At 50.8% G+C, this 72,089-nt stretch overlaps 1 protein-coding gene across 1 annotated transcript; it reads right to left on the reverse strand.

The window, feature by feature from the left end:
• Window positions 1-10,442: 10,442 nt before the first annotated feature.
• On the reverse strand, window positions 10,443-56,161 carry CXCR3 (C-X-C motif chemokine receptor 3). The gene is made up of 2 exons (XM_086933164.1): window positions 56,129-56,161; window positions 10,443-13,966 (listed from the first exon to the last, which is right to left on the reverse strand). Exons 1-2 carry the CDS (start codon window positions 56,138-56,140, stop codon window positions 12,878-12,880), a joined length of 1,101 nt encoding a protein of 366 aa, XP_086789290.1. The 5' UTR covers window positions 56,141-56,161; the 3' UTR covers window positions 10,443-12,877.
• Between the last annotated feature and the right edge of the window lie 15,928 nt (window positions 56,162-72,089).

The raw sequence follows: 72,089 nt of genomic DNA on the forward strand, positions 1-72,089 counted from the left end.
GAGTCTGAGAAACACAGGAGTATGCAGAGGGAAGAGTGTGGGAAACACAGGAATATGCACAGGGAAGAGTCTGGGAAACACAGGAGTATGCACAGGGAAGAGTCTGAGAAACACAGGAGTATGCACAGGGAAGAGTCTGGGAAACACGGGAGTATGCACAGGGAAGAGTCTGGGAAACACAGGAGTATGCACAGGGAAGAGTCTGAGAAACACAGGAGTATGCACAGGGAAGAGTCTGGGAAACACAGGAGTATGCACAGGGAAGAGCCTGGAAACACAGGAGTATGCAGAGGGAAGAGTCTGGGAAACACAGGAATATGTACAGGGAAGAGTCTGAGAAACACAGGAGTATGCACAGGGAAGAGTCTGAGAAACACAGGAGTATGCACAGGGAAGAGTCTGGGAAACACTGGAGTATGCACAGGGAAGAGTCTGAGAAACACAGGAATGCGTACAGGGAAGAGTCTGAGAAACACAGGAGTATGCACAGGGAAGAGTCTGAGAAACACAGGAGTATGCACAGGGAAGAGTCTGAGAAACACAGGAGTATGCACAGGGAAGAGTCTGAGAAACACAGGAGTATGCACAGGGAAGACTCTGAGAAACACAGGAGTATGCAGAGGGAAGAGTCTGGGAAAACACAGGAATATGTACAGGGAAGAGTCTGGGAAACACAGGAGTATGCACAGGGAAGAGTCTGAGAAACACAGGAGTATGCACAGGGAAGAGTCTGGGAAACACGGGAGTATGCACAGGGAAGAGTCTGGGAAACACAGGAGTATGCACAGGGAAGAGTCTGAGAAACACAGGAGTATGCACAGGGAAGAGTCTGGGAAACACAGGAGTATGCACAGGGAAGAGCCTGGAAACACAGGAGTATGCAGAGGGAAGAGTCTGGGAAACACAGGAATATGTACAGGGAAGAGTCTGAGAAACACAGGAGTATGCACAGGGAAGAGTCTGGGAAACATGGGAGTATGCACAGGAAAGAGTCTGAGAAACACAGGAATGCGTACAGGGAAGAGTCTGAGAAACACAGGAGTATGCACAGGGAAGAGTCTGAGAAACACAGGAGTATGCACAGGGAAGAGTCTGAGAAACACAGGAGTATGCACAGGGAAGAGTCTGGAAACACAGGAGTATGCACAGGGAAGAGTCTGGAAACACAGGAGTATGCACAGGGAAGAGTCTGGAAACACAGGAGTATGCACAGGGAAGAGTCTGAGAAACACAGGAGTATGCACAGGGAAGAGTCTGGGAAACACGGGAGTATGCACAGGGAAGAGTCTGGGAAACACAGGAGTATGCACAGGGAAGAGTCTGAGAAACACAGGAGTATGCACAGGGAAGAGTCTGGGAAACACAGGAGTATGCACAGGGAAGTGCCTGGAAACACAGGAGTATGCAGAGGGAAGAGTCTGGGAAACACAGAAATATGTACAGGGAAGAGTCTGAGAAACACAGGAGTATGCACAGGGAAGAGTCTGAGAAACACAGGAGTATGCACAGGGAAGAGTCTGGGAAGCACGGGAGTATGCACAGGGAAGAGTCTGAGAAACACAGGAATGCGTACAGGGAAGAGTCTGAGAAACACAGGAGTATGCACAGGGAAGAGTCTGAGAAACACAGGAGTATGCACAGGGAAGAGTCTGAGAAACACAGGAGTATGCACAGGGAAGAGTCTGAGAAACACAGGAGTATGCACAGGGAAGAGTCTGAGAAACACAGGAGTATGCACAGGAAAGAGTCTGAGAAACACAGGAGTATGCAGAGGGAAGAGTCTGGGAAACACAGGAATATGCACAGGGAAGAGTCTGGGAAACACAGGAGTATGCACAGGGATGAGTCTGAGAAACACAGGAGTATGCACAGGGAAGAGTCTGGGAAACACAGGAGTATGCACAGGGAAGAGTCTGGGAAACACAGGAGTATGCACAGGGAAGAGTTTGAGAAACACAGGAGTATGCACAGGGAAGAGTCTGGGAAACACAGGAGTATGCACAGGGAAGAGCCTGGAAACACAGGAGTATGCAGAGGGAAGAGTCTGGGAAACACAGGAATATGTACAGGGAAGAGTCTGAGAAACACAGGAGTATGCACAGGGAAGAGTCTGAGAAACACAAGAGTATGCACAGGGATGAGTCTGGGAAACACGGGAGTATGCACAGGGAAGAGTCTAAGAAACACAGGAATGCGTACAGGGAAGAGTCTGAGAAACACAGGAGTATGCACAGGGAAGAGTCTGAGAAACACAGGAGTATGCACAGGGAAGAGTCTGAGAAACACAGGAGTATGCACAGGGAAGAGTCTGAGAAACACAGGAGTATGCAGAGGGAAGAGTCTGGGAAAACACAGGAATATGTACAGGGAAGAGTCTGGGAAACACAGGAGTATGCACAGGGAAGAGTCTGAGAAACACAGGAGTATGCACAGGGAAGAGTCTGGGAAACACGGGAGTATGCACAGGGAAGAGTCTGAGAAACACAGGAGTATGCACAGGGAAGAGTCTGGAAACACAGGAGTATGCACAGGGAAGAGTCTGGAAACACAGGAGTATGCACAGGGAAGAGTCTGGAAACACAGGAGTATGCACAGGGAAGAGTCTGAGAAACACAGGAGTATGCACAGGGAAGAGTCTGAGAAACACAGGAGTATGCACAGGGAAGAGTCTGAGAAACACAGGAGTATGCACAGGGAAGAGTCTGGAAACACAGGAGTATGCACAGGGAAGAGTCTGGAAACACAGGAGTATGCACAGGGAGGAGTCTGGAAACACAGGAGTATGCACAGGGAAGAGTCTGAGAAACACAGGAGTATGCACAGGGAAGAGTCTGAGAAACACAGGAGTATGCACAGGGAAGAGTCTGAGAAACACAGGAGTATGCAGAGGGAAGAGTCTGGGAAACACAGGAATATGCACAGGGAAGAGTCTGGGAAACACAGGAGTATGCACATGGAAGAGTCTGAGAAACACAGGAGTATGCACAGGGAAGAGTCTGGGAAACACGGGAGTATGCACAGGGAAGAGTCTGGGAAACACAGGAGTATGCACAGGGAAGAGTCTGAGAAACACAGGAGTATGCACAGGGAAGAGTCTGGGAAACACAGGAGTATGCACAGGGAAGAGCCTGGAAACACAGGAGTATGCAGAGGGAAGAGTCTGGGAAACACAGGAATATGTACAGGGAAGAGTCTGAGAAACACAGGAGTATGCACAGGGAAGAGTCTGAGAAACACAGGAGTATGCAAAGGGAAGAGTCTGGGAAACACTGGAGTATGCACAGGGAAGAGTCTGAGAAACACAGGAATGCGTACAGGGAAGAGTCTGAGAAACACAGGAGTATGCACAGGGAAGAGTCTGAGAAACACAGGAGTATGCACAGGGAAGAGTCTGAGAAACACAGGAGTATGCACAGGGAAGACTCTGAGAAACACAGGAGTATGCAGAGGGAAGAGTCTGGGAAAACACAGGAATATGTACAGGGAAGAGTCTGGGAAACACAGGAGTATGCACAGGGAAGAGTCTGAGAAACACAGGAGTATGCACAGGGAAGAGTCTGGGAAACACGGGAGTATGCACAGGGAAGAGTCTGGGAAACACAGGAGTATGCACAGGGAAGAGTCTGAGAAACACAGGAGTATGCACAGGGAAGAGTCTGGGAAACACAGGAGTATGCACAGGGAAGAGCCTGGAAACACAGGAGTATGCAGAGGGAAGAGTCTGGGAAACACAGGAATATGTACAGGGAAGAGTCTGAGAAACACAGGAGTATGCACAGGGAAGAGTCTGGGAAACATGGGAGTATGCACAGGAAAGAGTCTGAGAAACACAGGAATGCGTACAGGGAAGAGTCTGAGAAACACAGGAGTATGCACAGGGAAGAGTCTGAGAAACACAGGAGTATGCACAGGGAAGAGTCTGAGAAACACAGGAGTATGCACAGGGAAGAGTCTGGAAACACAGGAGTATGCACAGGGAAGAGTCTGGAAACACAGGAGTATGCACAGGGAAGAGTCTGGAAACACAGGAGTATGCACAGGGAAGAGTCTGAGAAACACAGGAGTATGCACAGGGAAGAGTCTGGGAAACACGGGAGTATGCACAGGGAAGAGTCTGGGAAACACAGGAGTATGCACAGGGAAGAGTCTGAGAAACACAGGAGTATGCACAGGGAAGAGTCTGGGAAACACAGGAGTATGCACAGGGAAGAGCCTGGAAACACAGGAGTATGCAGAGGGAAGAGTCTGGGAAACACAGAAATATGTACAGGGAAGAGTCTGAGAAACACAGGAGTATGCACAGGGAAGAGTCTGAGAAACACAGGAGTATGCACAGGGAAGAGTCTGGGAAGCACGGGAGTATGCACAGGGAAGAGTCTGAGAAACACAGGAATGCGTACAGGGAAGAGTCTGAGAAACACAGGAGTATGCACAGGGAAGAGTCTGAGAAACACAGGAGTATGCACAGGGAAGAGTCTGAGAAACACAGGAGTATGCACAGGGAAGAGTCTGAGAAACACAGGAGTATGCACAGGGAAGAGTCTGAGAAACACAGGAGTATGCAGAGGGAAGAGTCTGGGTAACACAGGAATATGCACAGGGAAGAGTCTGGGAAACACAGGAGTATGCACAGGGGAGAGTCTGAGAAACACAGGAGTATGCACAGGGAAGAGTCTGGGAAACACAGGAGTATGCACAGGGAAGAGTCTGGGAAACACAGGAGTATGCACAGGGAAGAGTCTGAGAAACACAGGAGTATGCACAGGGAAGAGTCTGGGAAACACAGGAGTATGCACAGGGAAGAGCCTGGAAACACAGGAGTATGCAGAGGGAAGAGTCTGGGAAACACAGGAATATGTACAGGGAAGAGTCTGAGAAACACAGGAGTATGCACAGGGAAGAGTCTGAGAAACACAGGAGTATGCACAGGGATGAGTCTGGGAAACACGGGAGTATGCACAGGGAAGAGTCTGAGAAACACAGGAATGCGTACAGGGAAGAGTCTGAGAAACACAGGAGTATGCACAGGGAAGAGTCTGAGAAACACAGGAGTATGCACAGGGAAGAGTCTGAGAAACACAGGAGTATGCACAGGGAAGAGTCTGAGAAACACAGGAGTATGCAGAGGGAAGAGTCTGGGAAAACACAGGAATATGTACAGGGAAGAGTCTGGGAAACACAGGAGTATGCACAGGGAAGAGTCTGAGAAACACAGGAGTATGCACAGGGAAGAGTCTGGGAAACACGGGAGTATGCACAGGGAAGAGTCTGGGAAACACAGGAGTATGCACAGGGAAGAGTCTGAGAAACACAGGAGTATGCACAGGGAAGAGCCTGGAAACACGGGAGTATGCACAGGAAAGAGTCTGAGAAACACAGGAATGCGTACAGGGAAGAGTCTGAGAAACACAGGAGTATGCAAAGGGAAGAGTCTGAGAAACACAGGAGTATGCACAGGGAAGAGTCTGAGAAACACAGGAGTATGCACAGGGAAGAGTCTGGAAACACAGGAGTATGCACAGGGAAGAGTCTGGAAACACAGGAGTATGCACAGGGAAGAGTCTGGAAACACAGGAGTATGCACAGGGAAGAGTCTGAGAAACACAGGAGTATGCACAGGTAAGAGTATGGGAAACACAGGAGTATGCACAGGGAAGAGTATGGGAAACACAGGAGTATGCACAGGGAAGAGTCTGAGAAACACAGGAGTATGCAGAGGGAAGAGTCTGAGAAACACAGGAGTATGCACAGGGAAGAGTCTGAGAAACACAGGAGTATGCACAGGGAAGAGTCTGGGAAACACGGGAGTATGCACAGGGAAGAGTCTGAGAAACACAGGAATGCGTACAGGGAAGAGTCTGAGAAACACAGGAGTATGCACAGGGAAGAGTCTGAGAAACACAGGAGTATGCACAGGGAAGAGTCTGAGAAACACAGGAGTATGCACAGGGAAGAGTCTGAGAAACACAGGAGTATGCACAGGGAAGAGTCTGGAAACACAGGAGTATGCACAGGGAAGAGTCTGGAAACACAGGAGTATGCACAGGGAAGAGTCTGGAAACACAGGAGTATGCACAGGGAAGAGTCTGAGAAACACAGGAGTATGCACAGGGAAGAGTCTGAGAAACACAGGCGTATGCACAGGGAAGAGTCTGAGAAACACAGGAGTATGCAGAGGGAAGAGTCTGGGAAACACAGGAGTATGCACAGGGAAGAGTCCGGGGTCTGGAGGGGTTGGGGGAGGGGGAGGAGGTGTACATGGGACAGTACTAGGACAAAGGGTTATTATGATTTACATCTCACATATTTACATTTTACAAATATTCACAGGACATGTCCCATAATTACACTCGATTTGCACTGAGAGCTGAAGTGCTTTGCCCAGAGTCACCCTTTGTGGTCAATGGCAAAAGCCAGGATTGGTGTCACTGAACCCAGGGGCGTATGTACAAGCCCCTATCACCACCACAACGTCATTGTTCTTGACATTATGGTGGCGATAGGGGCTTTGCCTTATTTACAAGACAGCGTTCAGCCACTTAACGTTGTTTAACGCTGCCTTGTACATAAGGCCCCCTTTCACGCTGTACTTGGCGTGAAAGGGGAGAGCAATGGGTGTTGCGGTGCGCGTTCCACCGCAACACCCATTGATTTTGACGCTGCCCCCTATGTACAAGGGTGTCTTAAATAGGAGGCAGCGCTAAAATTAAGACCAGGAAAACCTGGTCTTAAACAGGCAAAACGAGGAGAAATTCTTTATTTCTCCTCGTTTTTGCTGTTCCTATGTGCGCTGCATTGTGCAGCACACACAGAAACAGCAAAACGCCATAGATTGTTTATGTGCAGGAAGGTCTCCCTTCCTGCACATAAGCAATAAACAAAATGACGTTTTGCAACTTCTATGTGTGCTACGTTAAGCAGCTCACATAAAACGTACAAAATGCCGTTTACAGATTGTTTATGTGCACGAAGGGAGACCTTCCTGCTCATCAACAATCTTCCCCTCACCGCAGACACTTTGCATTATGGTGCTCGGGTGCCTGCGTTGAAACAAGGCTGGAAATTTAGGGCCAGCGCAGGGGGCAACGTAGGGCTGCACCATATTGTTGTAAATATGGCGCAGCCCAGCATTTCTGAAGTGGCGGCGTAGTGTAGTTCCTATGGGCCCGATTCACAGAAGTAACTTAAGACAAAATCCTAAACTTACTACCATTTTGGTGTTCACAGAAGGCACTTACTCATTTCGGGAATTACAGTAGTTAGGAGTCCTACTTTTAGACTTGGGGTATTCACCAAAGGCATTTAGGAGTCCTAAAGTTAGGACTCCTAACTTCTGTAAATACCGAAATGAGTAAGTGCCTTCTGTGAACACGAAAATGGTAGTAAGTTTAGGATTTGCCTTAAGTTAGTTCTGTGAATCGGGCCCATCATCCCTGATAGGCTCTTCGCATTGGAATAATATACACTATAGTTGTGGCATAGGACTGAGGTCAGTATGTCTCTATCAAGTACATTAAACTTAAGGGCATATTACCAACAACTAGCGATATTTATCGCTACAGAAGCTTAGCAACATATTTTTTATCGCCAAGCATCACCGGATTTTATCGCAGAGATACCGTGCTATTAGCAATGTTTATCTCCAATGAGATCAAATAACCGGCGATAGCGGCAAAATGCGTGAATATCGCTGGAAAACCAGCGATATTCACGCATCATTGCCAATAGGGTCTTAACCTGACTATCCACCTCCCATTGGATATACAGGCTAAGAACTGGTCTGAGCAGGCGTTAGTTTTCAGCGATATTCGCGCTTAGCGCAAATTTTTTTATCGCTAGCCTGACTTGCTAATAGGCGATAGCGATGTTAGCTACTGCTTTCAGTCGCTAACTGGTTGGGTACGCCCACTTTGCATGTCATTAGCGATACATATCGCTGAAATGCAAAGCAGGCCCCAAACCGTTCGCTATCACCTGAAAGCTGTTGCTAACTGATGTTAAAACATTACAAAAGCGGAAAAGCGGCGATAATGTAATTTCGCCTGCCTTCATAATATGCCCCTTAATTACTTTGTGTGCCAGCTAACACAGAGGTCACTAGAAACTTCTCGAATAACAAAGAAAGGATTCGTTTCTGACAACCGCATAAACTTGACAACTTTGTTTCCTTTTGGAATCGGAACAGTCTCAGAATCGTGGAAACAATAGATAACAGTTTCACTCAGTCAATCGTGCATGCTTCGTTTCTACAGAGTTGCACAGAATTAGATAGACGGGCGTTTCAATAAAAAAGGTTTATTGAACAGTCTTATTTCTCTTGCAAGAGATATGAGCTGCTACAATCGTCAGACAGAATGTGAAGTATAATACGTACAGCATTAGCAGTAAGATAAAATAATACTGTAATAGAATGGTTTGTAGCTATGACATATATTCATAAAAATACATACATAAATAACACAGGCTAAAATGTGAATACTCGTCTGCTGCTTCTAGCTAGTTCTACTCAAGTGTACCTAACCTAAGTGTAGTACGAGGTAAGAAGTAGGTGCTGTTTAGCTATAGTCTAGTATAGCCAAGAGTTGCCAAAAGTTTCTCTAGGTTCTAGTCTGCTCCATACCTTAGAACAGAGGTCTTCAAACTTTTTGATGCCGAGACCCCCTTGTAAAACCTTTTTAGGCGTAAGGACCCCCTTCCGACAAAAGTCTCTAGAAACTGGTACTCCTCATCATCAACTTTTGACAACCATAAATGTGCCTGTTAGACCTCATTGCATCCATCCATCATTCATCCATCCGCACTTTCACACATCCATCCATCCTTTCATCCTTACATCCATCCTTCCATCCATACATCCATCCTTCAACCATCCACCCTTTCATCCTTCCATCCATACATCCATCCTTTACCCATCCACCCTTCCATCCATCCACCCATCATTCATCCACCCACCTTTTCCCACATCCATCCATCATTCATCCATGCAACCATTTATCCATCCATACATCCATCCACCCATCCTTTATCCGTCCACCCTTTCATCCTTCCAACCATCCACCCTTTCATCCATTCATCCACCCTGTCATCCTTCCATCCATACATCTATCCTTCATCCATCCACCCTTTCATCCTTCCATCCATACATCCATCCTTCATCCACCCTTTCATCCTTCCATTCATGCATCTATCCTTTACTCATCCACCCTTCCATCCATCCACCCATCATTCATCCACCCACCTTTTCACACATCCATCCATCATTCATCCATGCAACCTTTTATCCATCCATACATCCATCCACCCTTTCATCCTCCCATCCATACATCTATCCTTCATCCATCTACCCTTTCATCCATCCATCCACCTACCCTTTCATCCATCCATCCACCCATCATTCATCCCCCCACCTTTTCACACATCCATCCATGCATCATTCATCCATGCAACCTTTTATCCATCCATACATCCATCATTCATCCACACTTTAATCCTTCCATCCATCCATCCTTTAGCCATCCACCCTTTCATCCATCCACCCACCATTCATCCCCCCACCTTTTCACACATCCATCCATGCATCATTCATCCATACAACTTTTTATCCATCCATGCATCCACCCACCCTTTCATCCATCCATCCATCCATCCTTCATCCGTCCACCCTTTCATCCTTCCATCCATCCAACCTTTCATTCATTCATCCACCCTTTCATCCATCCATCCATCCTTCATCCATCCACCCTTTCGTCCTTACATCCATACATCTATCCTTCATCCATCTATCCTTCACCCATTCATCCTTCCATCCATCCTTCCATCCACCCTTTCATCCATCCATTCACCCATCATTCATCCACCCATCTTTTTACACATCCATCCATCCATCATTCATCCATGCAACCTTTTATCCATTCATACATCCTTCATCCATCTACCCTTCCATCCTTCCATCCATCCACCCTTTCATCCATCCATCCACCCTTTCATCCTTCCATCCATCCACCCTTTCATCCTTCCATCCATCCACCCTTTCATCCATCCATCCATCCACCCTTTCATCCATCACTCATCATTAATCCACCCACCTTTTCACATATCCATCCATCCTTCATCCTTACATCCATCCATCCACCCATCATTCATCCACCCACCTTTTCTGTGACTCTCTCATGAGGGGTAGGGTGGGGTCAATATCTCTGTGTCTTCTTCCTTCTTTCCCGCTCATGGGAGGGCATCTCTGTGCCTCCCTGCTGGGGGCGGGAAGGGGGGACGTGTCACGGGACCCACAGCTCCAGGCACGCAACATCCATTATACTCAAATGGCTACACTACAGCCTGCTCCCCCAGACCCCACCCCCCACCCACTTTCGCCCCTCCCCCAGCTCCTGTGTGTAAGCCCGGCTGAAACCGTTTAAGGGACACACACACAGCCACACCCGAGTACTTGACAGCTCTTTAAAAGACCTTCTACTTGTTAATGAGCCTTTGATGTTTTTCACACCTCGGTGTGAATTAGGCCTCCGCCATGAGCACCCTCGATCAGCCCAACGCCAGGAATTGCATGCCCCTGACAGAATCTGCGACCCCCTTCCAAGGAATCCACGACCCCCCTGGGGGTCGCGCCCCACAGATTGAAGACCTCTGCCTTAGATTGAGCGAGGTTGGAATCTCTTTCTGGGTCTCGATCTCTAACAGCCCGCAAGGGGAGTCAGAAACATTGGAATTGGATTCTCTGCAAGGAGAATGACAGCGTCTGGTCAGTGCATCAGGCGGGTACTCAACTTCCTTCCGAACTTGCCGTTGCAGCCGTGTCGTGCAAGTATGCAGCCGAAAGGTGGTTTGCCATGGCAAGTGAAGGTATATTTATACCTTGAAGGTGTTTAGGAATGCCAGTATTGACGTAAAAGTTGGGCAGAGGAACGTCATCAATGAACCCCTTAGGAATAGATGTTCATGCATAATAAATGAGTTCATAAAGAAATCAATATCCAAGCAAGGGGAAGTCCTAAAGGCTTAAGAGTCTGGCTTTCTAAGAACTTGTTGTGATGCGGATGGTCGAATGTAGGTGGCCATGCCTGTATTTGGTTAGCATGGATAATGCCTAAATAAGGGTAGGATTTCTAAGCCTAAATATGGGCAATGCAAATTGTGTCTATATAAGGGCATAAATCGGGAAACCTATATACGGTATCTAAATCACCACACAATAGCGGGTGTGGCGTTAAGCCAAGAAGGCTAACGCCGCGCTCCGCCACTTTGTTGTAAATATGCCCCATGGTCTTAAACAGGCACAAAGGAGAAATCTTTCATTTCTCCTCATTTTTGCTGTTTCTATGTGTGCTGCATTGTGGAGAGGGTGATGGATGGAGGGGACCAGTGTCAACAATATCACGGGAAGTGTGATCACAAGCCAGGTGCACACCACAGACCCTAAAACTCCAAAGGAACTTATGAGTCAACAACCCAGAAACCTGATCAGAATCTGCTTACAGATCACAGACCTAAAACTTCAAGGGGAGCTATGTTTCAACAGCACAGAAATCTGATCAGAATCTGGTCACACACTTCAGACCCTAAACTCCAAAGTGGCCAATGAGCCGGCAGTATCTCCAGAAGAATGATCAGAACGCGGTGTGTACATCCTGGCCCTCGACCTGCAAAGGATCGATGTGTCAACAGTCTCACTGGAAATGGACAGTGGATGTTGAGAAGCACCACAAGTCTTGAACCTTCACAGGAACCAATCAGTCAATACCATCTTCACATGTGGGTGGGATCAATACCTGGTTTGAGCATCAACACATCAACTGCTCAAAGGTTCCAGTGTGACATGAACATCTTTAGAAGCACACGTCAGATCCGGCCTAAGACCATGGGCCCGGGCCCCCAGGATAGGAGCTTAGGCACTCAAAGGCTGTGTATCTTTAGAAACACACGTCAGACCCAGCTAAGACCATGGGCCCGCGCCCCCAGGTCAGGAGCTCAGGCACTCAAAGGCTGTGTATCTTTAGAAGCACCCTGCAGCTCCATTGCCACCTTTGAGTTTGCATCAACAGCTCTTTTTCCATTGAAATTCTTAAATGTATTAAATGTTCCTAAATGCATTCGATGACATTGATACATAGAAATGTCCTCGTATTGTCTGTGATTATCAATACATCGCGTGTGAGCAACGGTTACAGATCTGGTCATTGAGGCCAATTCTCTTGCCGCTGGTCCTTCCGACAGGTCCTTCCAAATCCCTCCCACCACAAAAGTGTGTACTTCAGATCCTGTGTCCGGGGGTATCACCGCCTCCCCCGCGTCCTCAACCAGTCAGAATACTTATCATGATTTTACTGTGTACGTTTCCTGTCGCCATATGTGAGACAGATCTGTCTTATAAGGTCGACCTGTAAAACTAAAGGCATGTTGGTTGCAAAGCACATTTCTAATCATGAAAGTGAAGGTATGTGTAAATCCAAGTAAAGTTTCCCTCCCAGCCCGTGTGAACTGAAGCTCTGGTTGGACTGCAGCAGATGTACCGAGAAGGAACGAAGACTCTGGGGGGTCCGGGGATCTAAACACAACCGCAGATATCACAATATACTGACCGGATAAAGTCTGCATTATATATTGAGGGGCGCATTGAAGGTGGGGTCAGCCACCATGGGGTGGCGTTCCTCAGCATGGGAGGTTGGGGTGATGGCTCACACAGAGGTTTTGCATCTACTGGTGGAACGTCCTCCTGATTGGTCATCCAGGCCTCACCGCAGCAGTCTCAATAAACATTGGCTAGATATTTGGCACTCATTGGTGGAACAGCCTCCTGATTGGTCATCCAGGCCTTACCTCAGCAGTCTCAATGGAGATTGGCTGGGTAACTGAAGGGACCTGTTTAGAGTCCTGAAAAGGAGGTGTCCCCGCTCTCCGACCAGTTGGAGTTCCTACGCTGAGGTTTGAGGCATTTCTTCATGAGTTCACTACTGATGCAGCCGCCATGCAGGAGAAGCTCCAGGAAGCTCTTTCTGAACTTAACTCCGATGAAGGCGTACAGAAGGGGGTTCAGGCAGCAGTGAAAGTACCCCAGGGTGGCGGTGATGGAGATGGCTATATCGATGTGAGATTCCAGCTTGCAGTCGCGAGTGAGGACGTTGAGCCGCAGCATGGAGTCCATCAGCACAGCCAGGTTATAAGGGGCCCAACAAACAAAGAAGGCCACAACCAGAGCTACTATCACCCTCAGAGCTTTCTGCTTCCGGAAGCCCTGGGAGCCCAGCAGGGTGAGCGCAATCCGGACGTAGCAGTAGAGCATGATCGCCAGCGGCAGGAAGAAGCCCACCACGTGGTAGAGGAAGCGCATGGAGGTCAGGTATTTGTGGTCAAAGTTGGCCTGGCACTCAGTGGTGTTCTGTCGATGGTCGTGCACCACCTGCAGAAACACAAGGTCCGGAATGGTCAGGACAAGGCACACACCCCACACGGACAGGCAGCTGAGGTGGACGATGCGAGTCCGTTGCCTCTTGTACATCTGGACGGCGTGGACTATGGAGAGGTAGCGATCAAAGCTGATGCAGACAAGCAGGAATATGCCAGAGTAGAAGTTGATGGAGAAGACCGCTCCGATGACCTTACATAGAGCCGTGCCAAAGACCCAGCCGGAGACGGCCTGCACGGCCCAGAAGGGCAGCGTCAGCACGAGGAGCGTGTCCGCCAAGGCTAGGTGCAGGATGAAGGTGTCGGTGCTGGCCAGGCCCTGCTTGTACCGCCGCAGTACCTCAACGACCAGCAGGTTCCCGGGGAGTCCGAGGAGGAAGATGAAGGTGTAGAAGAGAGGGAGGAAGACTTTGTTAAACTCCAGCGTCTTCTCAAAAGAGCACGGGGCAAGCGCGCAGCAGAGGTCGGACACATTGTAGTCATATCCAGTGCTCGTCTCGAAATACTCTTCGGACCCCGAAAACTCCAATGTCACCTTGTCAAGCATGTTCTACGGGTAAAAAAGATACAAAGTGTTAATGATTCTGTTCTAAGATGGCCCCTCCACGCATGGCTGAGATTCCCGCTCTGCTCATTTCTCACAGAGGACCTGCACAGTGTTTACTGAACATAATTACATACATTTTAATTAAGTCTATACATCACTTTTATGAATTATTAATGCACATTAAAAATATTTGTTTGTCAGGTGGGTATTCATTTTACAATTTAAACTTCAAAAAACAAATTTTAGTTTAATTGCATAATTTTTTATTAATAAAAGATGTAATTCAAAATCAATTTCTTAGTGTTGTATCATTTTTTCTATTTTGATCTACATCTAAAAGTACATACATAAAAGAATTGACAATAATATTTAACATAAAAAAATATCATTTTAACTAGGTCAGGGCGGAGTTCCACTATGCGGAACCCCGCGAAGTGACAAAAAACGTTGCCGCTTACTCAGAGTTCCACAAGGGATGGAGTGAGTTTCGTCAAGACGTTCCCTTTGATTTTCAGCTCCACCTGATTGCCCCACGCTATGAAATCAGTGCAAATGGCACCATGCACAGCGCAAGAGCGAGCTACTTCTGTTCTACCTCTCGAGGCAGCTTTCTCAACACAACAGAAAGTTTCTCAACGCAAATGGAAGGTTTCTCAATGCAAAAGGTTGCGACCATCTGCGACCGCACGTACTGAGAAATACGACTGCCTGCGTTTAGAAATCTCACTGGGAGGTGGATTTTCCTTGGTCTCCACTTTGATGTTGGTAAGCAAGGAAAAAGCGGAACAAAGTTTTTCAGAACTCCGCATGCTACATGGAGCGCGGAGTGCAGAAAATTCTGATAACGGAGCGGAGTTCACCGCCGAGGCCTAGTTTTAGCATTTATTTTGTTCATAATACTTTACACAAGAACACTCCCTTGTAGTTGGGACAGAGATCACCACATGGTAAAGTATGCAGAAACTTTCTTTTAAGAAATGATTTCACTCAAAAATAAATATAAAAATATTTGATGTTAAATCTATTGGTCTATCTACCTCTCCTGCTCCCTACCTCTGTGTCTAATTTTCTCGCTGTCTTAGTATATTCTTCTCTGTCTCAGGGCCTCACTCTTCACTTTGTCTTTCACTGATTTTCTTTCTCGAAAACGCTGTCTCAATCTCTCTCTTAGTCTCACTCCTCTTTTTCCCTCCGTTTGTCTGTTTCTCTCTCTCTCTGTCTGTTTCTCCCTCTCTCTCCCTCTCTCTCTCTCTCTTTCCCTTTTTCTCTCTCTCTCTCTCTTTCTCCCAATTTTCCTAGCCATGCACCTGAGTATCTCGTTCATCTTTCCTCTCAGTCTTCCTCACACTCTCTTTTATATTTCTTGATCATGTTATCTACATCTCTCCTTCATTTTTCTCTCTTTATTTTTCTCTGACTGCTTTCCAAATGTCCTCCTTTCTTGCCTTTACCCTTACTCTCTGACATAGGCCTAATGTGTTCTCTTTCCCATTGCTGTCTTCAATATGTCCCTCTTTCCTTACTCTCATATATATCTGCTCCTTTTCTCCACACTTTGGGGCATATTTACAATGCCCCTTCATCACTTTCATGCCGCCGGAGCGTCACTTTTGTGACGCACTGGAGACGTAGTGTGCCTGCCCTTATTTACAAGGCTGCGTAAAGCCACCCTGCGTGGCTTTTCATGGACTTGTTAATATGGCCCCTTCACACATTACTCTGCGTGAAAGGGTGTTCCATGGATGTTGCTGTGGGTGTTCCCCCGCAACACCCATGGAATCGGACCCATTCCCAGATCTACAAGGATGCATAAACCTGGAGATGTGTCAGATGTTATTGTCTTCCCAGTGGACGCATTAGATTGGCGCAACAAGAAGAAACACTTTTGTTTCTCCTTGTTTTTTGCCCTTTCTTTGTGTACTACATTCTGCAGCACACAGAGAAGGAGGAAAACGCCATCAAGGATGTTTTTGTGCAGGAAGGTGTCCCTGCTGAATCGCGGGCAGAGGTGCATCTGCACTTCGCAGTCACAGGGTAAGAGACTACATCTGATACTTCACAAGCGCATTAATCACCTTTTCTGTAGTCAGCACGTTAGAGAAGGTGAAGATAGTTTGCAGTTTTTTTCGCTGGAACCGCTGAAACCAGAAAGCATCACTGGCATATACAAGCCTATTTTACTAATGCTGAAATTTTAACTAAAACCTGACCCTACAAGTCGGTGGCTCCAACGTATATCCATGAGAGAGAGTCTTTATATATAACAGAAGATTTTAAATACAAGAAAGTGTTACGTCCTGATGAAGGTTGAAACTACTGTACGCCGAAACGCTGCGTCGACTGCTTTTAACCTATTGCAATTGTCTCACTAATTAGAGACATGATTTTTTATCTGTTTAGACTGTAACCACTAGGGAGGCCCCAGGTTGATGATACATGGAAAACAATAAATTCTCTTATTAACTAATTTTTTCCTAGATGTGATTTCATAGCGCATTGTGATACTTAGAATATTATTAGAATATTCTTCTGTTGCTAATTGTTGTTTTGCCTGTTTTAATATATTCTGTGAAGATACCTGCAAGGAATATCCATTGCCATCGACGGGCTGCCTGTGTATGTAACACCGTGTGACAGGGTCTATGTCCTTCTGGTTTCTTAACACTGACAGTGTCTGAAAGAAGTAAAGAGGTAGATGTTTTCACTTGGACCACTGGGCGTCAGGCAGATGATACACCCAACACCTGGGTATGATATAGGGTGTAATTCGGATGTTAGGGAAAATTCGGACCCTGTTGAAAGAGGTGTACCTTGTGTTTGGCCACTGAGTGCCGATAATTCTTGGGTTGTTCATTTTTTCAGCACAAATCATTGTTCTTTTTCTTCCTGAGCGATCTTGACATGCAGTCTGGCTCACTTAGCTCCGTGCACTACACAGAGTATCCCCCCTCCTCGGGCTGTAGGCGCTAGGAGGAGGCTAACATTGTTCAGGGACAAAATAATATTCTTTTCATTCAATTTTCCCTCTTCTTTTTTTTAAAAAAAAGGTTTTCCATTTCTGCATTATTGCGGTTGTGGTGCTGTTAAATTTTTGCAATTGGGCTTCATGTTTAAATGTTATGTCATGTTATTAAGTTTATTTGTTTATGAAATAATAACTTTTTTTACACAAATAAAAATTGTACATTTGCTATTGAACTGCTAAAAATCAGCTCATACTGTTCTGAATTGACCACTGCACTTTGTTACAGATTGTTACTATTTCATTGCATTTTTTTGGTCAATTGTCAAGTGCTTTGTGATGCATCATTTTTCCTAGAACTAATAACCAGTAAATTGTTGCCCTGTGTACACAGTTTCCCCATGATCTGAGTACAAGTTGTAATTATTTAAAAACTCAAGAACGGTTAAGCATTTATAAACTACCTAACAAGTTTCCTAATCCATCCTGGAAACACCACTAAAGCAGATGCACACTAGGTCCCCCCACAGGCTAGGAAACTAGAGAAACATTGATGTGAGTGGTCCGCCCATACCAAGACACACGCCTCTCCCTGGCCTGAGGGGGGCACATTTGATACCACCATCATAGAACACATCCCTGCCAAACATACGGGCCAAGAGAGGGCTGGAAGATTGCCTCTGTTAAAACTATGGGTCAACTGTAGGGGGACCCCAACTCGCAACCAACATGGACACAGAACTAGCGATGTCAATGCAGAAAGCTCCCGCCCCTCAGGATCCGACAGCGAGGGCGGGGCATAGGACAGCGCCCGCCAACAAAGGGGAAAAACAGGGAGCACATGTCGAGCCCAAAGTACTGAAAGACATGTTCACGCTACTGTCATCCCCTGGCAGCCCTGAAGAAGGCCTCGTCGCCACGATGTTAATAGGTGAGACACCATTCCACTTCCTGGTGGATAGAGGGGCGGAAACGAGCCGCCCCCATATGAAAGACCACTGCCAAAATACAGGGACTCTCAGGTTCCACAGCCGAAGTCCCACTCACTGAACCCTTCAAGTTGAAAAGAAGGGAGAACAGGATAAGAGAACAATTGTTGTACATCCTTCCTCCCCAATCAATATACTAGGACGGGACCTATTGTCCAAGCTAAGAATGTCCATCCAGTTCACCAAGAATGGGACTTTAGCCTGCTCCTCTCCTGGAGCCTCCCTCCAAGAGCGGATATCAGCAAACCGCTGCCATGCTACCTGTATGCAAACCAGGGGGATCCCCGTTCAATGAGCCCCCTTCGAGGGGGTAGTCCCAGATAGTATGGGAAGTTTCTTAGAGTTATGTGAATTAGCTCGGCAGTGGACAGGTCGCGCGCACCACCTCTTGGTAGAGACTGCCAAAAGGATAGCAGGTAAGGTGAGCAGGGGCAGGAGACTCAGGACCACAGCTCACACATGACCCCTGAACTCCCCACGGGTAGGTGGAGAGCTGGCCCAAAGAGCAGAGAGACCATTGCAGTAGCAAGCAGGCCGTGCACACCGCGGCTTTACCCGGCACAGCCTCAGGCACCACCCTGGCTCCTTCCGAGTGAGGAAGTGGCACAGACATGGTGACCCCATGTTGAGTGGTGTCTTGCAGCACATTTTTATGTTTAAAGTATTTTATTGAAAGAGTACACAGATAAAAAGGACATTCAAGCAATGACATTTGTGCTGTAACCCCGGGAGCCCATCTCAAGGTAATGCCGCGTGTCCCGCAAACGCAGTAGAGGCTGTGTGAGCTCGGCTCCCATACGCATCACATTAAACAACACCCTGAGGTAGAAATGGATTCTCTGTACCCTTCCCCTTTTAAAGAAACAGTTGCCCCCAACTCCCCCCCACCCCAGTCCCCCCTACCCCCTTCCGTTACCCCCGTCCAGTGTCTTGTCCAGCGGAACTTTTCTGAGCTCAGCCCACACCCGTACCCCCTCGCCCTACCCGGCCTTGTGGTTGTTAAGCGGTGCAGTCTAGCTGTGGTGTCAGTCTCAACAGCCTCAGGTACCTCGGACATGTTAGTTCCCTAAACTCCATGGCCAGTAGTGCATGAAAGGGCTGCCACAACTCCTCGAATTGATCTACTTCCCCGGCCATCATCAGTGATAATTTCTCCATGCCCAGGACATGCCATAATCCATGTAGCCAACCCGTGATGGACGGGACAGTGGTGGTCCGCCAGTGTATTAGGATGTTTTGAACTGCGGAGCCCAGTGCTATGGCAATTTGTCTACCCCTGCGCGATTTTAGTGGATACATCAGCCCGTTAGGTAAGCCCAGCAGGACGTATGCTGGGAAGCGGGGCAACTCTGTCTCAAAGTGGGTATCGATCTCATCTAGCACCTCCTCCCAATAAAGGCGCAACAGCGGACACTCCCACAGGACATGTGTCAGTGTACCAGGTTGCCCACACTCCCGCCAACTGGTATTATCAATATGCCTATTCATCTCATGCAACCGCTCCGGAGTGTAATACCAGTATGTAGACACTTTGGTGAATGTTTCAGTTAGTCCTATATGATATGCAGAGTGTTGTGCGCGGTATGAAATCTGGTCCCACTCTTTATGGCTCAGTGTTCTACCCAGCTCCCTGTTCCAGCGTTCCCTACCAGGATTATGAAAATGGGTGGGGGGGGGGGGGGGGGGGGCTGAAACATTTTATAAAGATCTGTGATAAGCTTAGCATCCGAGGCGCGCGTCACCAACCATTTCTCGTACGGCAATAACTTCCTGTCTGCCAGGTCACGCACCTGTGGCTGCAAAGCCCAGTGTCGCACCTGCCAGTAGCGCATCCTATCTGTCTCCGATAAACGATACTCCTCTTTAAGAGTCTGAAAAGGGAGAACTCCGTCCGGCCCGTACAAATGGAAGAGGGTCCTGCAACCGGCAGCGCGCCAGTGTGCAAAAGCACCCTGGGCAGTCCCCGGCATGAAGTCTGGGTTGTCTGCAATAGGTGTGAACGGAGAGGGGAACGTGGTAAGCTCGTGTGCATTGTTAGTAACATCCCACACCCTCAGCGGAACCTGCGGAACAAAGGATGGGTAGAGGTTCGGGGGGGCGATGAGTCCTACGCAGGAAGGGCACCTCCTGTAAGGGACGGTCCGCCACCGCCTGATCCTGAAACAACCAGTGCTTGTCTGACTCCCATCGGCTCCATTCGACCAGGTATCTCAGCTGTGCCGCTTGAAAATATTTGCGCAAATCTTGGACCCCCAGTCCCCCAGACTCCGGAGCCAACGTGGAGAGAACCCTCCTCATCCTAGGTTTGCGGCCCTGCCAAACAAAGCGGGACAGAACCGCCTGCGTCTGCTGGAACCAACCTTTAGGCGGCTGCAACGGCAGGGCCCGAAATAGATATAAGATCTGTGGGAGGACCGTCATTTTAACCGCCGCCACTCTCCCGAGACATGATATCAAGCCCTTACTCCATCTCCCCAGTTCCTCCTTAATCTTCCCAGTCAGAGCCGCATAATTAGCTGTCACCATGGCCTGCAATGTAGGTGCCAACAGGATACCCAAGTACTGGACCTGGTGGGCCGACCAATGAATGGGGAAGAGGCCTTGTAACTCCCTTCGTGTTGCAGGAGTCAGGGAGATGTCCAGGGCCGTAGATTTCCCCATATTCATTTTGAATCCAGCCACCCTTGAAAAAGCCTCTAATTCGTCAATGCACGCGGGTAGAGCACGCCTCGGATCTTCTAAGGTCAGAATCACATCGTCCGCGTAGAGGCTGACCGTGTGAATATATCCTCACACCAATCGCGTCCGGGTTCTGCCGTATTCTCTGGGCAAATGGCTCCATGTACATAGCGAAAAGGAGTGGGGACAAGGGGCAGCCCTGTCTAGTGCCTCGTTCAATGCAAAACCTTTGTGAGCTACAGCCATTCACCCGCACCACCGCCGACGGGAACCAGTAGCAATTAAAAACCAGGGTGCGAACTTTTTCGCCTATGCCCATCTTCGTCATTACCTGTTCCAAATAGGGCCAGTGCACCCGGTCGAACGCTTTTTCAACATCAACCGATAGTAGCATCCTTTCCCCGGGAACCCGGGAGGCCTTCTCCAGAATACGTACTACCCTCTTGGTGTTATCCACCGTCTGTCTCCCGGGTACAAAGCCAGCCTGGTCCGACTCCACCAGCCCCGGCAGATGGAGCGCTAGGCGCGCCGCCAGAATTCCTGTGTAAAGTTTTAAATCAACGTTTAAAAGGGAAATCGGACGGTACGAGCTGCATTGGGTCCGGTCCTTCCCTGGTTTAGGTATGAGCGATACTGTGGCCTGGAGGAGATCCGGTGGGATCGCCCCCGGTTCGGAGAAAGAATTAAACAATTTAGTCAGTATGGGAGCCAACGTGGTGCTGAACGTTCTGTAGAAGAGCGCCGTGTAGCCGTCCGGCCCAGGGGCCTTACCAAGTTTAAGCCTGGAGATGGCAGTGATTACCTCCTAAACCCGGATCTCCCTTTCGAGATATTCCGTTTGAGACGGTGCTAGGGACGAGAGGGTGACTGAGTCCAGGCAGTCCTCCGACTCCTGCGCCATCAGGCTCTACCCAGTATATAATTCCGCATAAAATCGGCGGAAGGCCTCGGCTACCTGAACATCCTCCGTGACCAGCCCGTCATTTCCCGCCGCAATCTGCTTCACCCGATGGCGTTCGTGGGCCACCCTAAGTTTGTTTGCCAGAAGGCGGCCACACCTGTCTCCCCCCGTGTAATAAGCATGTTTCAATCGTAGTGCTGCATATTCCGCCCTGTCCATATCTAGGGATGACAGGAGTTTCCTCGCTGCCTTCAGTTGCTTCCAAATCCTGGGGGCCCCTGTGCGGCGGTGCACCTCTTCAAGTTCCCTGACTTTTTGCGTGAGCTCGTCCCGTTTCTGTCTCCGTTCCCTGTTCTCCGCCGAGGAGACCGCAATGAATTCCCCCCTGACTACCGATTTGAGTGCGGCCCATTGTGTCGCCACCGAGGTGTCCGCGTTGTCATTATGTGTCTGGAAGTCCCTAATCGCCTCCGTAACTCGTTGCACGACTGCTTTCCTATGTAAGAGAGCGTCTCTGAGGCCACCCGGTTCCAGCGGCGATGGGTAGGTGCTTATGAACGAAGCTCAGGCTAACATCAACATTGTGGTGGAAGATCTCCTGAAGCTTTACCCGCTGGATACTGTTGTTGTTTGATTGTTTTTAACTTTAGGTATTAACAATCGCAACTTGAAGAAGGGTAATATAGTAATATTCGCCCGTTCAACCGCTAGGATGGTAGTCAAACTAGCTTACATACACCATACCAAGTGGCAATAGTGTAGATAGTTACAGATACCTTTAGATACCTTCTAACTAGTCCCCCTGGTCCTGAAGAATCGCTCAGTAAATTGTAGAGTAGCGAGAAACATGTTGACCGGACTTTAACACACTCCAGAAGAGAGTGGGAAACATCACTTTCCACTACTCTCCTCTAGGATATTGGTTTTAATTAAAGCAGTGGCCCTCCTGAATAAAATTGTCTCTGGTACCACTAGCTTTATTTTACTTCACATAGTTACATCTACCCTGAATCCTGGCCCCATACCCGCACTTCATCTACACGGCAGTTGGAAAAAGATCTCCGCCAAAGAGCCCCTCTATGAGGTGTTGCCCGTTGGGTATTGCACCGCCGACCCAACGAGGAGCAAGCCCAAATGATGAAGCATGACACCTGAAAGGGTGTGTGAGGGCATTAAATCCAACAAAATGGATTCCCAGGGTGACCACCAGGTTACCCTGTTCTAATCCGCTTGCATTACAGACTGCACTAACTCCTTCCCTCTCAGTAGGAACACCTCGACAATCTTTTGTATTCCAGCGTCTCTGAGGCGCCAGACCCCACGAGGGGCCCGATCAGCCGGCAGAGAGAAGCTCCCTGAGACCGGCGCATGATCAGATAGAGAGATGACCCCCACCTCCGACGTCGTAGCCAAATCACGGACCGGGCCGGTAACTATGAGGTGATCCAGCCTGACATATGTTTTGTGTGCGTGAGAAGGGAAAGAGTAGTCTCGGTCCGTGGGGTGTAAGTGGCGCCAAAGATCGTGAAGATCCAGGTCCACCAGTTGGGATTTAGCTACCTGTGACATTTCCCCCGTCTGTGGGGAACGCTGGGCCGACCTGTCCATAGCCGAGTCAAACACCATATTCAAGTCTCCACCCAAAATAATGTGTCTGTCCAGGGACGCTGTTATGTTTACTAATGCTGATTGAAAAAAGCTGTCCTGATGTTCATTCGGACAGTATATCGTCCCGATGGTGAATGTCAGGGCCCCTAGTTTGAATCTGTGCGGTAAGAGTCTCCCCTTCTGCTCTGCAAATTTGTGCAATACCTCTCCTCTAAAGGATTTAGACACCAATATCGCCACCCCAGCTGTCTTGGTGGTGTTCGAGGAGAAGAACTGCGTGGGGAATATGCGGGATCGTAATCTATGGCAGTCCCGCGCAAACAAATGGGTCTCCTGTAGAAGACAGATGTCAGCCTGTGTGTTCTCCAGCAAGGACAGGACTGCCCTCCTCTTGACAGGGTTATTAAGCCCCTTAACATTAAGGGACACTACCTTAAGGGCCGCCATAGAGAATCAGAACAGAATGAAACATGCAGTGGATCTATTACAGTGAGGGAGGGTCTGTGGGCTTCAACTGCCCAGAGCTCCCCATCGGGGCATCGTGGAAGCATCAAGAACACTGAACGGACTGTACCCACCCCTTTCCCTACCCAACTCCCAACCCCCCTGTCCCCCAACTCCCCAACTCGCCCTCCTCCCACACCCCTCTCAGTTCCCCAACTCCCCCCCACCCCTACCCCCCCAAACCCCCAAACCCCCAACATCTTCTGAGAAATTGTCCCAGCCATGTCCTGTCCGGACAAGTCCGTGGTAGCGTATCGTAGTGGACGTCCAGCCACACCCTTCCCCCCTCCGCTCCCTCCCCACCCTCCATGGCCCTAGGCCTGCAAAAACAGTAATGCAATGCCGTTCTCCCCCGGAGCAGTCTTACGCTGTTAGCGCGACACCTTTGTGCACCACGGCGTCTCTGGATGCTGCTTGGATGGCGCTCGCCATATCAGCCCGGATGGTGGGCGAGCTCGGACGCTGGGATGCCGCTGACGTTCTGCGTCTCGAGACCCTGCGCCATCCATCCTCTGTGGCGCGTCTCCTGCGCGGCGTGGCTGAGACCTCCTCCTCTGCGGTGATCCCCAGTACTTCGCACGTGTCCTGTAGGGACCTCAATTGATGCATCTCACCGTTCCACTTGAAAATGAGGCGGAAAGGATGACCCCATGAATAAGATGTTTCATCCAGTTTCAAAAAGTCTGTTGCGATTTTGAATGCTTTCCGCTTTTGTAAGGTGATCACAGACAGGTCCTGATATAAGGCCACGGGGTGTCCTCGAAACGCCAGCGAGGGTGTTTTCCGGGCCTCCGCCATGATTCGCTCTTTCAGTGGAAAATCAGGAAGAAAGGCCAGTATGTCCGGGGGTGGGGCTGTAGCGCGCCTCTGAGGGCCCACTTGATGAGCTCTATCAATCCGTATCAGAAAGTCCGCTGCTTCACCCAATATGTCTCTGAAGAGCTCCCTTAGGTATTCCGACACATCCGTCCCCTCTTCTGTCGATGGAACTCCCCGGATCCTGATATTATTCCGCCGAGAGCGGTTTTCCAAGTCCTCATTATGTGCCTGGAGGTCCATCTGTTGGTCCCTCAAGCGCAGCACTTCCTGTTGTAGCTGCGTGATTTCCTCATCCTGTCTCTGTGTGGAGCTTTCTACCGTGGCTACCCTCTCTCCTAGGCCGTCCACTTCTCTCCGGATTTCACGGACTTCCCCGGCCACCTCCTGTTTTAGCGTTTGGAAATCGTCTCTCAGTGTGCCAAAAAGTGACTCCAAGAAGGATCTGGTGACCGGGGGTTCACCGCCTCCTGCCGTGTGAGAGCCACTCGCCGCACTCGGCGAAGGTTGATTTCTATCTCCCCTGGCCTGGGACCTGCCGAGCATCTCAGGGAGCGTGCGGTCGTTCCTTTTACTGCCCTTCTGGTTCGCCATCTTGTCTGCAAGGCCGCTCTGCTGTTGACAGTCACCGCACCTGGCCAGACACCCGGGCTTCGGCCCCCCTTGCCTCTTTTTGCTGTGACGACTCAGCCCTCTCCCGCAGGGTGCCCCTGCCGAGGCCCCAGATTCTGGGAATGTCCTCTGTAGCCCGGGCACCACTATCTGCCCTCGGCGGCGCAGCGGGCAAGTGCTGGATCCCTTCCCCAACCTGTGCAGTCCAATCCTTGCACCTGGCTCCCTCTTTGGTGACCGCTGCTGCTGTCTATGGCCAGCCGACCGTCTGCGGAGCAACTCTCAAGGGCACCGCGCACCACCGTAGTCCGCCGGTTTCCTCTCTACCCCCCAGAGCGACTATGGCGGCTCTTCGCGCCTCTGCAGGTTGTTTCACCGCCCTCGGCGATGGCGCAGTCTCCGGGTGTCTCTCCGTACGACCCCGGGGTCAGTCGTTAGTCCCCCTGGGTCAAAAGCCTCCGGTGCAGTCCTTGGAGGATCCCTATTTCAGGCCTCGTCGCTGCGGCCTCTGGTTCCGCCTATGCTTCCAGCGGCACCACCCTTCCGGCCCGCAGAGCCTCCGATCAGCTAGGCCGCAGCCGCGGCCTCGGGCTGTGACGGGACCGTCAACCAGGGGTGGGGCCTCCCAGTGGGCAGCAGGTGCTTCTCCGGGCTTCCCAGCATCGTCGCGGCGCCCAGGTGTACCTCCACTTCCTTCCACTGTACTACCGCTGGCTTCTGCGGGCGTCGGGAACAGAGCCCTTCCCGACCCCGGCTAGGCCGCTGTCTGCCTCCGCTTCCGGCCTCGGCGCCACTCCGTGCTGTGGTCCGGACTACGGTCCCCGGTCACTTCAGAGCTGGACTTCGGATCTAGAACAGCTTGACCGGTTCCCACACCGTCCCCACTCGGTTTGGTGCCGAAGGGGGGGAGAACAAGCGATTTAGAAGGCTCAGGGCCCGGATCGGGTCGGGTGCTTCGGGCGAAAGCGTCTCCTCACTCCGCCATCTTGGCCACGCCCCCCAGCACATTTTTATAAAGGGAAACTTATCACTCAGAGATATTAAGGGGCATATTAGCAAGAACCTCGATAAAATCATCGCTGTTTTAGCGGCAGGAAACTGCAGTTGAAACAGCGATAATGGGCTTGATAATATGTGTTATAGAATTTCAATAAAAGCCCAGGTTAGATTTCCTGCACATCTGACCTGAGCTTCTATTGGAATTCTATAACGCATATTAGCAAGCCCATTATCTCAGTTTTAGCAGCAGTTTCCTGCCGCTAAAACAGCGATAATTTTAACGAGGTTCTTGCTAATATGCCCCTAAGTGATTTGCCCAGAATCACAGGATGTTCGGTTGAGTTAGAAGCTCCACTGCCCTAATGTTTAGTTTTTTTTGTTGATTTGTTTTATTTTATTTATTACGACCATCAAATCTAGTTTCCCCCCCCCAACACACACTTACCAATGCTTATTATTTTAGTACTTTTTCTTGAACGTACGGCCAATCCAGGAGCATTTGTCAGCATGGGCAGTTCCTCTACTGTGCTCTTTTACACCCTCAGTCCTTACTTTAATCTTCTTTTAATGTTGTGCTGTGTCTTTGCTCCTTCAGTCTCATTACTGCGGCTGCATTGATTGTTCGCGAAAATTCATGCCCCGGCTTCGTTCTTAGGGTAACGAGTGACGGGCGAGCAACTGATTGAAACAGCTGCGGTTCATTTGCTGTTTTTATCCTTAACCATCATTTCAAGTTCAAGGCCTGTCAACTAACCGTGCTCCTCATGTTGGCACAATACAGGTCGCACCACACTTACCACATGGAAACAACGTGCAGGTCATGTGTTTATTACTGCCAGCTATAAGTCAAAAAGACAAACTTAAATAGCTACGTTAGACCCCCTGGGGCTCTGAGCATCACTTTCGTGTTTATGAGCCGTCATCGCACTGTGCTGCGCGTAAACTTAATTGAATACATGTTTAAACAAGCATTAGAAATGGATTAGGTCTCGCAGGGGCATATTTACAAGGGCTTTATCTCTCTCTTAAAAAGCCAAAAAAGCGGAGATAAAACTATCGCCCTATTTACAAGAGGGTGCTAACATGCATAATTGCATGTTATCACCCCTTTTCCCAACGCCTCCCTTTGCATCTCTAATGAGATGCAAAGGGGTGTCACTTGGCGTACCCCGGATCGACTAACTTGCAAATATCGCTGATGGTCACATCGAGATATGTAAAAGGCAGCCCACAGTTTTTTAGCACACGTTAAATTTTGGCGAAAACTGAGTTTTTCGCACAAAACTAACGTCTGCTAAAATCCTGACCTACCTATGCATAACATAGGGGGTGGATAGCGCTGATACGACCACAGGGTCGTACCAGCAAGGTTATCACCGTTTTGCAGGGAACATCACTGGAAAACCAGCCATGTTCCCTGCAAACCGTCCATTTCCCCAATATCACAGGTAATTATATCGCCCTGGGGAAACACGTTGTTAATAACGCACTACCAGGGCGATAAATTCTAGAGATAGCCTGCAATAACATATTTATCTCTAAGCACGGCCAGCGATAATTATCGCTGGCCGTTGATAATATGCCCGCATTTCTTTTTGAGTTAGAGATATTGGTGTTGTAAATGTGATGCCTTTTATCCATATGTTTTAGTTTGGAGTGGATGTATGGGGTTTGAGTGGAATTATGTGGGTTGGATTGGAATCGTTAGTTGTGTAATTGCGTCGCGTGGACTTGTGTGGTGTGGATTTGTGTGTGTATGATATGTGAAGTAGAGCGCAATGGTGTAAAGTTGTGTATAGTGGCACAGCGTGTGCTGCGTATAGTGCAGTGGAACAGAGTGCAGTGGAGTGGAGGGGCTCAGATTGTAAGAGAGTGGTGTAGGGTAGGGTGTAGTGGCAGAGAGTAGATTGTTTTAGAGCACAGTGGAGTGGTACAGAGTAGAGTGGATTGGCATACAGAGCAGTGCCATACCAGCAGAAAAAGCAAAAACATGAACTCAATCACTAGTTACAACCCTAATGAACGATGCAAGACGCGTCATGGCTAAAGCTCTGCGTCTCCGCCCTGATGTTACGTGTTCGTTGGCTCCACCCACTTCCAGCCCCAGCTTTGCTTCTTGTGACCCACAGTTACCCTGCTGGGTGCTGCGCTGTTGGAAATGTCTCAGAGAAATCCTGTGCTTTGCCTGGTGAGTCTGAGTGGAGAAGTAGTGGGGCAGAGAAGGATGTGGCACACTGGACAGAACAGCTTCCTTCAGCACCAAGGAACAAAGGGTTTGAGTCTCAGCTATTGCCTCAACAACATCCTGTGATTCTGAGCAAATCACTTAATCAAGTATTATTAGTAAGGTCATTGCAAAAACGAGTTTTTGTCAAACTGCTTTCCCCCAGGTGTGTGCAATCCCAAAAAGTAAAACGGCTTGTAAGAAAAGCCCTCTGCCTACATGTTTTCACTTGCAGAAGTCCTGGTGTTTCATTCACTCTGCACCCCCGGTGAAGTCTGGGGTTTCATTCCCTCAGCACCTCCGGTGAAGTCTGGGGTATCATTCACTCTGGAGCCCCGGTGAAGTCTGGGGTTTCATTCACTCTGCACCCCGTGAAGTCTGGGGTTTCATTCCCTCAGCACCTCCGGTGAAGTCTGGGGTATCATTCACTCTGGAGCCCCGGTGAAGTCTGGGGTTTCATTCACTCTGCACCCCGTGAAGTCTGCGGTTTCATTCACTCTGCACCCCGGTGAAGTCTGGTGTTTCATTCACTTTGCACCCCCTTTGAAGTCCGGGGTACCATTCACTCTGCACCCTCAGTGAAGTCAGGGGTTCCATTCACTCTGCACCCTCAGTGAAGTCAGGGGTTCCATTCACTCTGCACCCTCAGTGAAGTCCGGGGTTTCATTCCCTCAGCACGTCGGTGAAGTCTGCGGTTTGTTTGTCTTGTGCCCACGACCTCCCAGCATTGTTGTTGTGCCTTTAGCCCGTCCACGCCGCCGTTGCTCCCCTGCGGCCCCACCCCCGCTACCTCCAGCTTCGACTGACCATCCTACCCCGCCCCCGCCTCCTAGCTGCCCCTCCCTCGCTCCGCCCCCCTCCACTATCCATTTATGACAGATGGACCTTCGTGCAGCGTCCACGCGCAGCGGCCACGCCCCATGCGTGCCGAAGGTGCGCCAAAGGTAAGCCCGTTTTCCCCCTTCTACGCCTGTCCACGCCTGGACCGCGCCCAGCACCAGACCCCCTGGTCCTCGCAAACCCATCACCTCCCGCATCACGTACGACGCTGCAACCCTCTCAGCCCTCAACCCCGGCCGTCCACCAAATTGCCACCAAGCCGCCCCAGGACACACCCATGGACCATTCACCTGCCACTCCTGCAAGTTCGACTGCATCAATACCCTCACCATACCCTCAGACTCCAAACAGAGCTCCGTAACTAACCACCTGAAGTGTATCCTGCTCAACACCCCCTCGGTCCACAGTCACGCTATTGACCTATGGAACCTACTCGACACCACATCCCCGGACGTCGCCTTTCTCACAGAAACCTGGATGAACACATCTTCAGCACCCGACATCGCCATAGCCATCCCGGACGGATACAAAATCATCCGAAAAGACCGCACCAAGCAAACAGGAGGAGGCATCGCTATCGTCCATAAGAACACCATCCGCATCACGACCAGTTCCGACGATCACCTCGCTGCCGCCGAACACCTTCACTTCCAGATCCACACCGACCCCAAGACCACACTCAGAGGCACCCTCATCTACAGACCACCAGGACCTCGCGCACAATTCAGCGAAGACCTCGCTGACTTCATCAGCCCTCATGCCCTCCCCTCCGAAGACTACATTCTACTGGGAGACCTCAACTTCCACCTGGAAAAGAACAACGACAGCAACACCACCACCCTTCTCGACAACCTCGCCAATCTCGGACTCAAACAACTTGTTAACACCCCCACCCACTATGCCCGACACACGCTCGATCCAATCTTCACCTCCAGCAAGCACATCACCTTCAATCACACCACAGCTCTCCAGTGGACAGATCACAGCTGCATTCACTTCAGCTACAAAAAGACTACGACCCACAACCTCCCACAACCAATTCCCCGCAGAAACTGGAACAAAATTACAACCGACCAACTCTTCACATCACTGCACCAAAACCCCCCTGCAAAATCTTCGGACCCAAACCTTGCAGCCAACAACCTCACACAATGGATCACCCACAGCGCTGACGAATTAGCACCCTTGAAAAAACGTCAAATCAAGCAAGATAACAAAAAAGCCCCCTGGTTCAATGAGGACCTCAAGAATTCCAAGAAGATCTGTCGCACTCTCGAGAAAGCCTGGCGAAAAAACCGAACCGCTGACAACCTGGCCACCTTTAAGAACGCCATCCGCAAACACCACCAACTGATTCGATCCACCAGGAAATAAGCATTCAAGGACCGACTCGACAACAACGCCCACAACAGCAAGGAACTATTCAACATTGTCAAAGAATTCACCAACCCCACCGCCGCCACGAACGACATCACTCCCTCCCAAGACCTTTGCGACTCCCTAGCCTCATTCTTCCACAACAAAATCGCAGACATGCATAAAAGCTTCGTAAACAATGCCGGAGTCCAGTCCACCCCACCCACCTCCGAACCAAAACACCCCTCTAACAACCTTTGCGCCTGGAACCCAATCTCCACTGAAGAGACCATCCGCCTGATGAACTCCATCCACTCAGGATCACCTACCGATCCATGCCCCCACCACATTTTCAACAAAGCAGACTCCATTATCGCAACCCATTTCCGAGATGTCATCAACTGCTCCCTCAACTCCACTACCTTCCCGGAAAGCTGGAAACATGCCGAACTCAGCGCCCTCCTGAAGAAACCCACAGCAGACCCCACTGAACTTAAGAACTACCGCCCCATCTCGCTCCTCCCATTCCCGGCCAAAGTCATTGAAAAAGCCGTCAACAGTCAACTCGCCGCCTTCCTCGAATCCAACAAATCCCTCGACCCTTCACAGTCCGGCTTCCGAGCCAAACACAGCACTGAGACCGCCCTCATCGCAGCAACAGATGACATTCGAGCGCTACTGGACAACGAAGAAACTGTCGCCCTCATCCTACTTGACCTCTCCACAGCCTTCGACACAGTCTGTCACAGCACCCTTATACAACGCCTAAGCAACATCAGAATACAAGGAAAAGCATTGGAATGGATCATCTCGTTCCTCTCCGGAAGAACCCAGAGAGTCCGCCTCCCCCCTTTTAGATCAGAGGCCTCCGAAGTCATCTGCGGCGTACCACAAGGATCCTCACTCAGTCCCACCCTCTTCAACGTATACATGAGTCCCCTCGCATCCATCACGCGCCAACACAACCTCAACATCATCTCCTATGCAGACGACACACAGCTGATCCTCTCCCTCACCAAAGACCCAAACACCGCCAAAACCAACCTACACGAGGGGATGAAAGAAGTAGCCGAATGGATGAAGAACAGCCGTCTAAAACTGAACTCGAACAAAACGAAAGTCCTCATCTTAGGCTCATCCCCCTCCGCCTGGGATGACTCATGGTGGCCACTGGCCCTGGGAAGCGCACCCATACCTACGGACCACGCACGTAACCTGGGCTTCATTCTCGACTCCTCCCTCTCGATGACCAGACAAGTCAACGCTGTCTCATCATCATGCTTCAACATCCTACGCATGCTCAAAAAAATCTTCTGTTGGATCCCCACCGAAACAAGAAAGACGGTCACCCACGCTCTGGTCACAAGCCGACTGGACTACATAAATACCCTCAACGCCGGAACCACAGCCAAACTACAGAAAAAACTCCAACGAATCCAAAACGCCTCAGCCAGACTCATACTAGACATCCCCCGTCAAGCGCACATCTCCTGTCACCTGAGAGACCTCTACGGGCTCCCCGTCAACAAGAGAATAACATTCCGTCTCCTCACCCACGCACATAAAGCCCTCTACGACCTAGGACCCGAATGCCTCAACACGCGCCTGTCCTTTTACACCCCCACCCGCCAACTGCGATCATCCACTCAAGCCCTCGCCGCAATCCCACGCATCCACAAATCCACCATGGGGGGGAAGATCCTTCTCCTACTTAGCGGCCATAACCTGGAATTCTCTCCCCACCCACCTCCGCCTTACACAGAACCACCCCTCCTTCAGAAAACAACTGAAAACTTGGATATTCGATAAGTAAAGTACCCCCCTCCCTCAAGCGCCTTGAGACCCTCTGGGTATATAAGGCGCTATACAAATGTTAAAACTTAAACTTTTTAAACTTATTCACTCTGCACCCCCGGTGAAGTCTGGTGTTTCATTCACTCTGTACCCCCAGTGAAGTCTGGTGTTTCATTCACTCTGCACCCAAGGTGAAGTCTGGTGTTTCATTCACTCTGTACCCCCAGTGAAGTCTAGTGTTTCATTCACTTTGCACCCCCCGTGAAGTCTGGGGTTTCATTCACTTTGCACCCCCCGTGAAGTCTGGGGTTTCATTCACTCTGCACCTCTGGTGAAGTCTGGTGTTTCATTCACTCTGCACCCAAGGTGAAGTCTGGTGTTTCATTCACTCTGCACCCCCGGTGAAGTCTGGTGTTTCATTCACTCTGCACCCCCGGTAATGTCTGGGGTTTCATTCACTCTGCACCTCTGGCGAAGTCTAGTGTTTCATTCACTTTGCACCCCCGGTGAAGTCTGGGGTTCCATTCACTCTGCACCCTCAGTGAAGTCTGGGGTTTCATTCACTCTGCACCTCTGGTGAAGTCTGGGGTTTCATTCACTCTGCACCCCCGTGAAGTCTGGGGTTTCATTCACTCTGCACCCCGTGAAGTCTGGGGTTTCATTCACTCTGCACCTCCGGTGAAGTCTGGGGTTTCATTCACTCTGCACCCCCGTGAAGTCTGGGGTTTCATTCACTCTGCACCCTCAGTGAAGTCCGGGGTTTCATTCACTCTGCACCTCTGGTGAAGTCTGGGGTTTCATTCACTCTGCACCCCCGTGAAGTCTGGGGTTTCATTCACTCTGCACCCCGTGAAGTCTAGTGTTTCATTCACTTTGCACCCCCGGTGAAGTCTGGGGTTTCATTCACTCTGCACCCCCGTGAAGTCTGGGGTTTCATTCACTCTGCACCTCTGGTGAAGTCTGGGGTTTCATTCACTCTGCACCCCCGTGAAGTCTGGGGTTTCATTCACTCTGCACCCTCAGTGAAGTCCGGGGTTTCATTCACTCTGCACCCCGTGAAGTCTGGGGTTTCATTCACTCTGCACCTCCGGTGAAGTCTGGTGTTTCATTCACTTTGCACCCCGTGAAGTCTGGGGTTTCATTCACTCTGCACCTCCGGTGAAGTCTGGTGTTTCATTCACTTTGCACCCCCCGTGAAGTCTGGGGTTTCATTCACTCTGCACCCCGTGAAGTCTGGGGTTTCATTCTCTCTGCACCTCCGGTGAAGTCTGGGGTTTCATTCACTCTGCACCCCCGGTGAAGTCTGGGGTTTCATTCACTCTGCACCTCGTGAAGTCTGGGGTTTCATTCACTCTGCACCCCGTGAAGTCTGGGGTTTCATTCACTCTGCACCTCCGGTGAAGTCTGGTGTTTCATTCACTTTGCACCCCCCGTGAAGTCTGGGGTTTCATTCTCTCTGCACCTCCGGTGAAGTCTGGGGTTTCATTCACTCTGCACCCCCGGTGAAGTCTGGGGTTTCATTCACTCTGCACCTCGTGAAGTCTGGGGTTTCATTCACTCTGCACCCCCGTGAAGTCTGGGGTTTCATTCACTCTGCACCTCCGGTGAAGTCTGGTGTTTCATTCACTTTGCACCCCCGGTGAAGTCTGGGGTTTCATTCACTCTGCACCTCCGGTGAAGTCTGGGGTTTCATTCACTCTGCACCCCCGGTGAAGTCTGGGGTTTCATTCACTCTGCACCCCCGTGAAGTCTGGGGTTTCATTCACTCTGCACCCCCGGTGAAGTCTGGGGTTTCATTCACTCTGCACCTCCGGTGAAGTCTGGGGTTTCATTCACTTTGCACCCCAGGTGAAGTCTAGTGTTTCATTCACTTTGCACCCCCGGTGAAGTCCAGGGTTTCATTCACTCTGCACCCCCGGTGAAGTCTGGGGTTTCATTCACTTTGCACCCCCGGTGAAGTCCAGGGTTTCATTCACTCTGCACCCCCGGTGAAGTCTGGGGTTTCATTCACTTTGCACCCCAGGTGAAGTCTGGGGTTTCATTCACTCTGCACCTCCGGTGAAGTCTGGGGTTTCATTCACTCTGCACCTCCGGTGAAGTCTGGGGTTTCATTCACTCTGCACCCAAGGTGAAGTCTAGTGTTTCATTCACTCTGCACCCCCGGTGAAGTCTGGGGTTTCATTCACTCTGCACCCCCGGTGAAGTCTGGGGTTTCATTCACTCTGCACCTCCGGTGAAGTCTGGGGTTTCATTCACTTTGCACCCCAGGTGAAGTCTAGTGTTTCATTCACTTTGCACCCCAGGTGAAGTCTAGTGTTTCATTCACTTTGCACCCCCGGTGAAGTCCAGGGTTTCATTCACTCTGCACCCCCGGTGAAGTCCGGGGTACCATTCACTCTGCAACCTCAGTGAAGTCCGGGGTTTCATTCACTTTGCACCCCCGGTGAAGTCTGGGGTTTCATTCACTTTGCACCCCCGGTGAAGTCTGGGGTTTCATTCACTCTGCACCCCCGGTGAAGTCTGGGGTTTCATTCACTCTGCACCCCCGGTAATGTCTGGGGTTTCATTCACTCTGCACCTCTGGCGAAGTCTAGTGTTTCATTCACTTTGCACCCCCGGTGAAGTCTGGGGTTCCATTCACTCTGCACCCTCAGTGAAGTCTGGGGTTTCATTCACTCTGCACCTCTGGTGAAGTCTGGGGTTTCATTCACTCTGCACCCCCGTGAAGTCTGGGGTTTCATTCACTCTGCACCCCGTGAAGTCTGGGGTTTCATTCACTCTGCACCTCCGGTGAAGTCTGGGGTTTCATTCACTCTGCACCCCCGTGAAGTCTGGGGTTTCATTCACTCTGCACCCTCAGTGAAGTCCGGGGTTTCATTCACTCTGCACCTCTGGTGAAGTCTGGGGTTTCATTCACTCTGCACCCCCGTGAAGTCTGGGGTTTCATTCACTCTGCACCCCGTGAAGTCTAGTGTTTCATTCACTCTGCACCCCCGGTGAAGTCTGGGGTTTCATTCACTTTGCACCCCCCGTGAAGTCTGGGGTTTCATTCACTCTGCACCCCGTGAAGTCTAGTGTTTCATTCACTTTGCACCCCCGGTGAAGTCTGGGGTTCCATTCACTCTGCACCCCCGTGAAGTCTGGGGTTTCATTCACTCTGCACCTCTGGTGAAGTCTGGGGTTTCATTCACTCTGCACCCCCGTGAAGTCTGGGGTTTCATTCACTCTGCACCCTCAGTGAAGTCCGGGGTTTCATTCACTCTGCACCCCGTGAAGTCTGGGGTTTCATTCACTCTGCACCTCCGGTGAAGTCTGGTGTTTCATTCACTTTGCACCCCGTGAAGTCTGGGGTTTCATTCACTCTGCACCTCCGGTGAAGTCTGGTGTTTCATTCACTTTGCACCCCCCGTGAAGTCTGGGGTTTCATTCACTCTGCACCCCGTGAAGTCTGGGGTTTCATTCTCTCTGCACCTCCGGTGAAGTCTGGGGTTTCATTCACTCTGCACCCCCGGTGAAGTCTGGGGTTTCATTCACTCTGCACCTCGTGAAGTCTGGGGTTTCATTCACTCTGCACCCCGTGAAGTCTGGGGTTTCATTCACTCTGCACCTCCGGTGAAGTCTGGTGTTTCATTCACTTTGCACCCCCCGTGAAGTCTGGGGTTTCATTCTCTCTGCACCTCCGGTGAAGTCTGGGGTTTCATTCACTCTGCACCCCCGGTGAAGTCTGGGGTTTCATTCACTCTGCACCTCGTGAAGTCTGGGGTTTCATTCACTCTGCACGTCCGGTGAAGTCTGGTGTTTCATTCACTTTGCACCCCCGGTGAAGTCTGGGGTTTCATTCACTCTGCACCTCGTGAAGTCTGGGGTTTCATTCACTCTGCACGTCCGGTGAAGTCTGGTGTTTCATTCACTTTGCACCCCCCGTGAAGTCTGGGGTTTCATTCACTCTGCACCCCCGGTGAAGTCTGGTGTTTCATTCACTCTGCACCCCCGGTGAAGTCTGGGGTTTCATTCACTCTGCACCTCGTGAAGTCTGGGGTTTCATTCACTCTGCACGTCCGGTGAAGTCTGGTGTTTCATTCACTTTGCACCCCCCGTGAAGTCTGGGGTTTCATTCACTCTGCACCTCCGGTGAAGTCTGGTGTTTCATTCACTTTGCACCCCGTGAAGTCTGGGGTTTCATTCACTCTGCACCTCCGGTGAAGTCTGGTGTTTCATTCACTTTGCACCCCCCGTGAAGTCTGGGGTTTCATTCACTCTGCACCCCGTGAAGTCTGGGGTTTCATTCTCTCTGCACCTCCGGTGAAGTCTGGGGTTTCATTCACTCTGCACCCCCGGTGAAGTCTGGGGTTTCATTCACTCTGCACCTCGTGAAGTCTGGGGTTTCATTCACTCTGCACCCCGTGAAGTCTGGGGTTTCATTCACTCTGCACCTCCGGTGAAGTCTGGTGTTTCATTCACTTTGCACCCCCCGTGAAGTCTGGGGTTTCATTCTCTCTGCACCTCCGGTGAAGTCTGGGGTTTCATTCACTCTGCACCCCCGGTGAAGTCTGGGGTTTCATTCACTCTGCACCTCGTGAAGTCTGGGGTTTCATTCACTCTGCACGTCCGGTGAAGTCTGGTGTTTCATTCACTTTGCACCCCCGGTGAAGTCTGGGGTTTCATTCACTCTGCACCTCGTGAAGTCTGGGGTTTCATTCACTCTGCACGTCCGGTGAAGTCTGGTGTTTCATTCACTTTGCACCCCCCGTGAAGTCTGGGGTTTCATTCACTCTGCACCCCCGGTGAAGTCTGGTGTTTCATTCACTCTGCACCCCCGGTGAAGTCTGGGGTTTCATTCACTCTGCACCTCGTGAAGTCTGGGGTTTCATTCACTCTGCACGTCCGGTGAAGTCTGGTGTTTCATTCACTTTGCACCCCCCGTGAAGTCTGGGGTTTCATTCTCTCTGCACCTCCGGTGAAGTCTGGGGTTTCATTCACTCTGCACCCCTGGTGAAGTCTGGGGTTTCATTCACTCTGCACCTCGTGAAGTCTGGGGTTTCATTCACTCTGCACCCCCGTGAAGTCTAGGGTTTCATTCACTCTGCACCTCCGGTGAAGTCTGGTGTTTCATTCACTTTGCACCTCCGGTGAAGTCTGGGGTTTCATTCACTCTGCACCCCCGGTGAAGTCTGGGGTTTCATTCACTCTGCACCCCCGTGAAGTCTGGGGTTTCATTCACTCTGCACCCCCGGTGAAGTCTGGGGTTTCATTCACTCTGCACCTCCGGTGAAGTCTGGGGTTTCATTCACTTTGCACCCCAGGTGAAGTCTAGTGTTTCATTCACTTTGCACCCCCGGTGAAGTCCAGGGTTTCATTCACTCTGCACCCCCGGTGAAGTCTGGGGTTTCATTCACTTTGCACCCCCGGTGAAGTCCAGGGTTTCATTCACTCTGCACCCCCGGTGAAGTCTGGGGTTTCATTCACTTTGCACCCCAGGTGAAGTCTGGGGTTTCATTCACTCTGCACCTCCGGTGAAGTCTGGGGTTTCATTCACTCTGCACCTCCGGTGAAGTCTGGGGTTTCATTCACTCTGCACCCAAGGTGAAGTCTAGTGTTTCATTCACTCTGCACCCCCGGTGAAGTCTGGGGTTTCATTCACTCTGCACCCCCGGTGAAGTCTGGGGTTTCATTCACTCTGCACCCCCGTGAAGTCTGGGGTTTCATTCACTCTGCACCTCCGGTGAAGTCTGGGGTTTCATTCACTTTGCACCCCAGGTGAAGTCTAGTGTTTCATTCACTTTGCACCCCAGGTGAAGTCTAGTGTTTCATTCACTTTGCACCCCCGGTGAAGTCCAGGGTTTCATTCACTCTGCACCCCCGGTGAAGTCCGGGGTACCATTCACTCTGCAACCTCAGTGAAGTCCGGGGTTTCATTCACTTTGCACCCCCGGTGAAGTCTGGGGTTTCATTCACTTTGCACCCCCGGTGAAGTCTGGGGTTTCATTCACTCTGCACCCCCGTGAAGTCTGGGGTTTCATTCACTCTGAATCCTCAACGAAGTCTGGGGTTTCATTCACTCTGGAGCCCCGGTGAAGTCTGGGGTTCACGTCCCTGTCGTTTCTCTAGTGAGGGGAGCCCAGGGGTGCCCAGAGCTGCAGCCCGAAGCCTTTGAGCTCATGCAGAGGCAGCCTGGCGCATCTCCGGTCAGCTAAACCAAGATCCCCCAGACACATCGACAGAAGCCCCCTGAGTTGTCTCCCTTCAGTGCTGCAATCTGAAAGAGCAAGCGTCTTCCTAAGTGCGCTCAGTTTTGGTAATACAATTATTTTTCATTGTAGAAAAATGTTATTTGTAGGAGTTCCTGGCTCCCCAAACACCCTCTCCAGGGATGTTTACAGCAGGCAAGAGAGTGTGCGTTTGGTTTTGCTCTGGAAAAAAATGTACTTCTTACCTGTGAATACACGTCAGGCTGAGAAACTGAGGATAGTGAAAAGAAAGAAACATTTGGTCCATGGAGCCCGAAAGCTGCCTTTTGAGGCTGTCTCTCCTATAGTTATTTCCGTGATTTCGAGTTGGAAACACCGCTCTGCGCACCTCAGAGAGGTAGGTGCACCCACCACCTTTCACTGTCAATGAATGCTGTGCTATCTTCTCTTTATGCCACATAAGCAGTTCCCGCCCTGTGCCTCACAGATCAGAAAAACACACAAACAAGTATTTTACTGTGAGAATATGGAAAAAGTTGTAATGTCACATTGTAGAAAGTAGAATAAAGTGTAAAATTACTACATTCTGGGGCATATTATCAAGGGGGTTTATCTCCGCTTTTTTGGCTTTAAAAGCCAAGAAAGCGGAGATAAAATTATCTCCCTATTACCTAGCTGTCGCTAACACCAGTTAGCGACGGCTAGTAGGAGATAGCGGCCATCTTGGGCCCCACTTTGCATGTCAGTGATATTTATCACTAATGACATGCAAAGTGGGCGTGCCAAGATGTTAGCGACTGAAAACAGTCGCTAATATCGCTATCTCCTATTACCAACTTTTGGAGATATTCGCGCTAAGCGCGAATATCTCCAAAAGCTAACACCTGCCCTGAGCAGTTCTTAGACTTGTTATCCAATGGGAGGTGGATAACATGGCTAAGAGCATTAGCTCGGTAATGCATGAATATCGCTGACTTTTCAGCGATATTCATGCATAGCGGGGATTTTTATCGCATTTGCGATAAACCTTGGTAATACCAAGGTTTATTTGCAGTAAAAATCGCTGCAGCTCAGCGGTAAATTTTTGTCTCTAACCAAGCAATAGCGATAATTATCGCTATTGCTTGGTAATATGCCCCTCTATTTTTTATCGCTGTATGAATTGCGTCGAACGTCAATCCATAGCGAATGAAATTAAAACGCTTTTCCCTTTTCATTCATATGCTGTGAATGTACAATCATTGCTTACAGTTAGACAGTGAGGCGCAGATTTACAAAAACAGGCGCATCGCTGCATATCAGCAGGGATGCGCCACTTATTGTGCATCACGGCTCCGCAACCATGGATGCGCTGCATTTAACTATGCGACGCACCATGGGGCAAAAACAGATAGATGTGCCATGCATCTGTGCCGTAAAGGTGGCGCAATGCTGGAGTTGCGCACACAGCTCCAGCAAGGCTCGGGGTGCGATCTATGTCAAATGCTGCGTCAAGCCTTGCGCCTGCTTGAAGCAGGCGCACGTTTTGACGCAGCATGGCCGTAAAAGTGACTGAATGAAATCTTGTAGATTTCACTCAGCCACTTTTAGGAGGCGTTCCTGCGCCGGAACGCCCTTCTCCGCGCCTGAATGCCTACTTTTGGCGCGGGGCTTTACAACGCGACGCATCTCCCAGATGCGTCACATTGTAAATACCCCACAGCATGGCGCCTCTTTTGCGCCGCTACTGCATCACAAAAGTGATGCAACGGCGGCGTAAAAGAGGCGCAAGGGGCTTGTAAATCTGCCCCTGAGTGCTTGCAGCTTTTTATATTGGGCACTGGAGCGCTAAATAGGAGCACAAGTTACAATACGCCATGGGGCATATTACCAAGCAATAGCGATAATTATCGCTATTGCTTGGTTAGAGACGAAAATTTACCGCTGAGCTGCGGCGATTTTTATCGCAGATAAACCTTGGTATTACCAAGGTTTATTGCAAATGCGATAAAAATCGGCCGCAATGCATGAATATCGCTGAAAAGTCCGCGATATTCATGCATTACCGAGCTAATGCTCTTAGCCATGTTATCCACCTCATATTGGATAACATGGCTAAGAACTGCTCAGGGCAGGTGTTAGCTTTTGGAGATATTCACGCTTATCACGAATATCTCCAAAAGTTGGTAATAGGAGATAGCGATGTTAGCGACTGTTTCCAGTCCCTAACATCTTGGCACGCCCAGTTTGCATGTCATTAGTGATAAATATCACTGACATGCAAAGTGGGGCCCAAGATGGTCGCTATCTCCTAAAAGCTGTCGCTAACTGGTGTTAGCGACAGCTAGGTAATAGGGACATAATTTTATCTCCGCTTTCTTGGCTTTTAAAGCCAAAAAAGCGGAGATAAACCCCCTTGATAATATGCCCTCATGTTATTTCATTTTTTTTTATGCAAAGGAAGAATAAGTTATTTACCCAGAATCACAGGATGTTGCGCCGAGACTTGAATCCGGTTCTCAGAGTTCAAAAGTCTGCAGTCTGTGGTAACGCCACAACCTTTCTCACATTGAGCATAACATGAAAATAAAGTAGAAATAACAGAAAAAGAGGACTTTTCACTTCAGAGCAACAGTCAAACGTGGGCCGACCCGCAGATTCACTGCACCGTGGAAAATGGATTACTGGGGCTTCTCTTCCGTCCCTGGAGGTGGGGACCCGAAAGCTTGTTTCCTTCCCAGTATAAGAATTGGCTTGGTAGTTTGGTTTGCCCTGTTCCCATCATGCACTGGGACAGGAACAGACTAATTTGCATGTAGCCAGGTTCTGAGCTGGGATGGCGCAGTGAGCTAAAAAACGGTGATGGATCAAGCCCTGATCTCTTGACTGGGTGAGAGTATTCTGCTTAATTCAGAAACTCTGTCCATCACCACCCCCTTTTCCAAAATCGGTGGGGATCCGGGCACCATCTTTTTAAACAGAAATGTGCGCGACATGGGCCCGTGTACGATCTTCACACTCTTGTAGCATACGCTGTTCAATAAAACAATTCACATGCACCGATGTTAACCCCTTCGCTGCGGCGGCAATTCCGCTGCAGCGCTAGGGGGGGGCCCGAGCGGCGCTCGCATGCTCGTGACGGAGCCGCTCCGTCACGAGCCGCGGTTGCGCTGTGCTCATGACGGAGCAGTTCCGTCATGGCCCCGCCCGCTTAATAGAACGCGCTGCGCAGGCGCGAAATCAGCGCCGCGCAGGCGCGGTGGCAGGGCCATGACGGAACCGCTCCGTCATGAGCACAGCTCAGCCGATGCTCATGACGGAGCGGCTCCGTCATGAGCATACAAGGGGTTAAAGTCAAGGTTATGGCTGTGGTTAAAAGAAACAAACACGGAAGCAGTGTAAAAACAAACAAAACAAGAACATTTACAGTTGTATCATTCTTTTCTTGGAGGTGCCAATATTAGCAATAGATCCGGCTAGAGTCAACACCACGTGCCCTGTTGGAACCATATATATATATATACACATATTTGTATATATATATATATATTTATACATATATATATATATATATATTTAATTTGGGAGTCTCCTGAGGCGGAAGCCGGGAGTGAATCTTATCTTTTTAAAACATTTGTTGTGTGATACTCTGCCTCACTTCACTCTCCTGTGCACTTTAAACAGCGCTCCTAGCGCTGCAACGAACGCCATCTATCGCCATCACTGAGGGCGAGGCGCCACGGCGGACACGCCCACCTCAGCTGGACACGCCCCCTCCCCTGTCACTATAAAGTGCGCGCGGCTGGAAAGCGCGTCACTTTAATTTGGGAGTCTCCTGAGGCGGAAGCCGGGAGTGAATCTTATCTTTTTAAAACATTTGTTGTGTGATACTCTGCCTCACTTCACTCTCCTGTGCACTTTAAACAGCGCTCCTAGCGCTGCAACGAACGCCATCTATCGCCATCACTGAGGGCGAGGCGCCACGGCGGACACGCCCACCTCAGCTGGACACGCCCCCTCCCCTGTCACTATAAAGTGCGCGCGGCTGGAAAGCGCGTCACTTTAACTTGGGAGTCTCCTGAGGCGGAAGCCGGGAGTGAATCTTATCTTTTTAAAACATTTGTTGTGTGATACTCTGCCTCACTTCACTCTCCTGTGCACTTTAAACAGCGCTCCTAGCGCTGCAACGAACGCCATCTATCGCCATCACTGAGGGCGAGCCGCCACGGCGGACACGCCCACCTCAGCTGGACACGCCCCCTCCCCTGTCACTATAAAGTGCGCGCGGCTGGAAAGCGCGTCACTTTAACTTGGGAGTCTCCTGAGGCGGAAGCCGGGAGTGAATCTTATCTTTTTAAAACATTTGTTGTGTGATACTCTGCCTCACTTCACTCTCCTGTGCACTTTAAACAGCGCTCCTAGCGCTGCAACGAACGCCATCTATCGCCATCACTGAGGGCGAGGCGCCACGGCGGACACGCCCACCTCAGCTGGACACGCCCCCTCCCCTGTCACTATAAAGTGCGCGCGGCTGGAAAGCGCGTCACTTTAATTTGGGAGTCTCCTGAGGCGGAAGCCGGGAGTGAATCTTATCTTTTTAAAACATTTGTTGTGTGATACTCTGCCTCACTTCACTCTCCTGTGCACTTTAAACAGCGCTCCTAGCGCTGCAACGAACGCCATCTATCGCCATCACTGAGGGCGAGGCGCCACGGCGGACACGCCCACCTCAGCTGGACACGCCCCCTCCCCTGTCACTATAAAGTGCGCGCGGCTGGAAAGCGCGTCACTTTAATTTGGGAGTCTCCTGAGGCGGAAGCCGGGAGTGAATCTTATCTTTTTAAAACATTTGTTGTGTGATACTCTGCCTCACTTCACTCTCCTGTGCACTTTAAACAGCGCTCCTAGCGCTGCAACGAACGCCATCTATCGCCATCACTGAGGGCGAGGCGCCACGGCGGACACGCCCACCTCAGCTGGACACGCCCCCTCCCCTGTCACTATAAAGTGCGCGCGGCTGGAAAGCGCGTCACTTTAATTTGGGAGTCTCCTGAGGCGGAAGCCGGGAGTGAATCTTATCTTTTTAAAACATTTGTTGTGTGATACTCTGCCTCACTTCACTCTCCTGTGCACTTTAAACAGCGCTCCTAGCGCTGCAACGAACGCCATCTATCGCCATCACTGAGGGCGAGCCGCCACGGCGGACACGCCCACCTCAGCTGGACACGCCCCCTCCCCTGTCACTATAAAGTGCGCGCGGCTGGAAAGCGCGTCACTTTAATTTGGGAGTCTCCTGAGGCGGAAGCCGGGAGTGAATCTTATCTTTTTAAAACATTTGTTGTGTGATACTCTGCCTCACTTCACTCTCCTGTGCACTTTAAACAGCGCTCCTAGCGCTGCAACGAACGCCATCTATCGCCATCACTGAGGGCGAGGCGCCACGGCGGACACGCCCACCTCAGCTGGACACGCCCCCTCCCCTGTCACTATAAAGTGCGCGCGGCTGGAAAGCGCGTCACTTTAATTTGGGAGTCTCCTGAGGCGGAAGCCGGGAGTGAATCTTATCTTTTTAAAACATTTGTTGTGTGATACTCTGCCTCACTTCACTCTCCTGTGCACTTTAAACAGCGCTCCTAGCGCTGCAACGAACGCCATCTATCGCCATCACTGAGGGCGAGGCGCCACGGCGGACACGCCCACCTCAGCTGGACACACCCCCATGTTCCCTCTCGCACGGACATAAAAGATGTGCCTCGCCAGGAAGCGCAGCGGACGGGCGCAGCGGGCGCGCCGGCAGCGCGCCGAAGGCGCGCCAAAGGCAAGCCCGTCTGGGCCCGTCCGGGCCTGGACCGGGCCCAGGGCCAGTCCCCCTGCCTCTTCCATCAGCCCCACCCGCATCTGCTGGACTTCTGCCCAACTTCACCTACTCAACTCGCATCTATGCCCGACCTGCCCCCGCTGCATCCCGAATCACCTGGAAACCGCTCATTATCTCTGCTCACAATGCAGTTTTACGCTTCCACCTTGCCAACCCCGCCTTCCCCCTTGCTCACCACCGCATCCTTCCTCCTCTAATCAGCTCACTTTACGTGCAGGTTTGATTAACTGTCGATCTCTACCCCGTCACGCCAACGACATCTGGATGTCCATCTCGTCTGAGGAATGGGATATTCTTTTCCTTACCGAGTCCTGGATCACAGACTCTTCCTCACCAGACATTTATCTGGCTATCCCCCCAGGCTATGACATCAAATGCCTAAATCGGACCGGAGGCAAGTCCGGTGGCGGTCTTGCCGTCATTCTCAAATCTTCCTTCCAGTTTACTTTCACTAGACTTAGTGAAATTGGCACCATCGAAGCCATGTACTTCTCCATCTCCGACAATGCGTCAACAATTCTAGCTGGCACACTCGTCTACTGTCCCCCTCCTGTCTCCACGCCCTCCCTTAACGCCCTTGTCCACTTATTAGCTGATCTCTCTATTAAACATCAAAACTTCATTGTCCTGGGCGATTTTAACCTCCACATCGACAACCCGCTTTGCGCTAAGGCTATTAACCTGATTGACACCATGGAAAGCCTCAATCTTAAACAACTGGTTGCAGGTCCCACCCATGTGGCAGGCCACACCCTGGACCTCATCTTCGCAAACTTTTCGCTCATCACTGCCCTCCAGCCTCTCCCTCTAACCTGGACCGATCACTTCCTCGTCCCATTCTCCCTTACTTTAGGACGCAAATCTGTCCAACCGGCTCACAGGAAGGAATTAGGACGAAAGTGGCATAAAGTCACCTGCGCTACCCTGGACCCCATATTCCACTACCAATCGGAGCACCTCTCCCCGAACATTGATGAAAATGTCGCTAGGTTAAACTCTACCCTCCTTACGGCAATTGACTCCATTTCCCCCCAGATAACCATCTCCTCCACCAGGTCGCGGCCCTCGGCTCCCTGGTTCTCCACCTCCCTTCGGGAGGAGAAAAGCAAGTGTAAGGCTCTTGAACGCAAGTGGAGGCTCCACTACGACTCTGATGCCAAACAACTTTACAGAATGGCACTCAAACAATTTCTTAAACTGAAAAAAGGCGCTATGAAAGACCACTTTGCCACTCAAATTAACAGAGCAAAAAACTCTTCAAAAACGCTCTTTAACGTCGTCAAAGACTTTATTAACCCTCCGGCCAGAGCCCCCCAGAATACCGCTAGTCAGGCCCTCTGTGAGGGACTCTCAGATTTTTTTCTTGAAAAAATAAATAAACTATGTGTCTCCTTCCCCACTGAGACAATCACTCCATCTCCTGCTCCCAATCCCCCTGAGTCTCCATCTCTCCTTGCATTTAACAAACTAAGCACGGACGAGGCCATTAGATTGCTCATCGCCTGCAAATCTGGCGCCCCCTCTGATCCTGTTCCCGCCAAAATCATGGGAGAACTGGCACCCTCACTGGCCTGCCCTTTCCTCTCCGTCTGGAATGCCTCCCTTCACCATGGCTTCTTCCCCACCACCTGGAAGGAGGCACTGGTGATCCCTATTTTGAAAAAGGCAGACGCAGACCCCTCGATCTTCTCTAACTACCGTCCCATCTCCCTCCTTCCTAAACCTGCCAAAGTCCTGGAAAAAGCAGTTCAGCTCCAACTTACTGATTACTTGGAAAGCCACTCTCTGCTTCACGGATCCCAATCCGGTTTCCGAGCAGGATTTAGCACCGAAACGGCCCTGCTGGAGGTGTCGGAGACCATCCGGGAGTGCGTGGACAGGGGCGAGGAGGCCATGTTGGTTCTCCTCGACCTGTCCGCAGCTTTCGATACGGTCTCTCACCCCATCCTCCTGGACCGTCTCAGGCAGATAGGCGTCGGTGGCACTGCCCTCGGCTGGATCGAGTCCTTTCTCTCATCCAGAAGTCAGAAAGTACTACTACGCCCCTACAAATCACAGAAAAAACCTCTGTCATGTGGGGTGCCACAGGGCTCCGCCCTCAGCCCCCTATTTTTCAATGTCTATCTGGCCCCCCTGGCTGACGTCGTGGAGTCCTGCGGAGTCAGGGTGGTATCCTACGCCGACGACACTCAGTTGGTGTTTTCCTTCCGGGACCACTCGGACTCCGCATTCCTCAACTTTCGCCAATGCCTGAATAACATCAGCGGCTGGATGACTACGAACCATTTGAGACTGAATGCAGATAAAACGGAGGTTCTGTTTTTCAATCAGAAAACCTCTATTCCCTCGTCTTGGTGGTGGCCGACAGCTCTTGATCCCGCCCCAACCCCGGTTCGCTCGGCGCGGAATCTGGGCTTCCAATTTGAGGACTCCTTGTCATGTAAAACCCAGATTAATAAGGTTACCTCCGCCTGCTTCATGAAATTACGGATGATAAAAAAGATCCTCCCGTACCTTCCCACGGATTCCCGCCGCACAGTCACCCAGGCCCTTATCACGTCCCACCTGGACTATGCGAACAGCCTCTATGCAGGAGCTCCGCAGTACCTGATTGGCCGGCTGCAGATTGTCCAGAATGCTGCGGCCAGACTGATCGGTAACATCCCTTACCGTCAATCTGTTTCTGCATATCGAAGGCAACTCCACTGGCTCCCTGTGGCCAGCCGCATTCAGTTTAAGGTCCTCACCCTTACCTATCGAGCCGTTAACAACTTCGGTCCTACTTACCTGAAAAATCGGGTCTCGATATCTTGCTCCACCAGATCCCTGAGATCCAATGACCTCCGCCTCCTCATCTTGCCCCGCTTCAGACTTTCCAGAACCGGTGGCAGAGGTTTCGGTGTCATTGCTGCCAGACTTTGGAACTCCCTTCCTCTTGAGCTGAGGTTCTGCCCCTCTGAAACCGTCTTCCGAGCCAAACTCAAAACCTGGCTCTTCTCCGGACTCTAACTTCCCCTGCACTGTCTTTTTCTCTTTCCGTCTCCACTCAGTAACCCCTGGATTTCAGCGCCGGGACACCCCTTCGGGGGTAGCTGCGCGCTTTACAAACTCCATAAAATAAATAAATAAATATATATATATATATATATATATATATATATATATATATATATATATATATACACATACATACACACACACACACACACACACATATATATATATATATATATATATATATATATATATATATATATATATATATATATATATATATATATATATATATATATATATATATACATCTATATATATGTATATATATATATTCACTAAAAAAAAGACATAGGTTTCAGGGACGTTATAGTTAGAAATGCATTAGCATTTAAAAAACCTTAAAAATTCACTGAAAAAACCATAGGTTTCACTGAAGGTATAGGGGCATATTATCAAGGAACGGCGTTACAATTATCGCCGCTTTAGCGGCAGAAATATGCCCTTGAGAATTCCAATAGAAGCCCATGTTCTGCTGTGAACATGGCCTTCTATTGGAATTCTCAAGGGCGTATTATTAAGCCCATACCGCCGCTTTAGCAGCAGTTTTCTGCCGCTCAAGTGGCGATAATTTTAACTCAGTTCCTTGATAATATGCCCCATAGTCAGTTGGACATTTCACTCCTACAAAACTAGAGAATTTACCCATTATAGTTAGTAGCGATAACTATACATCACATAACACATCACTCAAGACATGGCCAGTGACATCACTGATGACATCTCAAATGACATCACTGATGAAATCTCAAATGACATAACTGATGACATCACTGATGAGATCATCCAGTGACTCTGTGTTTCTGTAAAGTTTAAATATTTTTTATATATATGCCACGGTGAATTGAATTATGAGTGGGTGTATAAGTGTCAGAATGGAGGATTTAGTAGGTGCGTGACTGATTGTATAAGTGACTGATTAATCGTATCTTACTGAATGCATGGGTTAGTGAGTAAACTGTTTAAATCTCTGTATCAGTCTGTTAGTTGGTGTATAAGTGGTTGCATGGGTTGGTGAGTAGCTACATGAGTGTCTACATGGGCGATTGATTGGTTGTCTGAGTATTTGTATGGGTGCCTGAGTGTCTGTGTGGGTGGGTGGGGTGTGTGTGACTGTGCATAGATGTGTGAGTGGGTGAATCACTGGGTGTATAGGTTCAAGAGTGCATCTGTGAAGGGCTGTATGGGTGGGAGAGTATGTGTATGGGTGTGTTGGTCGGTGAATGGATACCTCAGTGGTACATATGTGAGTAACTACATATGTAAAAGGCAGTATATGTGAGTTTTGGAGTACATAAATGACTATATTTGAGAGTGAGTGATTGTGAGAGTGGCTGTATTGATGAGTGTGTGCTTGGGTCAGTGATTGTATAATAGAGTAAGCATGTGTTAATATTTGTATAAATAAGTGAGGTGTGGTGTGTATAACTGTATAGGTGAGTAAATGGGTGTGATTGATTCTTTGCATGACTTTAGAGTGGGTGTATAAAAGGCTTTATTAGGGTGTGAGGAGGTGCATCAGAAAATCACAAGGATGATGTCACCAGTGATGTCATCAGTGATGTCGTTTGAGATGTCGAGAGTGATGTCACTGACCATGTCATAGGTGATTTATTATGTGACGTCATCAGCAGTGCATTGCGGGGGCGCGAGTTATAGCTATCTCTACTAACTATAAAAGGTGGAATTTCTCTGGTTCTGTATGAGTGAAATGTCCAACTAACTATAGCATCCCTGAAACTTATGTTTTTTCAGTGAATTTCTAAGGTTTTTTAAATGCTAATTTCTAACTATAACATAGTCAACTTTGGGGGTCAACTACCCCTCCTATTACCACCAGTAAGTCCCACACAGCAAAATTGCCAACTTGTTATATCAGGCCCCCCCTCCCTGGACCCCTGGCACGTTGTAAGTTAAGGGATTAACTCCCCTTGAATCTTGAGGGTCCCTGTGGGCCAACTAGCCCACCAGGTACCTCCAGTAAGCGCCACAGAGCTGCGTTGCAGAGAGGTGATCCGAGGCCATGCCCCTTTTTACACCACTCTGCAAATGCGGCTTCTGGCGTACTGCTGCTCGGAGGATGAAGCCCACTTGTGTCCTGCGGTGCAAATGCTTGTTACTCTTGCAGCAGATTTCTATAACAATTTATCTCCCAGGGAGATTACGTGATTTGCATAGAATCACAGGTTATTGCGCCACCCTGACTCAAGCCAGGTCTCCAGCGCTAGTCACCAGCTCTGGCCGCTGCGCCACAGCCACTCCACTCCCGTGTTATCTGTCAGGGAGTTATTTCCTTCTCCCGGAGATGATTGATAAAAACAGCACATTATTCATCACATAGGCGAAAACCATGCATTACCAATGCTTGTTTTATGTCCTTTGACTATGGGTACCAGGTTCCAGAGTCATAAAATGTTGGCCAAATCCTTTTCTTCAGGTTGGGGCCCAACCAATCCGATAGGGGGTTTGGAGCTTGCTGTACCCGATACGCCACGGCCGTGCCGCATTGCTATAAATATACATAGATTTTGAACCTTATTTTCTCAAAAACTATTGAAAGGATTTACATCAAATCACAAAAAGTCGGCTTTCTGGGCCAAGATCCCGTTCTCTATCACAACTCTAGCCGCGGCATTACAGAAGGGCCGACACTGTTCCAGGCGGGGTGCAGACAGTCACCCGCTCCCTTCAGAAAGGCACCAGGAAGAGTCGGAAGAGACTCGAGGGGGGGTCCTCGGTCCAGAACCCACTCGTGAGCGGGAAGGACACGTCTTGCCTCTTGTTGCCCTCACACACCCCGTGTTGAAGTCACAATCGACTGCAGGAGCACAGACACTGGCCCCCCTCTGACGCGTGCATGGGGGGTGCAGGGTACAAGGGGGCGCTTTTGGACACGTAACTTCAGCGGTGCTGCCCCTAAAATACACATTTACTCATATAAAGAGCAGCGCGTGGTGAGATTGCTCATTTCGCCGTCCACCCTCCAAAAAACCCCACAAAGTACTGTTAAAAGAAACATGAGTTTTACAGGAAATAAGAGTGGGCGTCCATCTGTGCGGGGGACCCCTTAACGCAAGCCTCAGGAGAGAAATGGGGTGTGACTCAAGAATTCGGTTTATGTCAGGGAGAACAGACTGAAAAACAAAAACCGGGACACGCTGGAAATAAAAGACGTGCTAAAGACTTTATTCTTATTAAAGGCCTGTCCCGGTTTATGCGTAGCCCTGAAAATGTGGCTATTTATGTATGTATGTGTGTGTGTGTATATATATACACACACACACATGTGCAAAACTACCACTCTGAGCCCCACTAAATCCCCTGGTCACCCTATATGACACCTCGCGCTTCACATATTGCCTCTGGGTTCACGTCACCTCAAGCTTCACATGACGCCTCAGGGTTCACATAAAACCCCAGGGTTCACATGTCACCTCAAGCTTCTGATGACGCCTCAGGGTTCACATGTTGCCTCAAGCTTCCCATGTCCCTTCGGGGTTCACATGTCACCTCAAGCTTCACATATCACCTCAAGCTTCATATGACGCCCCAGGGTTCACATGTCACCTCAAGCTTCACATGACACCTTGGGGTTCACTTGTCGCCTCAAGCTTCCCACATTGCCTTGGGGTTCACATGGCGTCTCAGGGTCCACATGTCGCCTCAAGTTTCACATGACCCTTCGGGGTTCACATGTCCATTCGGGGTTCACATAACGCCTCAGGGTTCACATGTCGCCTCAGACTTCACGTCACCTAGGGGTTTACAAGTCACCTCAAGCTTCACATAATGCCTCGGGGTTCACTTGTCGCCTCAAGCTTCACATGACGCCTCAGGGTTCACATGACACCCCAGCGTTCATATGTCACCTCAAGCTTCACATGACGCCTAAGGGTTCACATGTCGCCTCAAGCTTCACATGTTGCCCCGGGGTTCACATGTCGCCTCAAGCTTCACATGACACCCAAGGGTTCACTTGTCACCTCAAGCTTCACTTGTCACCTCTGGGTTCACATGTCCCTTCGGGGTTCACATGTTGCCTCAAGCTTCACATGTCACCTCGGGGTTCACATGTTGCATCGGGGTTCACATGACGTCTCACGGTTCACATGTCGCCTCAAGTTTCACATGACGCCTCGGGGTTCACATGACGCCTCGGGTTCACATGTCCGTTCGGGGTTCACATGTCGTATCAAGCTTCACATGACGCCGCTGGGTTCACTTGTCGCCTCAATCTTCACATGTCACCTCTGGGTTCACATGTCCCTTCGGGGTTCACATGTCGCCACAAGCTTCACATGACGCCTCAAGCTTCACATGTCACCCCGGGGTTCACATGTTGCCCCAGAGTTCACATGTTGCCCCGGGGTACCCCTGTCACCTCAAGATTCACATGACGCCATAAGATTCACGTGATGCCTCAAGCTTCACATGTTGCCCCGGGGTTCACATATCGCCCCGGGGTTCACATGTTGCCCCGGGGGTTCACATGTCGACCCGGAGTTCACATATGGCCCCGGGGTTCCCCTGTCGCCTCAAGATTCACATGACGCCTCAAGCATCACATGATGCCTCAAGATTCACATGTCGCCCCGGGGTTCACATGATGCCTCAAGCTTCACATGTCACCCCGGGGTTCACATATCGCCCCGGGGTTCACATGTCGCCCCAGAGTTCACATGTCGTCTAAGGGTTCACATGTCGCCTCAAGTTTCACATGACCCTTCGGGGTTCACATGTCCCTTCGAGGTTCACATAACGCCTCAGGGTTCACATGTCGCCTCAGACTTCACATGTCCCTTCGGGGTTCACATGTCCCTTCAGGGTTCACATGTCGCCTCAAGCTTCACGTCACTTAGGGGTTTACAAGTCACCTCAAGCTTCACATAATGCCTCGGGGTTCACTTGTCGCCTCAAGCTTCACATGTCACCTCGGGGTTCACATGACACCCCAGGGTTCACATGTCACCTCAAGCTTCACATGACGCCTCAGGGTTCACATGACACTCCAGGGTTCACATGTCACCTCAAGCTTCTGATGACGCCTCAGGGTTCACATGTTGCCTCAAGCTTCACATGTCCCTTCGGGGTTCACATGTCACCTCAAGCTTCACATATCACCTCAAGCTTCATATGACGCCCCAGGGTTCACATGTCACCTCAAGCTTCACATGACACCTTGGGGTTCACTTGTCGCCTCAAGCTTCCCACATTGCCTTGGGGTTCACATGGCGTCTCAGGGTCCACATGTCGCCTCAAGTTTCACATGACCCTTCGGGGTTCACATCAAACCCCAGGGTTCACATGTCACCTCAAGCTTCACATGACACCTTGGGGTTCACTTGTCGCCTCAAGCTTCCCACATTGCCTTGGGGTTCACATGGCGTCTCAGGGTCCACATGTCGCCTCAAGTTTCACATGACCCTTCGGGGTTCACATGTCCATTCGGGGTTCACATAACGCCTCAGGGTTCACATGTCGCCTCAGACTTCACGTCACCTAGGGGTTTACAAGTCACCTCAAGCTTCACATAATGCCTCGGGGTTCACTTGTCGCCTCAAGCTTCACATGACGCCTCAGGGTTCACATGACACCCCAGCGTTCATATGTCACCTCAAGCTTCACATGACGCCTAAGGGTTCACATGTCGCCTCAAGCTTCACATGTTGCCCCGGGGTTCACATGTCGCCTCAAGCTTCACATGACACCCAAGGGTTCACTTGTCACCTCAAGCTTCACTTGTCACCTCTGGGTTCACATGTCCCTTCAGGGTTCACATGTTGCCTCAAGCTTCACATGTCACCTCGGGGTTCACATGTTGCATCGGGGTTCACATGACGTCTCACGGTTCACATGTCGCCTCAAGTTTCACATGATGCCTCGGGGTTCACATGACGCCTCGGGGTTCACATGTCCGTTCGGGGTTCACATGTCGTATCAAGCTTCACATGACGCCTCTGGGTTCACTTGTCGCCTCAATCTTCACATGTCACCTCTGGGTTCACATGTCCCTTCGGGGTTCACATGTCGCCACAAGCTTCACATGACGCCTCAAGCTTCACATGTCACCCCGGGGTTCACATGTTGCCCCAGAGTTCACATGTTGCCCCGGGGTACCCCTGTCACCTCAAGATTCACATGACGCCATAAGATTCATGTGATGCCTCAAGCTTCACATGTCGCCCCGGGGTTCACATATCGCCCCGGGGTTCACATGTTGCCCCGGGGGTTCACATGTCGCCCCGGAGTTCACATGTGGCCCCGGGGTTCCCCTGTCGCCTCAAGATTCACATGACGCCTCAAGCATCACATGATGCCTCAAGATTCACATGTCGCCCCGGGGTTCACATGGCGCCTCAAGCTTCACATGTCACCCCGGGGTTCACATATCGCCCCGGGGTTCACATGTCGCCCCGGAGTTCACATGTCGTCTAAGGGTTCACATGTCGCCTCAAGTTTCACATGACCCTTCGGGGTTCACATGTCCCTTCGAGGTTCACATAATGCCTCAGGGTTCACATGTCGCCTCAGACTTCACATTTCCCTTCGGGGTTCACATGTCCCTTCAGGGTTCACATGTCGCCTCAAGCTTCACGTCACTTAGGGGTTTACAAGTCACCTCAAGCTTCACATAATGCCTCGGGGTTCACTTGTCGCCTCAAGCTTCACATGTCACCTCGGGGTTCACATGACACCCCAGGGTTCACATGTCACCTCAAGCTTCACATGACGCCTCAGGGTTCACATGACACTCCAGGGTTCACATGTCACCTCAAGCTTCACATGACGCCTCAGGGTTCACATGTCGCCTCAAGCTTCACATGACACCCAAGGGTTCACTTGTCACCTCAAGCTTCACATGTCACCTCTGGGTTCACATGTCCCTTCGGGGTTCACATGTTGCCTCAAGCTTCACATGTCACCTCGGGGTTCACATGTTGCATCGGGGTTCACATGACGTCCCACGGTTCACATGTCGCCTCAACTTTCACATGACGCCCCGGGGTTCACATGACGTCTCGGGGTTCACATGTCCGTTCGGGGTTCACATGTCGTATCAAGCTTCACATGACACCTCTGGGTTCACTTGTTGCCTCAATCTTCACATGTCACCTCTGGGTTCACATGTCCCTTCGGGGTTTATCATGTCGCCACAAGCTTCACATGACGCCTCGAACTTCACATGTCACCCCGGGGTTCACATGTTGCCCCAGAGTTCACATGTTGCCCCGGGGTACCCCTGTCACCTCAAGATTCACATGACGCCATAAGATTCACGTGATGCCTCAAGCTTCACATATCGCCCCGGGGTTCACATATCGCCCCGGGGCTCACATGATGCCTCAAGATTCACATGTCGCCCCGGGGTTCACATGACGCCTCAAGCTTCACATGTCGCCCTGGGGTTCACATATCGCCCCGGGGTTCACATGACGCCTCAAGCTTCACATGTCGCCCCTGGGTTCACATGACACCTCAAGCTTCACATGATGCCTCAGGGCTCACATGATGCCTCAAGCTTCACATGTCGCCCCGGTGTTCACATTTTGCCCCGGGGTTCACATGTTGCCCCGGGGTTCACATGTCGCCCCGGAGTTCACATGTCGCCCTGGGGTTCCCCTGACGCCTCAAGATTCACATGACGCCTCAAGATTCACATGTTGCCCCGGGGTTCACATGACGCCTCAAGCTTCACATGTCGCCCCGGGGTTCACATGACACCTCAAGCTTCACATGACGCCTCAGGGTTCACATGATGCCTCAAGCTTCACATGTCGCCCCGGTGTTCACATGTTGCCCTGGGGTTCACATGACGCCTTGGGGTTCACATGTCGCCCCGTAGTTCACATGTCGCCCCGGGGTTCCCCTGTCGCCTCAAGATACACATAACGCCTCAAGCTTCACATGACGCCTCAAGTTTCACATGTCGCCCCGGGGTTCACGTCGCCCCGGGGTCGCCTTGGGGTTCACATGTCACCCCAGAGTTCACATGTCGCCCTGGGGTTCCCCCGTCGCTTCAAGATTAACATGACGCCTCAAGCTTCACATGACGCCTCAAGATTCACATGTCGCCCCGGGGTTCACATGACGCCTCAAGCTTCACATGTCGCCCTGGGGTTCACATATCGCCCCGGGGTTCACATGACGCCTCAAGCTTCACATGTCGCCCCTGGGTTCACATGACACCTCAAGCTTCACATGATGCCTCAGGGTTCACATGATGCCTCAAGCTTCACATGACGCCCCGGGGTTCACATGACGCCTCTGGGTTCACATGTCCCTTCGGGGTTCACATGTCGCCTCAAGCTTCATATGACGCCCCGGAGTTCCCTTGTTGCCCACCCCTTTCTCCTGGTGCGTTCTTCCGAACGGCGGCTTCGGGCCTTCATCCTCACGGCCCCCCTCTGCCCCTATGAACATGGAACTCCAAGGAGCGACCTCTCGCCCCCCTCCCTCCCTCGGGGGCTTTAAATACCCCCCTGATATGACCCTAGTATCTTATGCCTGGAGGGTGAACCCCGCTTTGTGGCCCTTTTTCTTGGTGCTATAAACGGGTCACCCCACTGACCCCTCCCCCCTCACCCCACGGACCCCTTCACCCCAAGGACCCCCCTCACCCCACGGACCCCCCCTCACTACACTGCCCCCCCTCACCCCACTGCCCCCCTCACCCCACGGACCCCCCCCCCTTCACCCCACTGCCCCCCTCACCCCACGGACCCCCCCCCTTCACCCCACTGACCCCCCTCACCCCACGGATCCCCATCATTCCCCCCCTCACCTCGCTCCCCATGGCTCCCTCACGCTCCGCGGCTCCGGGAGTCTGAGGGCTGGGGCGGGGTCCCCCCGGCCCCTCTAGGCCTCGGGAGGAAGCGGGGGCGGAGCCTCGGGACCGGGCGAGGGGGGGGGGGGCGGTGAGTACTGACAGGGGCACCACTGAGTGAGGTGTGTAGGTGAATGATGCAGCGGCATCAGTGGCGTCACGTGACTGGGCGGGTGTGAGGGGGGCAGTGACTGGAGCATAGAGGGTGGGGGGGGGCAGATTATGAGGCAAGAAAAGGTCACTGTCGGCAAAACGTTTCAGCAGCAAAAGCAAGAGAAAGTTCAGGGGTCCCCCCTGGAGGCCTCACAGGTGCGACCACAGGTGAGACCCACAGGTGCCAGTGAGACCCACAGGTGCGACCACAGGGGCCAGTGAGACCCACAGGTGCCAGGGCGACCCATAGGTGCCAGTGAGACCTACAGGTGCCAGTGAAACCTACAGGTGCGACCCACAGGTGCCAGTGAGACCCACAGGTGCGACCCACAGGTGCCAGTGCGACCCACAGGTGCCAGTGAGACCTACAGGTGCCAGTGAAACCTACAGGTGCCAGTGAGACCTACAGGTGTCAGTGAGACCCACAGGTGCGACCCACAGGTGCCAGTGCGACCCACAGGTGCCAGTGAGACCTACAGGTGCCAGTGAAACCTACAGGTGCCAGTGTGACCCACAGGTGTCAGTGAGACCCACAGGTGTCAGTGAGACCCACAGGTGCGACCCACAGGTGCCAGTGCGACCCACAGGTGCCAGTGAGACCTACAGGTGCCAGTGAAACCTACAGGTGCCAGTGTGACCCACAGGTGTCAGTGAGACCCACAGGTGCGACCCACAGGTGCCAGTGCGACCCACAGGTGCCAGTGAAACCTACAGGTGCCAGTGTGACCCACAGGTGTCAGTGAGACCCACAGGTGCGACCCACAGGTGCCAGTGCGACCCACAGGTGCCACAGGTGCCAGTGTGACCCACAGGTGTCAGTGAGACCCACAGGTGCGACCCACAGGTGCCAGTGCGACCCACAGGTGCCAGTGAGACCTACAGGTGCCAGTGAGACCCACAGGTGCGACCCACAGGTGCCAGTGCGACCCACAGGTGCCAGTGCGACCCACAGGTGCCACAGGTGCCAGTGAGACCCACATCGTTTTGTTGAAACCTGTAGATTGTGCAGCTGCAGCCGATGATGGATTGTGGGACTGACTGACTGAATGAATGAATGGATGGATGAATGAATGAATGAATGAATGAATGAATGAATGAATGAATGAGAGGAGTTCGATAGCACCACCGTTACTGCGGAGCGCTCTGGCCATTGTGATAAATCCATAATTCGGTGGAAAAAAAGCCGTATTCAAGCAGCGTTCATGTAGCACTTGTAAAGCGCCTCCTGCCCCACGGTGGGCACCGAGGCGCTGCCCGCACAGCTGGTTTGCTACCCCAGGAGGGTGCGGGTGAAAGGCGCTGCTCCGAGCCTATGTGGGGGTGCGTCCATGTCACGCCTGATGCCACTGAGGGGTCGCCGAGGGGCGGCTCTCGTGCTCTCGTGTGACCGGACGCAGGGGGGGGGGGGGGGGGGGGGGGAGAGGGACAGACAGACAGACATTGTAATAGAAGCTGAAGCAACAGAGCACAGCACCGTGAATAGTTACAAATGACCTCGACAGACAGTTCTCATCTCAGGCCTCGGACCTGCGCGCGCTTCATCCACGTGTCAACTTCTCAAGACTTGTCTCCCTCTGGCTCCAGACTGCGCCATCGCGTGTTCTTTGATGATTCATTCCGAGATTAAAACTGTCTCTTGAGGTCACCGTCATTTGTGACTCTTCACTGTGCTTTGCTCTCTTGCTTCACCTTCTAATTTGAGCTTTTGGAGGGAGTCTTCCTCCTCATGCAGGGTGGCACAGGGTGTACATTGAGCGCGCCTTAAAGACTGTGCGAGCTCAGCAGGGGGGCTGGCATCTCTCTCAAACCCCCCAAAGCCGCTGTCACCCCCGCTGCAGGCTGGCAGCACCGACCGACCCTGTGCTGCTTGTTTATCTCTCATGTTTCCTTTCAGCCTCTGCGCTCTCTCTTGATAATACCCACAGGTGTCATCTTGCAGCTAGCAAGTTTGGCTCTGAAAAGAAATTATTTCAAATTCAAAGAAGATTTTTTCTACCAAATCAAAGGTGTGGCGATGGGGTGTCCTTTCGCCCCAGAGCTAGCCGTCTTGTTCATGCCTCAATATGAAGAGAAATTCATTTATCAAAACAACCACTGCCAGCCTCAAAACCTTCCCTTTTCTTCATATCAGTCACCCCTGTGGTAGGCCCAAGGGCAGGGTGCATTGTAAGCCTCAGGTAGAACAATCTCACGGGGTAGAGGGGGAGGGGAATAGGTAAGGCAGCCCCCCACTCAAACAGTATTCAAACAATTGGGGCCTCACCTACATGCAACTGCATCCATATAAAGGACCAAAAAGATGGGGACTGCTTGTCAGTGTTACTCCCCAGGATATGTCTAATAACATAAGTCCTTAGGTCAAGATGCGTACCTCTTCAATATAAAATCACACAGGACCGCATACAATTCACCCAGGAAAAGGTGTGAAGAATAGAGAGAGTACCTCACGGTAGAACAACCCGAGGGGGTTCCCGGTTAACAATTGCCGGTATACCCACTTCTCATCATTGGCCGCTCTCTCTATGTGAAAAGACAAACGTGCACTAGATAGAGTAGTAGTGCGGACGTGAGAATAGTGGTGAAAAACACAAATAGTGACAAACGTATCAACACTGACACCAAATTGTTGTGTGCAAAAACACATAAACAGACCCCTAACCAACCACAAAAAATTATAATTGTGTAGCAGGGCTTTGCTTGCTTTACCGTTTTATTCTGACGCAGCAAACCCCACCAGTTTAAAAATGGTTACTTGTATACCATGGTGATTTATATCCTCAAGCCAGGGAACATGGTAGAAAGTCAAGTTTACTATGCCTGAACTCAGAATAATAAAATACTTCTTTTAGTAAAGTTTATTTTAATATCCTGTGTTTGCAAATGCTACTTTTAGAAAGTTAGCATTTGCTTGCCTAACCATTTCAGCCCGCCTCTGCTCTGATGTGTATCTGCTGTCTGGGTTGTGTGAGTGACAGGGCTGGGGGATGACAGGTGGTGAATGCAAGGATTACACCTTAGTGGGTGGTGGGAGTGCCCCTGGACTCTGAATAGGGCTGTGCTCTGCCACCACAATGCTGGCTCCACCTCCTGGGGAGCGACTGATGACTCTGCCCGACACCTGGCCCAGGAAGAGGGAAGACTGTCAACAAGATACTCCTGGCTGTACTTGTCATCTGAATGCTGGCTCCACCTCCTGCGGAGCGTCTAATGGTCTTGCCCCTCACACTGAAAGGAAAAGCCAGGAACAGCACAACATAGTGCTTCAAAACTGAAATGGATTATGCAGAGGCCCCCCTGGCCAGAAAAGACAAAAGAAACTGAGTATAAGTATAGGAGCCCTGCTCCTAACAAACTAGATCTGCTTGAAGCCAAGAAGAAGCTCTGCCTGAGGAGGAGGCGCCGGAAAAGCTGTAAGGAGGAAGACTGTCCCTCTCCCGGGGACTGGCCTGTGGTGGTGACCTTGCTGCCAAAGGAGAACAGAGAGGAACCTTTAACAAGACTTGCTGCATCTTGTTAATCTACAAAGAACTTGTGCTTATCAACTATCTCCGAGGGCCTGGAAGAAGAGCTTGCCCCCTGACCTGAGCCACAGGACCATCTGGCTCAACCTGCTCCCTGCTCGTCTGCAGGAGCCGTGACCCTGGTGCCCCCCAGCCCCTCCTTGAGGCCGTGACGGCTGCTGTTTGGCCGTTCCCGCCGAGCAAGAGCTCCGCTCCGCTGAGCCGCTCTTCCCCCGCGGTGTCAGGTCACCCTGTCACCTCGCCACTGGAGGCTTGCTGGTGCCCCCCCACGCTCCCGCTTGAAACCCCCACCGGACCCAAAGATCCAGAGAGCAGACCCCACAAGGATCAGACGCCCCGGACACCGGCGTCGCCCTGCCTAGAGCCGCCGTGCGCCCGCATCAGCCTTCGCTGGGATCATCAAGAGGAAAAAAAGGTACAGTGCGCACTGGACTCGGGGTTCGCAACGTCTGCCTTCCCAGTACTTCAGCGTGTAATCACTGCCTGTGCGCTTCGTATTACCAGCAAGTGAGTGTGCGCTTCAAAGTGCCAACAAGTGATTGTGCGTTTCTTATTTCAAGTAACTGGGCGTCCCGTATTTCCAAAAGAAGCTGTACGCTTCGCATCTGAACTGCCTTACTGTACGCTTCGTATTGGTTTAAGTAAACGGACCACCGCGTACGCCGGCTCACGCTGGATGCGTGAGCATTGGTGGGGCCGTCCCCGTTCTCCCGTTCGGAGCGCCCAGGAGCGCCCGAAGCGTACCACAGGTGCTAGACTGGGTTTAAGTCACCAAAAACCCTAGAAGAAGCATTTTCTAAGGACCAAGACCACTGCTATGTGACTGAACCTGTTTGAACTGCGCTAAAGGACTCTTTATCATTTTATAGGTATTGTGGCCCACTTGAACAACGTTACTGGGTCTTGTAATAAGTCTGCTTAAGAATATATATATAAATACTATTTTTATATAAAACCTGTTTGGTGTCCCTTTGTGGTGCAGTTGACGTGTTTACTGTGTGTATCTAGAAATGCTTAACCTATAACGCCTGAAGTTTAGCCTTGTCTGCTCGCGCCACGCACCTAGAGGGTGAGCAAGGGTTATTCTTAGGGGTAATCCTACGCCCTGACTTAGAGGTGAGGGACCCTGCTTGTCGCCGGTACTTACCGGTGCCAACCAGAGCCCTCCTCATTTCTAACAGGTCCAATATATTGACGACATTTTTCTGACATTGAAAGGCCCTGAAGATCAGCTACACAGATTTCATGAATGGCTGAACAATCAAACAGAGGACATCAAATTCAGCATAAATCATTCAAGACATAGATTACCATTTCTCGACGTCGAAGTATACCCCTCAGAAGGAGGCCTAAAAACTACTCTTTACAAGAAGAAAACAGACAGAAACAAATCCCTTCACTATACTAGCAACCATCCGCGCAGTTTGAAAGACAATTTACCAGTGGGCCAATTCTTGAGAATTAGGCGCAATTGCTCCTTCAAGGATTAATTCTTTTTTCATGCAAGCAAACTAAAAGACAACTTACTTGCCAGAGGATATCCTAAAAAACTGCTAAAACGGGCAATAAAAAGAGCATGGTGGACCCCTCGGGAGGTACTATTAGAACCAAAACAGAAAAAACCTTTGGACCAGATAGTCTGCGCTTCTACGTACTGCCCAACATCAAACTGGCTTAAAAAACAGATTAAAAACAACTGCCATTTAGTTCAAAAGTTGGATGAAAAATTGAAAGAAATCCCTCTATTCGCCTTTAAAAAGGACAAGAGTATGGCGAACCAGATTGTACGAGCTGCTCTGCCAAAAGAACGGACACCCACAATACGGGATTTTGTTAACCTGCCCCCTGTTAAAGGCCATCATAAATGCGGGCACCTGCGCATGTTGCAATTCTACAATAGAAGTTGAACTGTTCAGTCACAAAGGAATCTTCTGGAAGCATGAAAGCTTTACGAATTGTAAATCTAAATATGTCATTTATGCAATTTCTTGCCCCTGTGAAAAAATTTATATCGGAAAAACAATTCAGGAGATACGTCATCGCATTTCCCAACACAAATCTAGCATCAGAAAAAATGTACAAACAGCCCCTCTTGTAAATCACTGGCACATGAACACACACACAGAACAACAATTACAGTGGACTATAATTTCGAAAGTAGAACAAGATGTGAGAGGAGGTGAATTGGAGGTCAAACTATCAAAAAGAGAAGCAATGCTTATTATTAAATTGAACTCTGCGATAGATGGTCGAAATAGCTGTCAGAAATGTACCATCTATAAATCCTTGCCTTTTCACTATACATAAGATTGCCTCAGAAACACTTGACAGAGATCGTTTAGGTACGCTGACAAATTTTTAAATTGCTGCGGCATCCGTCGATAGGTAGGAGGAAGCAATTTCAGAGCTATTCCGGCTTCCTCTCCGGCATAAGCATTCCAACCGTATAAATTGCCGATTTCAGAATTACAAACACGAACAGACCAACGCGAGATAGACACAATAAACCTTTGGGCTAGTGAGTGAATTGTATACCGCTTGCTTCCCGTGATTTGTCTACACAGGTCCTATAAATCCAACAAAATTACATCTCCCAGAAGCACTTGAACCACAAATCTTCTTTAAACAACGCGAAAAACACAGTCGCCAAAGAGTGTGGAATTAATCGCCAGATTTTCAATCTCAAGCATATCAACGCGAGACTCCTTTCTAAAGTTACACTCAACACCAATTAATGGTTCTAAAGACATGCACAACTGCGATTTTGAACAGTCCGAGTAATACATGCTTCTTCACCAGGCTCCGCCAATACTACATTTCCCAGAAGCGCCTGACAGGCAATATTCGGTCTAATATAGTGAAGTAGTGTGGCTCACTGGTTAGAGGCGGCAGACCCGAGAGCAGAGGACGGCCCGGGACCAGGGTTCGATTCCCGGTGCGGCAGGTTTCTGGACCAGGGTCAGCGGACTCGATAATTCTCTCACCTCGGTGCCCACTCTGATCAGCGATCACACTCGGCAACTCTGGGCATTAGCTTGCCTCGTCTTCACTAACGGCCCCACCAGACCGCCGGGGATGCCTGGTCTCACCCTGGAGATACCCATTAAGGGACCATCTCTCAGGGAAGCCAGGAAGGGTTTCGCAGCGGTCGAAGCGCCTTGGGACCTTACGGGTAAGTAGTGCGCTATATAAATGCCTATACATTTACATTTACATTTACAATATCGCGAGACCTACAGCGGCCGGATCATTGAGCTTCTAAACAGAGAAACCGGAGAGACATGAGCAGGAGACAGACCCAGGGGCAGATTGGCAATGCGGGCATTCGGGCATCGGCCGAAGGGCTGGTATCTCCGTGCCCTCTGTGGGCCGTTTTTTTTTCTCCCCTTTCCCAGCCGCACAGTGAAGCTGAATTAATTTCTCTGTCTCTGTCTCCGTGATCTCTGTGGACTAGGAAAGGGGAGAAAAAAAACGGCCCACAGAGGGCACGGAGACAGAGACAGAGAAATGAATGCAGCTTCACTGTGCAGTGATTATGCGCTGTGGCCTCTCCTTCACCCCCTGCCCAGCAATGCAATCAGGCTGAGGGTGGCTGGGGAGGGGGTGATTGTTTGCAAAAATCAGCCTCCCTGGGGGCCAGGTGTTGCTCAGGCCTTTGAGCCATTTTCACCTCGGCCCCTCCTGGGGCCCACGCAGCACATAAACAGTGTTAGTTTTTTTTAATTTTTTTTATTTTTTATTTAATGCGATTTTATATAGCGCGAACTTTACCAGAAGGTATCAGAGTACTTTACATAAGAATCAGTTGCGAAACATAAGGACTTAGGATTACATGCGTTACATAAAAGATACAAGCAGAAAAAATTGCAAATGTACAAGATGTAAAGTCACACAAGGAAGAGATACAAACAGAAAGAAAAATTGCAAATGTACAAGTAGTAAAGTCACTCAAGGAAGAGAAACAAATGGATATACTCTAAGAGTCACATAGGAATGGAAGAGAGTACAAAGGTCTACTGCATATACTAGTGATTAGAGTTATCTCTAAATACCTAAGGAAGGGATACGAATGGATATACTCTAAGAGTCACATAGGAATGGTAGATACTACAAAGGTCTACTTCATATACTAGTGATTAGAGTTCTCTATATACATATATATATACACACATAGTAGATTTTCTCAGGCAGGGTTCCATTAAGTGGGGTTGGAGGGGGGATGCAGTCACAGAACCAAGGGAGGGTGGGAGGGATACAAGGGTTTTTGAGAAAAGGCAAAACAGAAAAGGGAAGAAAGATTTGAGGATCGTCAAGGGGGAAACGAGGGAGAAGGGTACAAGACAAGGGAATGGACAAGATGGTGAGTCGGGGTCCAGAGAAAAACGGCTGAGGGAATAGTGGGCGAGGAAGAACGGGTCTAGCTGTGGGGGCCAGGTGATCTTTGCAACTTGCACTATCTTCACCTCAGCCTCCCCCTGGCTACCATGGATGACCCAGCAGCTGTGTTTTGTGCTCCCTGCCAGGACATTGCCCTGAGGCCTGGAGGGCTGGGGAGGGCTGATTAATTTACTAATTGCAGGGGCCTCACTGCTGTTCATGTGGTCCTGAGCTGAAGGTCTGGGGAGGGCTGAGTAGGTTAGTAATAGCAGGGGCTTCGCTGCTTATTAAGTGCTCCTTCCCTGAAGGGCTCGAATAATTTTGTGACAGAAAGGGGCCTTGCTGTTTTTTTAGTTGCTCAGCATGGCGCCATTGTCACCTTTCCCCCGTGTCTCCTGTGCAAGAACAGTATCCTCTCACTTTAATTCATTTCTGTGCCAAACATCTTAAGGATTTTGGGGGCCCTCGGCCAAACATATTTTTGGGCCCCTGTTCGGAACAGATTTGAATTTATAATCCAATTTCTGATCTTTGATGCCCTCTTTCAGCTGGTCACTGGACAGTGCACTACCATACTTGTCCAAATTCCTAATGTATTTACATCTAATATTCAAGGACATTGACGTGTGTAACCAAATGGTGTTTCATGAAAGGGCACGCCCCTTGAATGTGGGCCACGCCCCTAAATTGTGGGCCACGCCCCTTGAATGTGGGCCACACCCCTTAATTGTGGGCCACGCCCCTTGAATGTGGGCCACACCCCTTAATTGTGGGCCACGCCCCTTGAATGTGGGCCCCGCCCCTTAATTGTGGGCCACGCCCCTTGAATGTGGGCCACTTTTTTCGTCAGTGCCCAGGCCAAATTGTGATCCCAATCCGACCCTGGACAGACCGACTTAATACGCAAGGTAAATACTCAAAACAGAGTTTCGGTACTCTGTGTTAACACCTGGACTTGGCTAATCAAGCAACAGATATCGAGCCTACAAACAATGCATATCATTGTTGCATTGCAGGGACTCACTGGATCAAGCTCAGAGCAAAGCAACTACTGAAGCCCCCCACGGGGAGACAGCATACTCTAAAGTAAGGATTAAGGCTTTATTGTTATACACAATACTGACACACACATTGAATTTGGCTTAGATAGGTTCTTATGGCTCCTATTTTTATGAGTATTTTCTAGCGAATGAGTGCTACTATTGAGGCTTACCAGAAAATCATGTGAACCTTGAGGTAAGAGGGCCGATGCTACTGTTCTAGAGTGTGAGCAGACACTGATGTTTCTTACAATAAAGTAAGACAAGGTCTTTCTTATGTTTTCCAGAAATATTCTGAGGTCCTGAAGAGAGTTCCTCTTCCAAGGAACTCGAAAAGCGTCGACCACTACTGTGTTAGGCCAATCGTCCAAATGCTTTAAAAACCATTTGAATATTGTTCTTTGTTTAGATCAGGGGTCTCCAAACCGGTCCTGGAGGGCCGGATCCATGCCAGATTTTGTGCATATCCCCATTGAGATACATGTAGTTGTTTTAAAATTCTGGCATGGATCCGGCCCTCCAGGACCGGTTTGGAGACCCCTGGTTTAGATGGCCTACTGCAGAAATGTATGACGGTTCCTTTGACAGCACGCTCCTGGTGTGCTATTTGATTAACATTATATGTGTTGTACAGAGTTATTATCATACCTTGAGTTTTTTCCCCTTTCTTTTCTCCCCACTTTTTTCCATGATGTTTGACAGAATTGTACATATGAGTCTGAATGTGGATGTATGAGGCAGGTTTGAAAGAAGGTTAGTGAGAAGTGAGTGCAAACTTTTTTAGATAGGTTTCTTTTCTCTTCTCTCTCCTGTGGTCTTAATGCCAGTTTTTGATCATGAAGAAAAAGTATTTCTCTAAATAATGTGTCTTGATTCTATATTTGAAATAAATAGATTGATTCAAATGAATAATTGATTGGAAGAATCAGTTTGATTCTGTTCTTCTTGACTCATTTATGATATGATTAATTTGCAGTAGTGGCAATTGGTTGTTGTTTCTTAGTACTCTCATGAGAAGGAACAGACTCCTGCACAGTAACAGGCACACACCCCTGCCCTAGGTGCCCCGCTGCATGGATATCTGTACTCCCTGCACAGTGACAGGCACGCACCACTGCCCTGGGTGCCCCGCTGCATGGATATCTGTACTCCCTGCATGGAGACAGGCACACAACCCTGCCCTGGGTGCCCCCGCTGCATGGATATCTGTACTCCCTGCACAGTGACAAGCACACACCCCTGACTTGAGTGCCCCTACTGCACGGATATCTATACTCCCTGCACAGTGACAGGCACGCACCACTGCCCCGGGTGCCCCGCTGCATGGATATCTGTACTCCCTGCATGGAGACAGGCACACACCCCTTCTTTGTGTGCCACCGCCACATGGATATCTGTACTCCCTGCACAATGACAGGCACACACCCCTTCTTTGTGTGCCCCCGCCACATGGATATCTGTACTCCCTGCACAATGACAGGCACACACCCCTGCCCTGGGAGCCCCCACTGCATGGATATCTGTACTCCCTCCACAGTGACAGGCACTAACCCCTGCCCGCGGTGCCCCCGCTGCACAGATATCTGTACTCCCTGCACAGTGACAGGCACACACCTCTGCCCTGGCTGCCCCCACTGCACGAATATCTGTACTCCCTTCATGGAGACAGGCACACACCTCTGCCCTGGGTGCTCCCACTGCATGGACATCTGTACTCCCTGCACAGTGACAGGCACACACCCCTGCCTTGAGTGCCCCTACTGCACGGATATCTATACTCCCTGCACTGTGACAGGCATGCACCCCTGCCCTGGGTGGCCCCGCTGCATGGATATCTGTACTCCCTGCACAGTGGCAGGCACACACCCCTGCCCTGGGTGCCCCCGCTGCATGGATATCTGTACTCCCTGCACAGTGACAGGCACGCAACCCTGCCCTGGGTGCCGCCACTGCATGGATATCTGTACTCCCTTCATGGAGACAGGCACACACCTCTGCCCTGGGTGCCCCCACTGCATGGACATCTGTACTCCCTGCACAGTGACAGGCACACACGCCTGCCCTGGGTGCCCCCGCTGCATGGATATCTGTACTCCCTGCACAGTGACAAACCCACACCCCTGCCCTGGGTGCCCCCACTGCAAGGATGTCTGTACTCCCTGCATGGTGACAGGCACGCACCCCTGCCCGTGTGCCCGAGCTGCATGGACGTCTGGACTCCTGGTAAAGAGTTTTGGTCATGGACGAACACAGAGGATGCGCGTGCGCCAAGAGCTTGGCCTCATGGTACTAGAGTCTCGTTGGACTGGAGGGGCCCTTGAACCGGTACTATTGTGGCAGTGGAGGGCCACCGTCCATGCCAGGATTTAAGGGACACGAGCACAGCTGTTTTGTGTTTGATCGGGACCAGTAGTATGAAGGGGCCTTTTGACTAGCGTCACAGGAGTAGGGTCTACAGGGCCACTCTTGCAATGTCACATGTGTGTGTACTTCACTCACCCTTGGCCTGCACGGATTGTGTGTAGCTTCGGACATCGTATGATGCTTACGTGTCTTTGCTGGGATGTGTGTGTGCCTGTGAAAGGCACGTGGCATGGAGGCCTGGGAGGCTCGTGGAGGTGGGGATGTCCGAAGGCTGGGGTGGGACACACCAGAGAGGGTTCAGAGCCTCCCCCGGGCACATCAAAGCTCTCTTTGATTCCAGACAGAGGTGGCGGCTGGGGGCCTGGGCACAGTGTCAGGGATGTGGTGGGCCGACAAGGTCGATGCTGGACCTGGGGGTCTCGATAGAGACGAGGACTGACAGCCAGGCGTGATCCGGTCATTCCCATGCTCTGCATTGAGGGTCTCCCAGTACTGGAGCCTCTCCTGCTGTGGCAGTCGGTCCTGGCAGTCTGTCCCAACCCTGGCAGTCTATAGGCAGCACCACAAAGAGGCTGACACCCTCAACCCACATTTCAAAGGATCAGACAATAAGTCACCTTTGTATCTGGAGTTGGACTATAATGGCTGGTGCTTGAGACCCACAGTTGGTTCCATAGCGCTGTTCATCAGGGGAACGGAGAGCACCAAGACTTCTATCTGCTGGAACCAGGATTGGGGCCATGGTCTGTCCGTCCCACTGCTTGATAAAGGGCCATGACCCAGGGAGTCAAGGCCGCATCGGCTGACCAGGAGCACCAGCCTTGGTCCAGCAGCACCAGCCTTGGTCCAGGAGCACCATCCTTGGTCCAGGAGTACCAGCCTTGCCAGGAGCACCAGCCTTGCAGCGCCTGCCCGGAGCGCCAGCCTTGGTCCAGGAGCGCCAGCCTTGGTCCAGGAGCGCCAGCCTTGGTCCTGCGTCCAGGAGCACCAGCCTTGGTCCAGGAGCGCCAGCCTTGGTCCAGGAGCAGCTGCCTTGGTCCAGCAGCACCAGCCTTGGTCCAGGAGCACCAGCCTTGGTCCAGGAGCAGCTGCCTTGGTCCAGGAGCACCAGCCTTGGTCCAGGAGCAGCTGCCTTGGTCCAGGAGCACCAGCCTTGGCCCAGGAGCACCAGCCTTGGCCCAGGAGCACCAGCCTTGGTCCAGGAGCGCCAGCCTTGGTCCAGGAGCACCAGCCTTGGTCCAGGAGCAGCTGCCTTGGTCCAGGAGCACCAGCCTTGGTCCAGGAGCAGCTGCCTTGTTCCAGGAGCACCAGCCTTGGTCCAGGAGCACCAACCTTGGTCCAGGAGCAGCAGCCTTGTTCCAGGAGCACCAGCCTTGGTCCAGGAGCACCAACCTTGGTCCAGGAGCACCAGCCTTGGTCCAGGAGCACCAGCCTTGGTCCAGGAGCACCAGCCTTGGTCCAGGAGCACCAGCCTTGGCCCAGGAGCACCAGCCTTGGCCCAGGAGCACCAGCCTTGGTCCAGGAGCGCCAGCCTTGGTCCAAGAGCACCAGCCTTGGTCCAGGAGCACCAGCCTTGGTCCAGGAGCACCAGCCTTGGTCCAGGAGCACCAGCCTTGGTCCAGGAGCGCCAGCCTTGGTCCAGGAGCACCAGCCTTGGTCCAGGAGCACCAGCCTTGGTCCAGGAGCACCAGCCTTGGCCCAGGAGCACCAGCCTTGGCCCAGGAGCACCAGCCTTGGTCCAAGAGCACCAGCCTTGGTCCAGGAGCACCAGCCTTGGTCCAGGAGCACCAGCCTTGGTCCAGGAGCACTAGCCTTGGTCCAGGAGCGCCAGCCTTGGTCCAGGAGCACCAGCCTTGGTCCAGGAGCACCAGCCTTGGTCCAGGAGCACCAGCCTTGGTCCAAGAGCACCAGCCTTGGTCCGGGAGCACCAGCCTTGGTCTAGGAGCACCAGCCTTGGTCCAAGAGCACCAGCCGTGGTCCAGGAGCACCAGCCTTGGTCTAGGAGCACCATCCTTGGTCCAGGAGCACCATCCTTGGTCAAGGAGCACCAGCCTTGGTCCAGGAGCACCAGCCTTGGTCCAGGAGCACCAGCCTTGGTCCAAGAGCACCAGCCTTGGTCCAGGAGCACCAGCCTTGGTCTAGGAGCACCATCCTTGGTCCAGGAGCAGCAGCCTTGGTCCAGGAGCACAATCCTTGGTCCAGGAGAACCAGCTCTGGTCCAGGTGCACCAGCCCTGGTCCAGGAGCACCAGCCTTGGTCCAGGAGCACCAGCCCTGGTCCAGGAGCGCCAGCTTTGGTCCTGCTGCCAGGAGCACCAGCCTTGGTCCAGGAGCACCAGCCTTGGTCCAGGAGCACCAGTTTTGGTCCAGGAGCACCAGCCCTGGTCAAGGAGCACCAGCCTTGGTCCAGGAACACTACACTTGCACCTGCCTGCCAGGACCATTGTGCCCTGTGAGGAGGAGCAAAGCACCACGATGGAGCGAAGCACAGAGGGAACTCAGTGAGCTAAGTGTGAGATGCTTGCTCCAGGCGAGACAGCTGCAGAGTGGCACCATTGGAGGGTGGTAGCAAGGCCAGACTGGCCGGACCGGGCATTGGGCATTTCCCTGGGAGCTGGAAAGGTGGGATGGGGTGGTTTTGTTTCCAAAAAAAGACCTGCACATTTGCTCAAAGCTGCACATACTGAAAAACCATGAAGTGCACAATTGCCTCAACCTAATTTAAACTTATTTTCACTTGCACTTAAGTGGTTGTCTATTTACTTACTTCTATACTATTGCGCAACCTCCTCTGATGTGTCTGTAAAACTTGCCTTTTGTCCTGAATTTTAGTACTGAATTTTGACCCTTTGTGTACTGAAATTTTACACTTACTGTCCTGAATTTGCACACATGCCAATTGGTCACCCTAGCCCGATCTTGCCAAATTCCCCACCCCTGTGTGGCAGGGACGGAAGCTGGCCGAGGGTGCCAGAGGTCACGGGTCCCTAGCGCTGGGCGACAGGAGCTCACGAGGGAGCTCCCTGGTTCTCCCAGGGTTGCAGCTGCCGTTTGTTCAGGTAAGTCTTTTCCTAGCTGTCGGTCCCGCTGGGGACTTGCATGAATGAGACACTTAAACGATGCGAGCATTTGAGTTTTCTGAAGTACAAACACAGACCTTATTGCGTGGGGACTAGTGTGGGCCACACCTGGGAGTTGCCTCTAGTAAAGAATGGGGAATAACCAACTCGACTAGAGGGGGTAGAGGGACTCGGGGATTCCGCCTGGGATGACACTAGCATGCTGACCATAGGAGGCTGTGGGGATTATTTAGGGGCATATCAGCAAGACAATTATCGCCTCTTTAGCGGGCGTTTTCGTCCGGAAAGCGGCGATAATTGTATCACCCTATTAGCAAGGTCACGCTATCGCGTGAATCCTTGCCTGAGCGCCCTTTCCCTTAACGCCCAGCTTTGCATCTCTAATGAGATGCAAAGTGGGCGTTCCTCCCCAGAATAATGGGAGAAATATTGCCAAGCGACATTTCTCCTATTATCAAGCCTCACGCTAACCTGCAGAGCAATAAGAAAAGTAGCGCTAAACTCGGTTATCGCTACTTTCCTTATGCCTGCTTTTCATCTGACCTAGCCATGATATCCAATGAAAGGTGGATATCATGGCTAAGTATGCCGTGAACTAGCACCAACGTAGCGCCAAACGTTGTGCGATTATCGCTGGAATCCCAGTGATAATTGCAAATTTGGCAGGTAACTGTGTTGTTTTTATCACTCTGGAGATAATCGTCGCTGATAGCATGTTATCTCCGCGATAAATACAAGCAATAGCTGGCGATAATTATCCTAGCGCTAAGTGCCCTTAGCGATAATTATCGCTGGCTTTGCTGATATGCGCCTTAGTATGCTGATTCTATGCTTGCGGTAATGAGCAAGCCTCTGGTTGGAATGCCTTGGGTTTAGAATGTGCTATGAGGTCACTGGAGCTTTACATTCCGATTGTTAGCAGATGCTCGGGGGCCCCTTCTCAGACGGATCTATTCGTCTTGAATAAACCCGCTTTTACTCTAATCAACTGCTCGGTATCATCCATTTTCATAAATGCAAGTATTTGGCTGGACAATCAACGGATTGCTGTTAGTGAGTATACTTGAGCCTCGAGCCTGTTTTGCACACACGACCCCCCTCTCGAGGAGCCTTGCACGGCTCAACCAGCCCTACCACTGAGAGTCAGGGGCTGGAAGGGGCAGCACTCGACGAGTTACTCAGGAGCCAGAGGTCCCGCCCTGGACATCAGAAGTAAACGGCCACAACTCCCCCGCGTGGGGCCCGTAACCCCTGCTTGCCCTGCCAGGGGTCGCACCCTGGCTGCAGCAGGAGGTCTTCCACTCTGACGTCATATGCATCCACAGCTCAGAGAGGTTGCATTGCTGTCCTCCTTCGTTTGATTCGCATCAGGACATTTCATTTGA

Source organism: Lissotriton vulgaris, chromosome 7 (assembly GCF_964263255.1).
Source record: "Lissotriton vulgaris chromosome 7, aLisVul1.2, whole genome shotgun sequence".
In the NCBI taxonomy this organism is placed as follows: domain Eukaryota; kingdom Metazoa; phylum Chordata; class Amphibia; order Caudata; family Salamandridae; genus Lissotriton; species Lissotriton vulgaris.